This window comes from Rhodamnia argentea, chromosome 7 (genome assembly GCF_020921035.1).
Source record: "Rhodamnia argentea isolate NSW1041297 chromosome 7, ASM2092103v1, whole genome shotgun sequence".
NCBI lineage: Eukaryota > Viridiplantae > Streptophyta > Magnoliopsida > Myrtales > Myrtaceae > Rhodamnia > Rhodamnia argentea.
In genome coordinates, this window is record NC_063156.1 from 12,582,503 (window position 1) to 12,654,591 (window position 72,089).

At 39.1% G+C, this 72,089-nt stretch overlaps 2 protein-coding genes across 4 annotated transcripts; both read right to left on the bottom strand.

The window, feature by feature from the left end:
* Positions 1-4,571: 4,571 nt before the first annotated feature.
* On the bottom strand, positions 4,572-23,344 carry LOC115741955 (E3 ubiquitin-protein ligase PUB23-like). 3 transcript variants are annotated; one of them, XR_004015508.2, is made up of 2 exons: positions 21,926-23,344; positions 4,572-4,796 (listed from the first exon to the last, which is right to left on the bottom strand). XR_004015508.2 is itself a non-coding variant. In XM_030676008.2 (2 exons), the coding sequence occupies exon 1, from the start codon at positions 23,216-23,218 to the stop codon at positions 21,977-21,979; it is 1,242 nt and encodes a 413-aa protein (XP_030531868.1). In that variant the 5' UTR covers positions 23,219-23,344; the 3' UTR covers positions 4,572-4,800; positions 21,930-21,976. The 3 variants fall into 3 exon arrangements, 2 of the variants coding, with proteins under 2 accessions (XP_030531868.1, XP_048139002.1); XM_030676008.2 differs by having other exon boundaries at positions 4,572-4,800; positions 21,930-23,344; XM_048283045.1 differs by lacking the exon at positions 4,572-4,796 and adding an exon at positions 21,687-21,824 and having other exon boundaries at positions 21,929-23,344.
* Positions 4,819-6,113, bottom strand: LOC115741954 (E3 ubiquitin-protein ligase PUB23-like). The gene has a single exon (XM_030676007.2). It carries the CDS (start codon positions 6,103-6,105, stop codon positions 4,861-4,863), a length of 1,245 nt encoding a protein of 414 aa, XP_030531867.1. The 5' UTR covers positions 6,106-6,113; the 3' UTR covers positions 4,819-4,860.
* Positions 23,345-72,089: the final 48,745 nt, after the last annotated feature.

Consider the following 72,089-nt stretch of genomic DNA (forward strand, 5'->3'; position numbering starts at 1 on the left):
GCAAGAGCCTGCGTGGGAAGAACTTTATTGCCACCATATACTATGGCTGGGTGACTAGGTTGTAGACTTGGATCTTGAAATTCCATCTTGTCTAGACCGATTATTAATTTTTGAAACTTGAAATCTATCCTGCAGACCCTGGAGCTACTATGTCAATTGGACCGATCTGGTTCCATGTCCACCTGGGCACTATCGATCCGAATCAAAGGTCTTCTAGGGAATTGGTCAATCATTTTTGTTTCATGCCTTGAAAGGACAAACTTTAGTAAAACACCCCCTTATTTACATTCGAGACAAATAGCAAGTACACTAAAATAACATAGTAACAAAAAGACGAGAAATACTGTACAATTCAAATAGAAATATAAAGCAATTGGGAAGTGTCCAACTAATCCTTAGTCAAGTAAAATGAAAGCTAAAGCAATAAACGAAACTCCCATCTGCCAAAACCAACAATCCATAAAAGATGAACATGCAAAATAAAATAAACAATTAAAAGTTTCAAATACGTAACATAAAACATGCATTATATAACTTCATTCCTCTTCATAAAAAAAAAAATTGCTCCAAATTTTTGGTCCGGTTTGGTTTGCCAATTCGGCCTTGTTAAGCACACGAAATCGGGAATTGGACCGATAATAGCTAGTTCAGGGAACCGGACCATGATATATCGGGTAGGGTAGGGTCGGTCCGGTCCGATTTAAAGGTATACCTCGGGGCCGGTGCTCACCCGGACCTTGGACTATACCTTCATGCGTACAACCAAACTTCGAAAGATGAAGGCCACAACCGAGCTTTCAGTATAATGAGACTTCTCAATACAAACATTGCAAAATCAAGCATTCCACGTCAGAGTCTTGTTGGCTTCGACAGATAGACACGTCAACTTCAATTAACCGGATTTCTAGGACTATTAAAAGTTCACATACTTGAATGGAAATAAACGCATAACTTCATGGACCAGAAATGAAATCTTAACTAGATTAATCAAAATTATCGAAAAGCATGATGTAACAATCGATGAAGAGGTGGTAGCAGATCAGGAGATCATCCACATGTCCAATGAATTTTGCAAAATATAGCATAATTACTAATAGTCGTAAGCCAGAAGGCGAGACAGTCATTCCACTTGCGACTGTTTCAAGCAAATGTTATTCCCCTCTTTCCTTCTCATATGAAGGTTAGGTAGAATGATGTAATCATAAACCATGCGAAAGATATAGGAGGATGGATCATTCAAACTCATGAATCACGATGTATAAATAGATGGGTGGAAGGAATTTGGCCAATTAAAAAAGGAAAAGAAGCGGAAGAAATCAAATGAACGATCATGTCGTAAGTCGGATATCACGACAAAGACATTATAAATAACTATCTGATCCTAAAGTTCAAACAACTTTACGATGTGTCTTAGTGTAGAACAAACATTGATTTCAGCTAAGTAGGATGGTTAACATCGAACCCTTTTGTTGTCATTTGCTGATTATTGTTTTCATTCCCTATAAGTAAATCGGGTCTTAAATGAAGTTTTAATTGATCCAAGGACTTGTGTGCCCTCTTTGTGCTCATTCACCCAATCAATGCGCCGCAATCAACCTCGCAAACGAAAAGTAACTAAAGGAAAAGTCAACCTTCGGGGCCTCCTAATGCGCTTTGCTTAGTGGCAATTGTTTCGTAAGAACCAATGAGAGTTTTCGTAAAATTTGCATGATTTGCACGCGGTGAATTGAAATTGTCGTCAGGTCATCCAATATGCAAAAGAGAGCAGTTGAGTGCATAACTTAATTAGGGCTAAGTCCATTCATCTTCGACCCTAATCGAACGCCGGCGGTTCATGACCTCTTCCGTAATGCAAAAAGTTGCAAACGGTTCCGGTCCAACCTGGTAATTATCACTACATTTAATTTAATTGGTCCATATAAAAAGCAAGACAAGAAAATCATTTGGGACAAAAGTGGTAAATTTAGGAAAAGTACGATGGGCCCCACTGTCAATTTGTTTGTTCTAAGAAGCCTGGTCACCAATCGGATATGACATTAGCTGCTTTGACTTCGATTTGAAACATTTCGAAGTAGATAAAGGCGGCCCATCATGACATGTTTTTCATGTTCGTCAATATTTCGGATGGACTTGATCATCTGGGGTGCATTATTGATAAGAACAAAAGTAAGAATTCGCTCCTTCTTTTGGCAAGTGATTAGCGACCAATTAAATGTTGTATTAATCTAAGGGTATCTCCTCTATACCCATAGAAATTGGCGACAAGTTGGGGTGTGGCGACTCAACGGGTGTAGGTGGTGGCAGCGACACGGTGGGCGGAGATGGCGAAAAGATGCTCGTAGGTCAAGGGTTGGGCAGGGGTCGAGAGAGGAGTGGGCAGAGGGTGAGGGTACTTTTTTAGGGTTAGATTTATTTGTAAGTTGTTGGTAAATACTGAATGAATGCGATATGTCTTAGGCTCCGTTTGTTTCGTAAAAAATGAATAATTTGAAAAAAAAAATAATTCGCGAAACAATCGGATCCTTAGTCAAAGAGAATAAAACCTTATCCATCGTTTTTTGAGTCCACTTGTTAAAAATGAATAAATTGGAAAAAAAGAAAAAACAATCGGAGCCTTAATGTAAGAGCGTAAAACCTCATCCGTTGTATTGAAGAAAGTCTACTTGTTACAAGATGACGTCCTCTTCGATGTTGGCACATATGGGCAAGTAATTTCGCTTGATTTGATATTTGGTTCGGTCCATTTCTGCCTCCTTCACCATTGTAGCTATTTGTTGAGAGCCTCACCTCGTTTGAGCTCTCTTCAGACCACATATGGGGCTTACTTCGTTGACGAACTACATATCTACTTGAGGGGACCCTATTCTCATATCATCTATAATGATCCAATTCAGTCTATCTGGTCAAACTTCCAAAAAAATAAAATAAAAAATAGTTGAAATAACTGCACAAAAGTAACGGCGATTCGATGATGGGAATTGATTTATGAGTCACTCAATAGAACATCTTTCAACCAATGTAAGGCTTGTACGTCACAATTGCACTTCCAGACTTAGGAAAGAATTTCCTTGATGGTGAATTTCTATGAAAGTTGGTATGTTTCAATTAATATTGGTTTTGTCCAAAAAAATTGATATAGATGAAAACTAGTAGCCGGTAAATTTTTTGTTTATAACTTAGAAGTAACATTTACCAACTTTTATAGAAAATTACCGCGGTTTACGACTTTGTTTAAAAAATCACTAACTTTATCGATAAATCACCAACTTTAATTTGCGTACCTTACCAATTTTTGTATTTGTCAAATCATACGAAATCAGGAAGGTTTTTTTAAATACCAACTTATCTCTGATAAATTTAGCAACTAATTTTCGGTTATCAATTTTAATTTGGTCCACTTACCGGTTATTTGTTTGTTTGAAAATTATTATATTTGTCAATAAATTACATACTCACGTTCGCGGAACTTATGATAGTTACTACATTTTATTTTTGTTATTATCAAGATTTCTCTGACAATATTACCAACTAATTTGAGATTGTCTTTATTGCAATTGTTCAGATAAAAAACACTTATGATCTGTAAACATTCTCGGATCTTCAAGAGAGAGGGACGGAGAAGATAATAAAGGCTACATCTTTACTCAATTTAGTTTGCTTTTAACTTCTTAATTGAGAGATATATACCCAAACGATATATAGAGGAAATGAAATGAGCTATCCTAGAAAAATATCAAATAATAGCCCTAATATCTATTAACATCTCTAACCCTATTCTTTAATAAAAAAAATCTCTAATCTCCATAGATATACTTCATTACTACCCCTCAACCTAAAGCATATCAAGCGTTGTGTAAGTCAGACCTTACACTAAGCAACCGGATTTGACAATCGCTAAAGCAACAAATGCTCCGAAAGTTGACATATCTTTCTCATCCAACCTTGATAAAACCATATGGAAATCGAACTTGAATTGCGACAAACTAAACTACATCACCCCACGACGCTTATCTTTGATTGCTCGAAAAAAGTGTGCTCGACTCCGGCAGTCATAGCCGCCGATATTTAACAATGACTTCGCTCGTCGATGATGCTCACAATTAAAAGAAAGTACCATAACGAATAACCGTTCATGACAGCATTGTTGAGAATTGGCAAAATAGGGAAGTTACTGAAGATGAGATGACTAAAGACGATGTGAAGGAAGAAAAGTCTAGGGTTATATTGGATTCATTCTCTCTTGATGGCTCTGATATCATATAAATATTCTAAGATCTTCACGAGAGAGGGACGAAGAAAATAATAAAGACTACATCTTCAATCAATTCACTTCACTTTTCACTTACAAATCAAGAGCATACTCAAACAATATATTTAGGGAAGGAAATAAGCTATCCTAGAAAATTTCCAATACCAAATAATATCCATAGTGTCTAATAATGTCTCTAGTAAGAACTTTGCTACCAAAATTATCTTTGGATAATTGTGAAATAACACTATCTTGTGAGCCATAAATTCTTAAAAGAGTGAATTTCACAACAATTTATTGTTATTTATGCTTTTAGCTCAAAACAATCTCTTAACATAACGGTGACTCAAAGACTCTTACATAAACAGTTCACCTCCAACAATTTTTAACATTTCCAAAACCTTCAAATCAGAATGTGGGTGTTGTGGCCACATCGGATTGTTGTTTATGCTCGGCTTGCCGTTAGACTGCTTTGACTCGAGGCTTGTTGTTGTCCTCTACCTGGACTGTCCCTTCCGGCTTCCGCCATCAAGCTGAAGCAGCTCCATGGATCATGTCGCGGAGCTCTACCATTAAGATCTGGCCTTGAAAAAGATGGATTTGGTCCATTTTCAAGATGGGTATGAAGAGAGCAAATTGGAGGGTATACAAGGAGAGTGCTTCCAAACCCTGGCATGCAATTTCAGTATCTCAATCGCCTTTTCTTTGATCTTCCTCCCGCAGTCCACTTGCAGAACCAAACACAGCTTCTTTGCGACGCCCGACTGCAACATCTCTTGCACCACGCTTGCAGTTGCCGAGAACTTGGAGACATAGAGCAGAATTCGGACTGCCCTCTCGCTAGCCACCTGCGAAACCCTAAGGATCTTCTTGGATACGACTGCAATTCCCGCCCCGTGGCTTAGCAACTCCGATCTCCCCTCGGCACATTGACACAGCATCTCCAACAACATCAATATTAACTCGCAGGTCCTGCGGTCAGAACAATCGAGAAGCAGCTCGATCAATGCCGAGACTGCCCCGGACTCGACAGCTTTGATCCTGTTTCGGCCCCAAGGGCATAGGTTTATCAGTAGCTTCAGCGTGGCCTTGGTGGCCTGCTGAGAGATCTGGTCGTGCAGGACTTGGACTGCCTCAGCAAAGAACTCATGCCTCAGCGTGATGATCTGCATCGGCTCCGCGACCTCGAACATGGACTTGAGCAGCAGCACAGCATACGCCCTCGAGTCGTAGGGCCCACGCTTCATGATGCGGGTGAGCGATTCAGTGAACTCACCGTCCTTGGCCACAAGGCTCCTGAGGCCCTGCTCGGAAAGCTGCAGATTGTAGAGGATGCACAGAGCGTCGTCGCTCGGTGCTTTGATGTTGAGAAGTGACCCATCTTCTGACGCCAATGACTGATCGTGCGAGTTGGTGTTTACCACCGAGGCCAGGACCTTGACAGCGCCGGCAGCTTCCATGCAACGCTTGGCTGAAGTATTACGAGAAGCGATAGATCTCAGCCGCCTAAGGCACTTCTGCTGGAGCTGAGGCTTCTCGGCATCGCGCAGGATCTCGGTGATCTGGGCTTTGCTGATGGGAGCCCTGGGGGTCGGGATTCGCTCGATGCCTTTAGATGAGTTAAGGGTGCACCAAGATTGGATCAGGCGGCGGAGGGTGTGGTTGGGGGTCAGGTCCTCATCAGAGATCGGCTGCTTGGTGACGGGGCACAAGCTGTTTTTGGACGTGGACAGCCATGTCTCGATGCTCTCTCGGTCATAGGTTATCCCTGTCGACAAGGTGACCGGATCTCTCATGATCTCCAGCGAGATAGGGCAGAGGAAGAATCGAGGCACTTCCACTTCATTGTTGTCCATCAGCACAAGGTGACGGATCTATGAGCTGACGATGGATGCCGAGTCCAAGTGCGATCGAATTCTGAGTGCGATGATTGACGAGCTTTTGTGATGGGGAGAGGAGATAAAATTGATAGCTGAGAAGATTGTGAATTTGTTTGGAGCGGCTTGGTGTCATATATATGAAGATGGAAGGAAGGTCAGGCAATTCAAAACAAGGAAAGTCAAAACAAAACACGGGAAATAAACGTTGAGAGAGAGAGAGAGAGAGAGAGAGAGAGAGGACTTTTCAACGGCATGGTATTGAAAGGCTCAAGAATGGCCAACTCTTAAATTTGCCTGGTCGTCAATGAATAATAAGAGAGGTTGAGTGAAACAAAAGGGTACCGGGAGAAGAAGGGAGGGAGGAAAGCACGTGCATGCTACCTCCTCCCTTTGACTTTCTCTCTCTACAACTATTGCATGCTGAGCGCCACGTGTCCTTTATCCTTTGGACGTTACATAATTCTCTGAGATTGGCCGACAAAATCAAGTGGGGACACCGTCGGATGGGTGCAAAGTTCGTTCTTTGTTCTTTTAGATTCCCTTTGGCTACCGTTACTGCCGTCGGCGCCTGGGTCCTTCTTCAGATAATAAGAATAGTTGGCTTTAGCATGGTGTTGCTCCTTCAAACCTTCTGAGTTTTGACCCAACAAAAATCGAAAATGTCAACGCTGATCTGGGGAACATGGTTCGAATATTCTGGGTCAAAGGGATCGACTCCAACAACATTTGATGTGGAGTAACTGAGTCACGACCGGCCAGGGTTACCGCCATTATAGAAATACAGCCTCGCGATCGGTAAAAATTTCAACCCTAGCAAGATACGTTCCTTATAGTATTCATTGCTCGAGACATGCCAAGTTCAAACTTTTCCAAGACGTCTGCTGATTTTATTTCTCTTCTTCCGTCGTAGTATAAATCGCATTTCGATCGTCAATGTCAAGTTGCGTTTTGCAACTTCTTCCAAAGAAGTACGTGGGCGGATCTCTAACGGTGAATAGGACTGCAGTTTTTTCTGCAAGCCTCCGATGTTCCAAATTTATCGTCTCCACGACAAACATGTGATCTTCTTGCTCTCATTATAAAGTGATTTCTATGGCAACTTCCAGAATTATCAGCTAAATACCTAACCGAACACTTAATTGGAGACTTGAGGAGGCGAGAGGCCTGAACTGATTCGCCGTTCTTTGTGTGAACAGAAAAGTTGGGAGCAGCATTGATTAATTAGGGCAGACGCTCACTTAGATATTACATATAATGCGCACTTCTAGTGCATACTGGTGACTGACAATTTAAAAAGAAACAAAGAAACAAAGAAAGCTGGAGACAACTCCTTTATCCTATTAAATCTTAACCATACTCTATTTTCCACGTACAATGTACAAATGACCAATAAGTTATTGAAAGCTTGTAAAAAAAATCCAAACCCCATAGATCGCCCCCTACAAAGCAGTATTCCAAGTAACTACACAAGATGTAACCATTTGGGGGTTGTTGTTGGCTTATGAATCGTTCTCTTGACAGGATCTCTCCGCAATCAATGTAGGGCTTAAAATGTCAAGAACTTTCAAACTTAAAGAATTGATGTTCTTGTTAGTGTTTGTCCATAGCGCCCAACGATACTCCCCATATTAGATATAATATCCAGTCAACTCAGTCTTCTCTGCCATCTTTGATGCCTGCTAGGAGTTGCACTTTGTCCGAGCTCTCTCACCTCAATGGTCACCCCTACCCTCGTCGGATCAGGTATGGACCTAGTCTATCCAAGAACCGCGCATGCATCTACTAGAAAAGATCATGCTTTGATACCATATGTACAACCTAGTCCGTTCCACGTGGGCCAAGCCTCCAAGGATGACTCGGAGTAACACCCAAGGTGGTGACCAATTGGAATGAGTGTTAACTTATGACCCACTTAACATGGTCTTTTCCAATCACTATAGGACTTGGGGTGTCATAAATTGATTTCAAGTCATTCAAAAAACAATGTATGTTTTGTTGATATGAATATATCATGCTATAGAGAAAAGATTGGATGCCTTTATTTATGTTGGGATTTGAATAGAATATGTGGTTTCTACTTCCTACCAATATGCCTAACTATTAGCCAATTCGATTTTCCAATCTTTTCCTCTCACTCGCTACATCCCTCCCATATTCACGTCGGTCCATTTTATCCCATACTATGGATAACTTCCCCAATTGTTCATCCAACACATCATTTCCATGGTTGGCTATCATGGTCAACTCTTTATTTTTATGTGGCCATTATTTGGTCAACCCCGTAACATTCGTGATGCAAACTTGAAATTCTAGCAAGCACAATGAAGAACCGGCCTTTCTTTTCCTTGATTGGCTAAGTTATAAGGTCATGAAATTAATTAACAAGTATAATGAACCTATATTTTATGGATTGGCCACGTCGGTGTTGCCCTTGTACTTGTGAGGACAAAATAATCCGAGGTTCCAAAAATAGGGTACGTTCCAAAACAGGTTCCAAGGCAAATATGGTAGATTTCGGGTTCCAAAAACTGGGAATCGAGTATAACAAGGTAGGTTCTAGGTTATAGGTTTGGACCTTACACATCCTAGAACTAATCACCCCTAGCCTAGTTTGCCCAAGAACCACACATGCATCTATTGGAGGGAGAATTACCAAAAGTCCCAAACATTAATTAGTCCTAAACCTTTATTTTTTGCTAATTCAGTCATAAACTTATTGCATTTGTGCTAATTTAGTTCATCCGGCCAATTTTAAATTGGTGCTAGCGACGATGACGTGGACTTTCTAATAGCATTTTAATAGTGTTTCGAATTTTTTAATATTTTATTCTTTTATTTAGTTTTTCTTTTTTTTTTCCCTAGGCTTAGGACCGATAAGGGCATTGGGTCCTCACCTAATCTGAATGAGGGTCGTGATGGCCTCGCTTGATCTAGGCGAGACGTTGTATTGAGTATGGGCCTAGTCTGTCCAAGAACCACACATGCATCTACTCGAGGAGATCCTGTTTTGATACCATTTACAACCATGTATTCCGATCCCCCATCCCCCAAGGAGTACTCGGAGTAACACAGAAGCTGGTGATCATTTGGTGTGGGTGTTAATTTATAAATAACTTAATAGGGTCTTTTCCAATTGTTGTGGGACTTGGGATGTTATAAATTGATTTTAAATCAATCAACAAATAAAGTATGCTCTGTTAATACAATATATCATGCTATAGAGAAAAGCTCGAACCCTTTATTTATGTTGGGGTTTGAATAGAAATATGCGGTTCCTACTTCCTACCAAGCACCTAGCTATTAGCTAATTCAATTTTACAATCTTTCCTGTCACTCGCTGCATTCGACCCATATTCCATTGGAGATTTCACGTCTGTCCATTTATTAAGTTCATTACTACTAATAACTTGGTCAACTGTTCACCCAACACCTCATTTCCATGGTTGGCTATTCTAGGTCAACTCCTTTTTTTATGTGGCCATTATTTGGTCAACCCCGTAAGGTTCATGATGCAAACTTGAAATTCTAGCAAGCACAAGGAATAACGAGCCATTCTTTTCCTTGAATGGCGAAGCTATAAGGTCATGAAATTAATTAACAATTACAATATACCTAGCTTTTATGAATCATGACCAACTTGCACTTGGCAACGTCGGTGTTGCCCTTGTACTTGTGAGGACCAAACAATCCCACATATCGCCAGACAAGGAGAGAGGGTTGACCAAATTTAGGTTTCTTCGTTAATTACAGGTTACGTGCCGAAATAGGAAGCACTCGTCAAAGATCGCACTAAGAAATGTTATCTCCACATGATCCTGATCCGACATGAACGAGGATGACGATGCCATTCTCTCCAATTCCAATAGGCAATTTTGACCTGTAGGGAGCAACTTATTCGAAGCAAACTTAGGTCATAAATACCCCTACTCTGGTATGTAGTTTTCTTTTTTTTTTTTGTCTGATTCTATTCTATTCTATTTTACAAGCCACCGTGTGTGCTATGTGTGTTTGCAAGTTGCAAATCTCTGCTCCCTCCTCTCTCGTTCTTAGCCCAACTCTTCCAAAAAATTGAGATTTGAACCCCCCATCTACCCATTCCCAAGTGAGAAGAGTGACCACTAGGGCAAACCCCCAGTGGTCCTCTAGTATGTAGTTTATGTATATATGAATTCCCGAAAAAAAAGTTATTCAATATAAATTTGTTTGGAGATCTAAGAACAAATTGAAATCTATGTACCGATTTGGTCCTAGCTCTTAGAAATGGAATAAGTTTGGCAACAGATCACGATCTTCTCTATTTAATGAATGGAGAGACCATTTTGCAATTGTCTTCAGTATATATTTCAATAGGAATTACATAAGAGTAGATTGATACAATATACACCTTTGGTAAAATGCCAACCCAACCATATGAGAAAAACATTTTTTTTTTGGAACAATTTATTCACAAACATATAGAAAGAGTATACCATGTCTTCTCTTGAAAGTCATTTCACTTATTCTATTGTTTTCATCCCTACTTCAATGAAAAGAAAAAAATCCTGTAGCATGTCTAATTCTACTTATATAAAATGGAATTACTAGAAATGAATAAAAAAACATATTCTCTCTATAGCAAAATAACTTTATTGCTAGATATAGATTTCCTATAGCATTACTTATGAATATCCACTTCTGACAGTCGCATAATAAGTTTAGGACTTTTTGGACAATTATCCGGATTTTCCTATAACACTTACGTATATCCATTTTTATGGCTTGTACAAAGCTCTTAGAGACATGCTCTTTTTTAGGTAACCCGAAAATGAAGCTATTTTTGTCCCGAAAGTATAAGTATGTGACCGGACAGATTGTCATTGAACTAAACAACTTCATTGTTGAACCTAATTATTGAACATCGCACCATCATTGGCTAACAAGTTGAGCTCTCTTATATTGACATTCCACCACCATAAAAGGAGGGGAAAGAGGTGAAGAAGAAAAAGGATTCAAACTTACCCCACAACAGACAAACAATCCATTAATGGAAGGGCCACCACCGGCACCAATTGGTGGGGATGGTGATGACGGTGACGGTGACAGTGCCGGGGTTGGTGTTGGCCATGAATACTCTCACGTACTGAATCCATCTGTACGTGGGCATCCCCTTTTGACTAGGGTTTCCGAAGCTGCCGATCCCACTCCGCTTTTCTGGACGGAGTTATATTGCTAGATACAAAACGCTGTTGTGAGAATGATTTGTTTCGTGACAATTTGATATTTTCCGAGTCCCGGGGCGGTCCTCGAGATGCACATGATGGGTTATCAGAAGCGGGTGTCCACATAGAAGGTTCTAAAACTGGGCGAAATACCGGATCCAATCCTTGAACAGATGCCAAGCTGATAGGCGACGGGACCAAGGATGGAGCGTGCAAAGTTGATCGTGCACCTGTCGGGTGACCCATTGGTCCTAAGCAAAAAAACTTGCGCGATGCGACCCACCTCGAAAGAGCTCTCCTTTATGTAAGCGGGGCACTCATAAATAAAAACATATTTCACCGTCGATCAAGCAAAACTTTAAGGAAGAAATAACGAAGCATGAACATGAAACTGGAGAGAGATGTCAACGCCGCCATCCAGGTCAGGTTTGGCTGCTTCGTGTGATGTCTCTGTCCTTAAATAGTGTGCACTGTGTACTTCCCGAGCATCTATCTTCGTTTTCAATTAGAAATGCATTTGATTAAATCAAGTCTCGAGCTCACGAAGCCGCATTTCACCAGCGTAGAAACCTTGAACATATGTCGACGGCTCGATCACCACCGAATACAATTCAATGAAGGATCGATTCATCCAGATATCTCCTTTCTGTATACTATATTACAGATAGCAAACCTGCGGTCCTTGGAAGGTGGAAGCGCTGTCTCCTTCTTCGATTACCATGAAAATAATTAACGATCCTAATCTCGATCTTGATTATGTTTAGGGTCAGCCCTTGTACTGACCGCCGGTACCATTTCAGCGGTCAAACCGGAAGTCGAATTTTCCTTTGTTAAACCTTTTTTGTGGTCGGAAATGTCAGACTGTCAATATTATCGCCAATTGTTGAAGAAAGCATGGAGGTCTCAATTGGTATTTGAATAGGTTGTCAGATGCGAGGAGACTTTGAACTTTCTCGAGGAGGGGTTCCTCTCGCCATCGGATAAGAAATTTATGAGGGTTTTGCGTGAACTTGCAACTTGCACGCAAGGACCATTACGGCTCCTCCTATTGACATTGAATACAAGACGTGGGACCAGTCGTAAATGTCTTTTGGTTTTGGATTGTTTGTTATCTTTCATGACCTGAAATGAAAGTGCATAGAAAAGTTCAAAGGGATGAATCATAAGTCTGTAAATAAGGTAATCAACGGCCCGATGCGGGCTAGATCGGTTCTTACGTCCGGGCTTATTTATAGTCTTGCAGGGTAGGATGGGGCATTTTTATTAAAGGGTGAGTTTGAAAATGCTTTACCTTTAGAACTTTGCATTGGAGGAAGGGGATTTAAGTAAAAGAGATTTCACTAAAAGCACCACTGGCCACCGGATGAGTCGTGCGATCCATAGCGAGGATACGCTAGGTCGCACGACCCTCGACAACACTTTCCCCGGGTCTAGTGGCCCAAATGAGATAGATATTGCCTCTAAATCAATTTATTTGAAACCCCATTTTGGGTACTCGAAACACTAACCAGGCTTAACGATTTGCTTGAAGTCAACAAATTAGCTCAGAATTGATTACCTAAAACCCTATCTTACGGACTCTATTTAAAATCCTAGCCATCCAATTTGTGAATTCGATTTGGGGCTAAACTCTCTATCTCTAACGACGTCATTCTTGTTCAAGAATCAAGTATACACGGAATTGGTTTGGTTCATTTGACAAGTTTACTATACATGTCATTATCTTTAGCCACGTCCGATGCCATATTATTATTTTTTTAGCTGGAAAAGTTAACGGTGCAACATGGGATGGTTTGGGTTCTAAAGGTATGAATCACTGTTTGTATTTGCGGTTTCAATAGATTTTTTCGTTTCTCGAGTAAAAGTTGGTGCTTTTATGGATTATTTGAAAAGTACGGTTATTTTTGTCTTGACCGCATGAGTTCATGCTTTCCTTTTTGGCATTTGGCCTCCCTTAGTATGCCAAAATGCGTCGAGACTTGGCGCCGATTTCATGAAGTGTTCTACCTGAATGTTGTTGAACCATATCTACCCAATATTATATGATATGAGATATAAGAAAGTCGCTAACCCGACAATCTAATATTACGATCAATTATTTCTGATCACACGATCTCCCAATCAATGGGTATTTTATGTAAAACACGCAATAATGGTGTGTAAATCTGCGATTGAGATTATAACATCCCCGACAGATCTGTCGGGGAAGAAATTTCTGAGATACAATGACTGTTATAGTACACATTTACCTTTTTCGACATATCAACTTGTTTCGACCAAAAAAAGAAAAAAAACATATCAAGTTGTGTTTTGTAAAATAATTCCTTTTAGAAGCTTGCCACATAAATCACTCTTATATTTTTTACCTATACGTAGTAGTGTCAAAGGGGTGAGTCGGGTCCGGTCGAATATGGTCCAACCCATGCTAATCCTTTTAACCCGTTTTGACCCATTTTCATATAGTACAAATCCAACGACCCATAGCCGACCCGACCCGTATTACTTAAACACTTTCGTATTTTACTAAACCATGGAATATTTGTTTCTTATAATTTGTTAAGAAAAATGATATTGCTAAAATATTTTCATATAATACAAGTCTAGCAAATTTTTTTTAAAATTTTTTTACAAGTTTTTTGTTTTTAAAAAATTATTTTTTATTTCTTTCCCTTTTTTTTTTTTCCGACGGCCCGAGATGGTGATCGGTAGCGGATGACAGAGGGCGACGGCGTTGACCTGTGGCAGCCAACGACATTCTATATCTTCTTGAAAAGTGTTTATATTTTCTATTTTTATTTTTAATTTTTATTTCTTTCTTTTACTTCCAAAAAAATAAAATAAAAAAATATAAACCAATGAATTTTACAAGCTAAGTGAATTGTAAACAGGTTAGTTTGTCTAGCTAAATAGGTTGTAAATGGGTTCAAAGACAAACCAATTTACAACTCACATATAATTAGGCTTAAAATTCATATCCATTAACAATTCATTTATTAGAACTTACGAACTGTTGAGTGGAAGCAAATGATTAAACGATAAAATATACGGAACAAGAAATTAAATTGAATAACAAATTTATGTGGTTTAGTCATATAAGTCTACGTCCACGGGGAGAGTATCAATGAATTCCATTATAGATCAAGCGATACAATGGAGATTACCATCATATCGAGTCACTCAATCACTTTCAGTATTTTCCAACCCCGATTACATCCAATAACTCATAAGCATTTAGCCCCGCAATTTCTTACAAAATGATCTCTTAATCTCAAAAAGGAATTCACGAATCTTAGTCACAAGATTTATTTGGCTTCAAATACTAGGAATGTAATTCACTAGCAAAAGCTTCTCTTTGATACTCTTCACGGGGAACATCTACTTCTTATGGATAAGCAAGGGTTGAATCCAAAATAAGAAATCTTCTCCAACTAGGGTTAGGAAGCCTATTCAAAATAGGAAATATCATATCGATTCTACCAAGGATAGATTTCCGTAGATTCAAAATAAATCTTATTCAATGCAGAATCCAAATTCGGTCAACCCACTTCCAAAATAAACTTTCTTTGATTTTCTTAACCAACTCCAAAAGTCAAAAGAAGATTGTGCGCTCCTTTCACTTATCTTTAATTTCGCGATCAAGATATATTTATTTTCGAAATTCAGATTTTTGCTTCGGCTCAAACTCGAGATATATTTTCAGCACTAATCCATATTTGACCTACTTTATTCAATATGGTTTAAAATATGAGTTTTCAATCCATACTGGCACCTCTACCTATACGTTGAAAGCAAAAACTACTATAACTGCTTCGATAGCTTGTATCTTTTCAAGCTTCCTACTCACTCTACGGAAGCTACCTTTTGAATCACGAAATGTGTACTTTCCCTAGTTCAACACAAACCCTTCAACTACCACGTGATCTCATTGTCATAAGCCAAAAACATATCATATGTTGTGGAAGACAATGTCAGGTTCGTTATTTTAAGGATAAATGTGTGGGACATAACCTTCGCGTCGCACTAGATGTGCAGCAACAATCGCGCAATCCTCTGTCCCGATTCGTGTCTTCGATTGGTGTCGCAACCATCGAAACCATTGATCCATTTGTGAAATTGTAATTGTGCAATTTATAGCTATTGTATCAAATATCGTAGTTTGTTGAGGTGAATAAAGGAATCGAACGAAGTGGAGGGTTATCGTCCAAAACAATCATCATTTTTATTTTTAATAGAGGTGCAATGTGGATCCCAACGAATAAGGGGGCCAAGTTAGCATCCTTTTTAAAAATTATAAAAATTGAGGTCATATTCGGAAGAAAATCCAAAAAGACGGGACGTACCCGTAAAAGTTTATGAACTTAGGAGCTTAATTTGCATCGTTTTATACCTTACCGAGAATCAATTCAATTAATAATAATAGGACTTCAATTTTTAATTTTTTTAATCAAGTCTTCGAGCTTGCATAACTTTTCGAATCAAGCCCCTCCAATTCCAAATCCGCTTGATTGGAACTGCATGGTCATTCAAGCCAGCAATAGGTTGATGTGGGAAGAACTTTTTTGTCACCATGAATTAGAAGTGAACAGTTTCAGGGTGAAAAACTTTCAGATTTGAAACTTGAAATCTACCTTGTAAAACTTGGAACAGACCATGTCGATCCGGCCTGATCTAGTTCCATGTCTACGTAGGAACCGACAGTTTGGTTCGAAGGCCTTCGCTGGAGCTGGTCAATTTTCTTTCTTTGGTTTCATTTTTATTAAAGGATAAACTTTAGTAAAACGTTCCCTTATTTACAATCGAGACAAATAGCAAATACAATAAAATAGTATAGTAACAAAACGACGAGAAGCATGGTACAAAATAAATAGAAATATAAAGCAATTAGGAAGTAGCCAACTACTCCCTTAGTCAAGTAAAATGAACATTAAAGCAATAAAACGAAACTCCCATTTGCAAAAACCAACGATCCATAGAAGACGAGCTTATAAAATATAATAAACAATAAAAAAGTTCTAAACACGTAATATAAAACATGCATTATATAACTTCATTTCTTATTCATCCATAAAAAATTGCTCTAAATCTTGAGTCTGGTCCGATTTTGCCAACTCAGTCTTGTTAAGAGATAGATGAATGAGATATCTTCTTCTTTTTTTGGTTGGGGGGGGAGGAGGAGGCTGTTCGCCTTTTTATGGACCAAAAAGATATCTTACCTAGATTAATTAAAAAAATTTGAAAGTCATGATGTAAAAACGATGAGACGTGATAGCAGATCAGGAGATCATTCAAGAAAAAAAGAATATTCATTCCACTTGCGACTTTTCCAAGAAAATGTTTGTTCCCTTCTTTCCTTCTTATATGAAGGTTTGGTAGAATGAATCATTCAAACTCATGAATCATGATGTATAAAATATATGGGTGAAAGGAATTGAAGGAATCTGGCCAATTAGAAAAGGAAAAGAAGCGGAAGGAATCAAATGAACGATCACATTGTAAGTCAGATATCACAACAAAGACATTATGAATGATTACCTGATTTTAAAGTTCAAATGAATTTATGATTTAACTTAACTTAGAACAAACACCAATTTCATCTGAGTAGGATGGTTAACATCGAATCCCTGTTGTAATTTGCTGATCAAATATTTTGTTTTCATTCCCTATACATAAATTGGGTCTTATGTGAAGTTTTAATTGATCCGAGGACTTGTGTGCCCTCTTTTTGCTCATTCACCAAAACAAAGCGATGTAATCAACCTTCCAAACCAAAAGTGCTCAAAGAAAAAGTCAACCTTCGGGGCCTCCTAATGCGCTTTACTTAGTAACAATTGTTCAGTAAGAAACAATGAAAATTTTCGTAAAATTTGCATGATTTGCACGTGGCCAATTGAAATAGTCGTTAGATCATCCAATACCCAAAAGAGAGCGGTTGAGTGCATAACTTAATTAGGGCTAAGTCCATTCATCTTCCAACCTAATCGAACGCCGACGGGTCATGACCTCTCCGATAATGCCAAAGTTGCAAACGAGTCCGGTCCAGCCTGGTAATTATAACTACATTAAATTGGTCCATATAAAAAGCAAGATAAGAATCTTTCAGGAGAAAAGTGGTAAATTTAGGAAAAGTACGATGGTGCCCACTTTTAATTTGTTTGTTCTAAGAAGCGTGGTCACCAATCGGATGTGACATTAGCTGCTTTGGCTTTGATTTGAAACATTTTGAAGTGGATAAAGGCGGCCCTTCATGACATGTTTTTCATGCTCGTCAATATTTCGTATGGACTTGATCATCGGGGTTGCATTATTGATAAGAAAAAAAATGGGAATTCGCTTCTTTCTTTTGGCAAGTGATGACCAATTAAATGTTGTATTAATCTAAGGTCTCTCACTTATACCTTTAGGCTGCGTTTGGTCATCCACATATTTTTGCTGGATAGCAAAATATCGGATAAGATAATGACAGAATATGTTTTTAAATATCGTATCCAATGTTTGTTACCGTTCGAATGTAACATGTTGGAAATCCTCAAACTTAGAGATATATGTGGCGGCAGCAATAAGTTAGGGGTGGCGACTCAGCGGGTGTATGTGGTGGCAACAATACAATGGGTGGAGGCGGTGAGGAGAGCCGGTCGGAAGTCGTAAAACTTGTTACAAAAATGCAATTAAATCCTAAAATTTGTTAAAATGTGCAATTGAATTGTAAAACTTTCAAAAAGTGCAATCAAGTCTTAAAACTTGTCAACTTAGCGAAATTAAGTTCTTTCATTGATTGCATTTTTTGAAAGTTTTGGGACTTGGTTACACTTTAGTGACGAGTTTTAAAACTTGATTGCACCTTTTGAAAGTTTGTGGACTCCAAGTTTTAGGACTTTATTGCACCTTTTAAAAGTTTTAGGACTAGATTACACTTTTGTGACAAGGTTTAGGACTTGATTGCATTTCTTGAAAGTTTTAGGGCTTAATTACACTTTCGTGACAAGTTTTACAAATTCCAGTACAATTATCCCGAGATGCAATGTTACTCTCTACTATTTTCACTTAGATTTTAATGGCCTAGTAGAAATTCGGATAGCAATGATGAGCAGAAAAAATTACATAAGGAGCACGATTATGGGGGGAAAAACTTGCGATATGCTAGCATAAAGAGCGAGATGGTGCAATTCTAAACTAACTTCTGTAAAAAATTGTCATACATGTAGTGAAAACATTGCTACCAATCATTAGTGTTGTGAATAGAGAAACTCTAATTATTAAGGGTGTGCAATCGGACCGTGTAGAACGGCAAACTGCACCAAACCACTCAAAAAACTAGTCCGGTTCCCAATTTCAAAAATTTGGATTCGATATAAACAGTGTCGATTCTCGATTACAAGTGAAGACCCACACTAGAATCGATTTTTAGCTATAGTAAAAACAACATAATTTCTCTAAATTCAGTCAAACTCTGCCTCGCCTTATTTGTTTCTTCTCTATTCTTTGTCACCTCTCTCTCTATTCTTCGGAGCAATATTTTTATTGATGAATGGAGAATAGACTTTAAAAATTTATTTTGATGAATAGGGAACGGAGTTTTATAATTTATGTTTTATGTCACATGTTTGAACTTTTTATTGTTTAGCGGATAGGGATTTATGTTGATTATCTTTTACTTTGAGCCGTTTTGTTGCTAATATTATTTTGCTATAAAAATGAAATAAAAAAGTAAAAAAAAAGAAGTTCTCGGGTAGATCTTGAAATCGGACCTAAAAAAGTTCTCGGGTAGATCTTGAAATCGGACCTAAAAAACAAAGTAAGTTCTAGAACCGATTTTTAGAAAAATAGGATAGGTTCCATGTTTTAAAAATGGAGAACGGTTATAATAGGATAGGTTTCGGGTTTCGGGCCTGAAACCTACTCACCTTGAGACCGATTAGCCCTACTAATTACCCTATAGCTACTCATGTATAATTTTAAAGGCGTCGGTGTTTGTCGTACAATACAATGGTTATTCCATGGCCCGAGTCTGCCAAAGGAGTACTTTAAGTGACCACACTAGCTGATGACCATTTAGGGTAGGCGTTAACAACTTAACAATGCATATTTCAATTGACTTGATACTTGAAACATTACAAACTCCCCCAATTAAGGAATTGACATCCTCTTCAATGTCGGCACTTATGGCCAAGTGAACTCCTTTGATTTGATATTTGGTTCGGTCCACTTCCACCTCCTCCACTAGTCTAGATGTTCGGGAACCACACGTCATATGAGCTCTCTTGCCCATCCGATCTAGGCCTAGTTCGCCCATGAACTACGTATCTACTCGAGGGGACCATATTCTCATATCATCTACAACGATCCAGTCCAATCCATGTGGGCCAAGTTCCAGAAAATAAAAAATAAAAAAATAAATTGTTGAAGCAACCGCACAAAAGTGATGACCGTTTGGGTATGGGTGTTGATTTATGAGTAATTCAATAAAACATCTTCAACCAATGGAAGACTCGAATGTCACAGTGGCACCTCGAGACCAAGGAAAGAACTTTCCTTGACGATAAATTTCAATGAAAGTTGGTAAGTTTCGATTGATATGGTTAAAAGTAGTAGCCGGTAAATTGTTTGTTTGTAACTTAAGGTTTGTTTGTTTCGAGAAAAATGCAAGATTTTCGAAAAATATTTTCTGGAATGTTATTTTCCAAGAAAATGACAATATTTTCTAGTGTTTGGCTAAACTATGAAAAAGACTCGGAAAGTGTTTTCCGTCGTCGTTTGGTATGAAAAATCAGATTTGATTTTCCTTCATAGACTCCCTTTAATCATTTTTTATTTTCGTGTTTTTTAATTCATTTTTTTAATTATTTATATTTTCTTTTTTATCTTATTTTTATTTTTATGTTTTTCCTTCTGGTTTCGGCCGACCGTTGGCCATCGCGACAGCCGCGCGACTGCACACAGGTGAGGTCGAGGCTCGCCCGATCCTGGCGATCTCGGCCTCCCCGGATCGGCAAGCTCCAGCTTCGACACAAAGAGAATTCCTATCTATATTTTTTTGTTAACAATGAAAAAACATTTTGTTAGCCATTATTTTAAGAAGAATATTAACAACCGCATTCGAATAAATGAGTTCCATCAGATGATCGGTCGAAAAAATTTAGCTGGCTAGTTCGAAAAACTCATGTTTGGAACTAGATTTTAACGAGGAGTGAGCGGTCAATATTCTTCAAAATTTCCTAATCGCATAGAGAAGCTTTCCGTATCGATCACAGAAGGGCCAAGCTCTTCCATTATTCTGCTTTTAAGCTCGAACAGATGGCGCTCCATCGCATTCCAATCGCCTTTTCTCTCCAAAATGACACGGTCAACTGCCCTAAATGAGCTGATAAAAAACACAAAAAAACAAAACATTTCCGATGTGCTCAATGAGAATTTGTGAAATAACTGGCCAATCGCCGGGCAGCTGGCCATCGCCAAGGTCCATGGTCGGCGGAGGAAGGAGGAAGAACGAAGAAGGAGAAAAGAAAAGAAAAAGCAAAGAAAAAGAAAAATGATAAAAAATAAAAGTTTCGAATTATAAAAAAATACATTACAATGAAAAGAAAGTAAAAGATAATTATAAAGAAGGAAATGTGAAAGAGAGGACGAAGCAAAGATGAGGAAAATATTTTCTTCTATTCAAACATTTTCTCTATTTTTGAAGGATTTTTTCCATGGGTGAAAAATGTTTTCCTAAACTAGCATATTTTTCGCGAACCAAATGCTGAAAGATCAGGAAAAAGATTTTTTTTAAATTATTTTTTACAAAACAAGCGGAGCCTAAAAGTAAAAGTTAACACTATAAAATTGTTGCCACGACTTTGCCTGCTCGAAGAAGGTGTGCTCGACTCCGACGCTCACAGCCACGTGAATACTTGATGACATCACCCCGCAACTATTCGACTGCTTGATGAAAGTGTGCTCGACTCCGGCGATCACAACTACCTAAATAGTTGACGACGACTTCGCTCATTGATAATGCTCGCAATTAAAAGATAGTACCACAATGAACAACGTCCTTGATCGCGTTGTCGAGAATTGACAAAATCGGGAAGTTACTACAAATGAGATGACAAAAGACACCATAAAGGAAGAAAATGCTAGGGTTGGATTTGATTCATTCGATCTTGGTGGCTCTAATACCATATAAATTTTATATGATCTTCGAGAGTGGGGGACTGAGAAGATAATAAAGACTACATTTTTACTCAATTGACTTCGTTTTCACCTATTAATCACGAGTATTTATACCCAAAGAATATATCCTAGAAATAATATCCACAATATCTCCAACAATATGCTCGTCTTCTAATCACTGACTTTTGTAACAGTTCCAAAGTCTTCAAATCAGGACGTGGGTATTGTGGCCGCCTCGGATAGTTCTTTATGCTTGACTTGCCATTGCACTGCTGTGGCTCGAGGCTTGTTGTTGCCCACTACTTGGATTGTCCCTTCTGCCATCGAGCTGAAGCAGCCAGACGGATCAGAAACTTCCCAAGCATACTCGATCCTTTTGTTCAACTCCATCTTTTGTTCCTACAAGAAGGAGAACATGTTGCCGAGATCTACCATTGACATAGCCTCGAAGATCTTGCCCTGATCGAGATGGATTTGGTACAAGAAGTGGTCCATTTTCAAGATGGGTATGAAGAGAGCAAATTAGAGGGTCTACAAGGAGAGTGCTTCCAAACCCTGGCATGCAATTTCAGTATCTCAATGGCCTTTTCTTTGATCTTCCTCCCGCAGTCCACTTGCAGAACCAAACACAACTTCGTTGCGACGCCCAATTGCAACATCTCTTGCGCCACAGTCGCAGTTGCCGAGAACTTGGAGACGGAGAGCAGAATTCGGACTGCCCTCTCACTAGCGACGTGCGAAACCCTAAGTATCTTCTTTGATACGACTGCAATTCCCGCCCCATGGCTTAGCAACTCCGACCTCCCCTCGGCACATTGACAAAGCATCTCCAACAACATCAATGTTAACTCGCACGTCCTCTTGTCAGAACAGTTGAGAAGCAGCTCGATCAATACTGACACTGCCCCGGACTTGACGGCTTTGGTCCTGTTTCGGCCCCAAGGGCATAGGTTTATCAGTAGCTTAAGTGTGGCCTTGGTGGCCTGCTGAGAGATCTGGTCGTGCAGGACTTGGACCGCCTCGGCAAAGAACTCCTGCCTCAGCGTGATGATCTGCATCGGCTCAGCAACCTCGAACATCGACTTGAGCAGCAGCACAGCATAGGCCCTCGAGTCATAAGGCCCACGCTGCATGATGCGCGTGAGTGACTCGGTGAACTCGCTGTCCTTGGCCACGAGGCCCTTGAGGCCTGGCTCGGAGAGCTGGAGATTGTGGAGGATGCACAGTGCGTCATCGCTTGGTGTTTTGATGTTGAGGAGTAACCCGTCTTCCGACACAGATGGCTGATCTTGCGATGTGGATATCATCGAGGCCAGGAACTCGACAGCGCCAGCAGCTTCCATGCAACGCTTGGCCGAAGTATTACGAGAAGCGATAGATCTGAGCCGCCTAAGACACTTCTGCTGGAGGTGAGGCTTCTCCGCATCTCGCAGGATCTCGGTGATCTGGGCTTTGCTGATGGGAACCCTGGGGGTTGGGATTCGCTCGATGCCGTTCGACGAGTTGAGGGTGCACCAAGATTGAATCAGGCGGCGTAGGGTGTGGTTTGGGGTCAAGTCCACATCGGAGATCGGCTGCTTGGTGACGGGGCACAAGCTGTTTTTGGACGTGGACAGCCATGTCTCGATGCTCTCTCGGTCATAGGTTATCCCGGTGGAGACGGTGACCGGATCTCTCATGATCTCCAGCGAGATGGGGCAGAGGAAGAATCGAGGCACTTCCACTTCAGTGTTATCCATTCACTTGGGGCAGGAGGTGACCGGATCGATGAGGTGACGATGGAAACTCGATGCCGAATCCAAGTGCGATCGAATTCTGAGTGCGATGATTGGCGAGCTTTTGTGATGAGGAGAGGAGATTAGTGATAGCTGAGAAGATTGTGAATTTGTTAGGAGCGGCTTGGTTATATATATATGAAGATGGAAGGATATATATATACATGAAGACGGAAGGAAGGTGAGGCAATTCAAAACGAGGAAAGTCAAAATAAAACACGGGAAATTGAACGTTGAGAGAGAGAGAGATGACTTTTCAACGGTATTGAAAGGCTCAAGAATGGCCAACTGTTAGATTACCTGGTCGTCGATGAATAATAACAGAGGCAAAGTGCAAGAAAAGGGTGACTGCAGAGAAGGGAGGGAGGAAAGCACGAGCATGCTACCTCCACCCTTTGACTTTCTCTCTACAAATATTGGGTGGATGTTCGCCACGTGTCCTTTATCTTTTGGTTATTACATAATTCTGATTCTGAGATTTTGCCGGCAAAATCAACTGGACATACCGTCCGATGTGTGCAAAGTTGGTTCTTCGTTCTTTCGATTCCCTTTAACTACTGTTGCGGCCCGCGATCAGCGCCTCCATCCTTCTTCAGATAATGATAGTTTTGGCTTTAGAATGGCGTTGCTTCTTCAACCCTTCTCAGTTTGGACCCAACAGGAGGCAAAAATGTCAACACCGATACGGTGATCAGGGTTCGAACATTCTGGGTGAAAGGATCGACTCCAACACCATTAGATGCGGAGTAACTGAGTCACGACCGGCTAGGGTTACTTCCATTATAGAAATACAGCCTCGTGATTGATAAAAGTTTCAACCCTAGCAAAGATACATTCCTTATACAATTCCATGCTCATCTACTAATTTTCTTTCTCTTCGGTCATAAGACGAATGGTTTCAATTGTAGTTTTACAACTTCTTGCAAAAAGCAAGTGGGTGGATCTCTAACGATGAATCGGGCTGCAACTATTTCTATGAGCCTCTGATGTTCCAATTTGTATAATTGGAACGAAAACTTGTGATCTCCTTGCTCCCATCAGTAAGTTATTTCTATAGCAACTCCCAGAATCATTAGGTAGATACCTAACTAGAGATTAATTGTTGACTTGAGGTGGCGAGAGACCTGAATTTATTCGCCGTTCTTTGTGTGAAAAGAAAAGTTGGGAGCAGGATTAATCAATTAGGGAAGAGGCTCGACTAGTGACTATCAAAGGAAAAAAAGCTGGAGACCAGTCCTGTATCCTCTTAAATCTTATTTTCACGTAAAATGAACAAATGACCAATAAATTATGGAAAGCTTATAAAAGTCCGAACAGTTCCATATAGGTCAAAACCTAAAAAGAAGTAGGGAAAATGTCAAAAAAGGGCCTCAAGTGCACTTAGTTTCTCAAAAAAGGGCCCAATGTGAAACTTGTTTCAAAGGAGGGTCTCAAGTGCCCTTTTTGTTTCAAAGAAGGACATCAATAGGGATACTTTCGTCTTTTTACATTTTGTGATTTTTTCCTTTTTTCCTTCTCTTTTTTTCCTATTTTTTCTTTCCTCTTTCCCTTCCACCGGCGGTGGCCGTGGGTTGGGCGGCCTTGCCCGCCACACCCAAGGGTCCGCCTTGCGGCCGCCGGCGAGGGCAGCCCTCGCCGGATCGGGCAAGGGTGGCCCTCGCTTTGCCCAGGCAAGGGCCCGCCTCGCGGCCGCCGGCGAGGGGAGCCCTCACCGGATCGCACAAGGCAAGCCCTCCCTCCGCCCAGGCGAGGCCCCGCCTTGCGGCGGCCGATGAGGGGAACGGCCGCGAGGGCTCACTTCGCTCCGCCTGGGCGAGGACCGACCTCGCGGCCGCCGGTGAGGGCCGCCCTCGCTCTCGCCCCGCCCATGTCTCTCCTTCTTTGATTGTAGCTGCGTTGAGAGGAGCTTGGGACGCGTGACAACAGAAGCTCCCGACAAGGCCGCAGAGAAAGCAGAGACCGATTCTTTTTCGCGTGAAGTGACTGCGGTTCCGCCCCTCCTCTACCGATCTTCTTCATTTTTGCCCATGTCAAACCGCAAGAAATTGAAATTTCACGATGGAAGCTCCCGATAATGGAAGATCTTCTTCGTTTCTTTTTTTCCTTCAAACGAATAGACAAAGATATCCGCACAATCAAGTATCACCACCGATTTTTGATCGGACGGGGTAAGCGTTCCCCTCGCCGACCGCCGTGAGGTCGGCCTTCGCCCGGGCCGAGGGAGGCAAGCCCTCGCGGCCGCTCAGCCCACGACCACCGGCGACGAGGAAGAGAACAAAAGGAAACAGGGAAGAAAAAAGGAAAAAAAAGAAGAAGGCAAAAAGGAAAAAATCACAAAATATAAAAAGAGGCAAGTGTCCTGTTCGGGTCCTTCTTTGAAACAAAAAAGGCACTTGAGGCCCTTCTTTGAAACAAGTTCCACATTGAGCCCTTGTTTGAGAAACTAAGTGCACTTGAGGCCCCTTTTTGGCATTTTCCCAAAGAAGTACTCCGAGTAACCGCACCAGATAGCAACTCAATGAATCAATCACTTGACAAGGCCTCAGCCCAGCCGGAAATGTCATGAATTCTCAAACTCAAAACACCGACGTTCTCATCGGTATCTACGATATTCAACGTGTTGTCCAATCATTTCATACTCCTCTGTCATCCTAGAAGCCTCCTAGGAGGTATACCTTTTCTGAGCCCTCTTGTCGCAATGATCATGCCCGCCCTCGTTGGAACGGGTATGGGCCTAGCTTGTCCAAGAACTATGAGTGAGCATGATTTTAGGAGAAAATCGTACCTGTGTAAACATGGTAGGTTTCAGAGTATGTAAGGTAGGTTTTACGTTTAAAAAATTATGGAATCGGTTATGATGAGCGGGTTTCAGGTTTCTAGAACAAGTCTTTATATTTTTCTTATTCTGTGTCTCCGCATCATCCTCCAGTATTCTATAGCATCAAATAATAAGTGTCTAATTTGGAGTTTCGGTGTCCATTTCTAGGATATTCATAATTGCGACTTTTAATTATTTTATTTTTTGTTATTCGTGTGCCTAAATATGAGTTGTAGTCATTCGATTGTAGCACCTAGAGGTGGCCAAATGGACCCGTGGGCCCGGAACCGGCCCGGAACCGGCCCGTTGATCGGGCCCACGGTTCCCACCTGGAACCGGAACCGGCCCTCAAGGGCCGGTTCCGGTTTGTAAATTGTTGGAATCGGCTCGGAACCGCCGGTTCCAACCCGGTTTTTAAAAAAAAAAAAAAAAGGAAGTAAGTTGAGTGAAAAGAGCACTTGGGCTTTGGAACCGACGGTTCCGAACCGGAACCGGAATCGGCCCGGAACCGGCGGTTCCAAACCCGGAACCGGAACCGGCTCTTCAAGGGCCGGTTCCGGTTCCACCTTTTTTTGGAACCGGCGGTTCCGTCGAACCGGCCATCACTGGTAGCACCAAATGATAATCATTAAATATAATAATTCACTACTAGATCTAGGTAGGCCCTAGAACCTATGACACAATAGATTTCGGGTTCCATATTTCAAAAAATGGGGAACCGAATCGGACAAATAAGGAATCTGAAACCGCTCACCCTACCAAGAACCACACATGCATTTACCGAAGGATATCCCGCTTTGATACCATTTGTAACAACCTAGTTCGGTTCATATGGGACAATCCCCCAAGGGCTACTCGGAATAACACACAAGGTGGTGACAATTTGTTGCGTGCGTCAACTTATGAATTACTTTACATGGTCTTTTCCAATCGCTGTAGGACTTAGGATGTTGTAGATTGATTTTAAATCATTCAAAAATAGTGTATGTTTTGTTCATAAGAATATATCATTCGATGGACAAAAGATCAAACGCCTTTATTTATGTTGGGGTTTGAATAGAATATGTGGTTCCTACTTCCTACGAATACACCTAGCTATTAGCTAATTTGATTTGACAATCTTTTTCTCTCACTCGCTACGTTCAACCCCTATGCCATTGGAGATTTCAGGTCGTTCCATTTTAGTACCCCATGCTATGGATAACCCTGGCCAACAGTTCACCCAACACATCATTTCCATGGTTGGCTATCATGGTCAACTCTTTTTTCTTCTTTTTTTTTTTATGTGGCCATTATTTGGTCAACCCCGTAACGTTCATGGTGCAAACTTGAAATTCTAGCAAGCACAATGAATAACCAGCCATTCTTTTCCTTGATTGGCGTACTTACAAGGTCATGAAATTAATTAACAAGTACAACGTGCCTAGCTTTTGTGAATCACGACCACCTCGCCCATGGCCCAGTCGGTGTTGCCCTTGTACTTTTGAGGACCAGACTATCCCACATATGGCCAGATAAGGAGAGAGGGCTGACCAAATTTAGGTTGTCTTCATTAATTACAGGGTACCTGCCGAAATAGGAAGCACTCGTCAAAGATCGCACTAAGAAATGTCACCTCCACATGATCCTAATCCGACATGAACGGGGATGACGATACCATTCTCTCCAATTTCGATAGGCAATTTTGACTTGTGGGGAGTAACGTATTTGGAGCAAACTTAGGTCATTAAAATACCCCTACTCACGTATATGGTTCATGTATGTATGAATTCCCCCAAAAAAAAAAGAATTTTACTCAATATAAATTTGGTTAGAGATCTCGGATCAGATCAATATCCATATATTGATTCGATCTAGCTCTTAGAATTGGAATAAGTTTGGCAATGGATCATGATCTTCTCCATCTATTGAATGGTGAGCCCACTTTGAAATTGTCCGCCCTGCACCCAACCTCTCAGTATATGCTTTAATAGGAATTATACAAGAGTAGATTATAAAATATACAGCTATGGTAAAATGCCGGCACAACCTTACGAGAAAAATATGCTATTTTTTTCCAGAACAATTCATTCACAGACGTATAAAAAGAGTGTACCATATCATCTCTTGTCGAAAGTAATTCCACTAGTTTTACTATTTTCATCTCTACTTCTTCAATCATATATTCCAATAACATGTTTATTTTTGCTTATATAAGATGAAATCACGTGAAATAACTGACAACAACATCATATTTTCTCAATTCATTATAGATAATAAAATGTAGCACCACAACCCAATTGATAGATACGGATTTTCTAATAACTTCTTTTATGAATAACCATCCTTGTGGCTTGAATAAAGCTCTTAGAGACATGCCCTTTTTTGGGTCGCTTGAAAATGAAGATATTTTTGTCCCGAAAGTATAAGTATGTGACCGGACAAATTTTCATGGACGTATAGAATTTCGTGGTTGAATCTTGTAATTAGACATTGTACCGTCATTAGCACGAATTACACCACCACAAAAGGAAGGGGAGAGAGAGAGAGAGAGCAAAAGTATTCAAACTCACCCGGCGCAACAGACAAACAATCCATCAATGGAAGAGCCACCACCAATTGGTGGGGACGGTGATGACGGTGACGGTGACGCTGCCAGGGTTGGTGTCGACTGTCGGCCATGAATACTCTCACGTGCTGTAACCATCTGTACGTGGGCATCCACTTTTGACTAGGGTTTTTGAACAGCCGATCCCACTCAGCTTTTCTAGACTGAGATATATTGCTAGATATAAAATATTACGTGAACATTGGTTTTTTGCAGACAAATGAATGATTTATAAACATTATAAATTAAATAGGATATCTTGTAAGTTTAATTTTTAGATAAATGTGCAAGTACATAATATATGTAACAATATCATATGTAGTTGCGGTTTTATGCTTTTTGTTTCCAAAACAAGACATGTTAGGTGTAAGAATATCATTAGCACAGATGATTCGTTCTCTAACTTATCTTTCCTTAAATAAAACATGATAAATAATATATCATCAGTTTGTAGTTTAGTAGTAAGTTGTCTCTATACTTTATGGACTTCATATACTCTAGCCGATCTCAGCGAAATCGACACTCTTTAAGTTTCGGGGCGGTTCTCAAGATAGATAGAATATTATCTATTAGAAAGTTCAATCTAAAAGTTTAAGTTTGTTAAGTGAAAGGATGGTACATGACTATAAAGACCAATAAGCGATGTCTGGACATTACTTCAACACTCCTCTCCTCGGCACGTGGAATTTTGACCACAGTAGGTGGAATTTGACTAGCTGTTGTTGAGTGGTAGCAAATGAGAAAGACATATACTTTGATTTTATTCGAAGAACTACACAAATTATAATATATATATATATATATATATATATATATAAGTCAAGTTAGAAATATGAAAATATAAAACTATTTAAGGTCACTCTACTCTCTCTAGACAATGGATTTCATCATGAGGAGTAGACTTGTATATATGTGAAATCGATAGCACCGGTTCTGATATCATATTAGAAAATCAAACTAACAAATTTAAACTTAACGGATGAAGCGAGATCACATAAATATAGAAAGTATTTACGATTTATTGTCAAGCGATGTGAGGACAATACTTTAACAAATTCATCTAGAGCTGGTGTCCACACGGTAGGTTCTAACATAGTGCAAACATCGAATCCAACCCTAGAAGCAATCTAGCAAAACTTTTAGGAAGAAAGCACGATGCGAGAACATGAAACCGGAGAGATGTCAACGCCGCCATCCAGCTCGGCCTCATTGCGCCTAGGGGTGAGCGGTTCCGGGTTCCTTACGGGTTCCACCTGGAACCTAGAACCTACCCGTCGGAACGGGTTCCTCATTTTTTGAAACCCGGAACTTACCCGTCATACCTTGGAACCTAGAACCTACCCCGTCACGGGTTCTAGGAACGGTTCCAGGGTACCCGATAACCTCTCAATTTTTTTTATTTTCTTTTATTTTTTTCATTTTTAGTTAAGTAAAATGAGAGTGAATGCTACAACATCTAAGAGAAAGTAGATGTAAGTGATTTTAGGCTCTGTACATGTTACATTTAGAACCTAAAACCAATCTATTAGAACACGTTTATCATTTTTTGGAACCCGAAACCTAAAAAATTGTTTGGCTCCAAATTATACATTCATCATCGGATGCCATAGAACATTGTATCATCGTGCAAAAATATATACCGAGAAAAATATAAAAAATTATTTTAGAATCTAGGGTCCAGGTTTTGGGTTTCGGGTTCTAGGTAGTGGAACCCGAAACTTACCCATTGGAACAGGTTCCTCAATTTTTGGAACCTGGAACCTACCATGTATACCTTGGAACCCGGAACCAGAGCGGATCCTACGGGTTCCGGTTCCGTGTTCTCGGTTCTACCCTGGAACCATGCTCACCCCTAGCTGCGCCCAGTGATTTCCTCGTCTTTTTTTGGTCAGAGTCCTCGTCTTTAAATAGCGTGCACTGTGTACTTCTCGAGTATCTATCTTTGTTTTCAATTCCGGCTCATCGGGCCACGTTTCACCAGCGTAGAAACCTCGAACGCAGGTCGACGGTTCGATCTCCGCCGTATACAATTTAATGAACGATGGCTGGATCCAGATATCTACATTATATTAATTATAGCTAACCCGCCGTCCTTGGAAGGTGGAACCGTTGTCTACTTCTTCAATTGTTATAAAAATAATTAACAATTCTAATCTCGATTTTCATTAGGCTTTCGGGTCAGCCCTTGCAGTGACCGCCAGTACCATTTCAGCGGTCAAACCGGGAGTCAAATACTATCTTTGTTAAAACTTTTTGGTGGTCGGAAGCGTCATACTAGGAATATTTCCGCGAATTATTCAAGCGTGGGGTCTCGATGGACATTTGAATAGGTTGTCAGACGAGAGACGACTTTGAAGTTTCTCGATGAGTGGGGGTTCCCCTTTGCCATTGGATAAGAAATTGACGAGGGTTTTGCGTGGTTGCAGCTTGCATGCATGGACCATATGCAATCTCTTTTCGAGAATTACATTACCTTTCTGACATTGAATACAAGACCTAAATGCCGATGGTGTGTAACCTGGGGACCAGTCATAAAGCTCTTTTGGTTTTGGATTGTTAATTGTACTTCACAACCTGAGATGAAGCTGCATAAACAAGTGCAGAGACAATTACAAAGGGATGACTTATAAGTCCGTAAGTAAGGTAAACAATGGTAGGGCTCGAGCTAGACCATTCCTTAAATTTGTTAGGATTCGGTACACAATCACAACGAAATAAAGCGTAAAACGAAAAAAAAAAATCGATACAAAATTTTATTCTGATTTATCCTTAAATTAAAGCTACATCTAATATAAAATTTCACTATAATTAGCGCATCGTATCTCTCCTATAACAGTAGTTATTCATAGGTACAAGCTCAAACTATCAATGAAAAAATATATGCTCAACTATAAAAGCCTTTTGAGCTCAAAATATGGACCCACATGCTTTTCCGTTGATGAGAAGTATCAACTACACCCAAACATTCTCTCGCTTGGTGAATACTTCACATGCTTCTTTAGAGCCAACACAATTATACACAATTCAAACTTTTCTGCATTGACTACCTTGGTAAAAAAAAAAAAAGCACTATTCGTTTGGTGAATACTTCACATGATTCTTTAGAGCCAACACAGTTGTACACCATTCAAACTTTTCTAAACTTATTGCCTGGGTAAAAAAATATTCACTATTCACCAGTATGTCAACTTTCTCCAGCACTACAAATTTCTCTTCTACTTTCTCTCGAATAAAGTGATATTGTATGTCGATACCCAATCCAAGATTTTTAATCGAGAATATAGCACTTTGGCTATCATATCTAATCTTCACATCGCTTTGTGTAAAACTAACCTCTTTACACAATCTGCACATCCATATCAATTCCTTAGCAACATGAGTAAGAGCCATGTACTTTGCCTTAGTAGTAGATAAAGCAATCATGCTCTACATCTTGCTCATCCAACTCATAGCTCCATCGAATAAGGAAAAAACATACCCACAGGTTGACCTTCTACTATCAATGTTACCTCCCTAATAAGCATCAAGAAAACTCTTCAATCCTAGCGCTTGTTACCCCTTTAAGCTTTTCGTGCGTTCATTACATAGCTCAAAATCAGATATACAGTGAAGATAACGAAGCATCCTTTTTGCTGCTATCCAATGCTTTTTCCCCGGATTGGACATATATCTACTCAATACTCCTACTATTTGAGCAATATATGAACGAGTACACACCATAGCATATATCAAGCTCCCTACTACGCTTGCATATGAAACTATTGCCATCTCTTCAGCTCCTCTTCAATCTTTAAACACTGGAGCGCCGATAACTTGGAACTTGTGGACATGGGGGTCTTCACTGGTTTATAGTCAGCCATATTGAACTTTTTCAATACACTTTCAATATATTTCTTCTAACTTAGCAACAATTTTCCATTCTCACGCTCCGTCTCTATTTGCATGCCCAAGATGAAGTTTAATGGGCCTAGATCTTCATCTCAAGCTATTTTACCAACAATCCTTTCACAATGCTAATCATTCTCATAATATTCCAAACGAGCAGCACATTATCAATCTATAAGGTTAAGATAACAAAATCATCATCTAACATTTTCACATAGAAATAATGATCAACATCACAGTGAACAAAGCTAAAGCTTCAAGGCATATGAGTTAAACTTTTGGTACCACATCTTTGGAGATTATTTCAGGCCATACAAAGATTTGTTCGGTTTGCAAACAAAATCTTTTTTTCCTTTGATCTCAAATCCTTCCGATTACTTCATGTAAATATCTTCGTCCAAGTCACCATGGAGGAATGTTGTTTTCACATCGAGTTGCTCTATCTCCAAATTGTATGCAGCTACTATAGATAAGATAAGTTTTATGGGATTTAAATTAGCAACATCAAAAAGAATTTCATTGTAATCAACTTCCTCTATCTGCAAGTATCTCTTCGCAACCAAACGAGTTTTATATCATTCTATATCTCCTCTACATATATCTTCTTCTTGAATACCCACTTGCAACTAATTGCCTTGCGATCTGCGGATAGTTTTACCGGACTCCACGTTTTGTTTTTATCCAATGAGTCCATCTCATTTTTCATGGCTTTTTCCCACTGTTTGACATCTTCGGCACTTCGAACTTCCTTAACAGTACTTAGATCATCATCTATAAAAGTCAGAGCACAATTTTCATTACTAGCAAATAGGGTACACCTCTCGGGTGGTCTTGTTAGCCGTGTGGACCTCCTTAAGATTGGTCAGTGTGGTACTTCCGCATCGAACTCAATATCAGAATTTACTATGTCATCCATCCCGACAAGCACATCAGCTTCAAAATTTGAATTTTCTATTCCAGCTAGTATAACTTCTATCTCTTCCTTAAAATCAATATCTAACTTAAACGTCCATGGTTCTTTAGGAACCTATGGAACAATATGATTTATCGTAAATTCTCTGAACACCACATCCCTACCGTAGATGATACGTTTCTTATTAGGATTTCACAGCTTATATATCCTTTAATACCATTCTTGTACCCAATGAAGATGCACTCTTTTAACTTACTCTCAAGCTTATACCTCTTTTCCTTTGGCACATGCACACACACTTTATAGCTAAACACTATAACATGGGATATGTCAAGCTTCTTCTCGATCAATGCCCCAAATGGTGTATGATCCTTCAAAGCTGATGTGAAAGATCTATTCTTCAAAAAGCACGCAGTAACCATTGCTTCCGCCAAAATTTAACTCCTAAGCTTGCACCACTCAACATACTCCTTACCTTCTCTATGAGAGGCTGATTAAGCCTCTATGCCACCCCATTCTACCGAGATGAATATGGCATTCTTTTCTTTCTTACAATATAACTATTTGCACAAACTTGATCAAATTTCACTAAATAGAATTCTCTTCCGTTGTTAGTCCACGAAACTTTGTTCTTTCTATCAAATCGATTTCCCCCAAATCTTTGAACTCGCAAAATTTTTCAAACACGTCATCTTTTCTCTACAAGAAATATATCCACACATATTTGGAATAATCGTTAGTAAAAGAAACATAGTACCTTGAGTTTTCAAAAGATGTTGCATGTGTAGGACTAAAGATGTCATTGTGTTTTAGATCCATAATTTCTTTTGCTCTCTTTCCTACGGATTCAAAAGATACCCGATTTTGTTTCTTATATAGATGATGTTCACAAAATCCAAAACCCATAAAGCATCTTGGGATTCCATCCACTGTCTTCTTTGAAGTAAGGGTCTCCAGCCCTTTCTCATCAATATGATCCAATCTCCAATGCCACAGCATCGCTGAATCTTCTTCCACTTGTTTTGTGATATAGCTCTCAGCATTGATCATTGTGCTTCCATGTAATTTTCATAGTTTCCTATCTCGTTCGCCTCTAGCGACCACCATAGATCCATGGGTTAGCTTGCATGAATACTTATTGTTGGTGAAAGTAATACCAGCATCCGCCATAGTTCCCACGTAAATAAGATTCCTGGTAGGACTAGGAATATGCTTCATATCGGGAAGAATTTTTTATTGTTCCATCTTTCATCTTTAGCTTCACCTTTCCACAATCAATAATATCAAGCGTCGTATCGTCTCCATCCATACTATACCACCCCGATGTGGCTCATAACAGCAGAACCAATCTCTATGAGGCATTATGTGGAAAGACACTCCAATATCAATTATATATGCATTGCGGCTAACCCGAGATGAGTTGTAAAGGAGATACCTGTCCCCCGCACTACTGTTATCATCCTTCTTTGTACTAAATGATGGTGCCTCATCTTGCTTCTTTGAACCCGCACTTTTGCTTCTACAATCTTTCTTTAAGTGTCCAGCTTTTCCATACTTCCAACACTTTATTTCGAATCGATCTCAGCTTTTAAATCTTCCTCTAGACTTATTCATAACACCAAATCTAGATTTATATTGTTCATTGTTCCTTTCTCTTATGAAAAGAGCCTTATTTGTTGCATTATCAGAACATGCTCTCCTCATCTCTTCGGACAATAATGCAGATACAACATTCTCAAAGGACTAACACCAGTACCAATCGAAATAATTAATGTTTTCATGAATTCAGCAGTGAACACAGCAAAGTACATGCTTTATCTTCCTCATCCAGATTAACATCAATAGATGCAAGGTGCTCATAGATAGTATTAAATTCATTTAAGTTTGCAAAAAAGGAATGACCTTCATTTATCCGAAAGTTGTATAGTCGTTTCTGCAGAAAAAGCATGTTCACAAGTGACTTGCTCTGATAAAGGCTTCCCAGCTTTATCCAGAGTTCCTTTGCCATCTTCTCAGAAGTCACGTTCACTAGGACGTTATCAGCAAGACATAGCCGGATCGGGCTTTGCACCTTACAATCGCTACTATCCATGCCTTCAATTGATTTAATGCGAACACAATCTCCTCCTCCTTTGCCTTTTCCTTGGTATTGACCTCAAGGTCATCTTCTTCGATCATGTGCCATAGATCTCTGTCTATGGGAAAAGCCTCCATTTTCAGCTTCCATAACTCGAAATCCTTTCCTCCGAACTTCTCTACTTCGAGACGCATTAAACCAGCCGACATCTCTGCAAGATTCAATTTTTTCGGATCTCTCTTCACCAATGGAGACCCACGTTCCTTCTTATAGATGGGAATATGAACCACATCCTAATAAAATCAGGGCTTATTTGTTGTCTGGGCTGTCCATAACGAAAAAGTTTTAGTCATAAAATTGCAGGATCGAACAAGGTGTGATAACTAATGGTGAATTTGGGAACACATTGCCTTTAGAACTTTACATCGGAGCGAGGGACCTTGAATAAACTAGCCTCCATTGAATGCAAATAGTAATCGGTGATGTAAAACACTCATTATAAAAGTTACAAAACGTGATAAATAAATCAACAAGAATGAAAGTACCGACGAATGTTAGAGCACTTTCCGATCACCACGAGCCACCGGGTGTATCGTGCAATTCCTAGCAAGGATACACTAGGTTGCACGACCCTTGACGACGTTTTCACTGTTTTTTTAAAGGTTTTAATAAATATTTTCGTTTCTCAAGTTAAAAAAAAAAAATTTGATGCTTTCGCATGAGTTCATACTTTTCTTTTAGGAATTTGGCCTCCCTTAATGTGTCAAAATGCGTCGAGACATGTTGCCGATTTCATAAAGTGTTCTACCTTCTTGTTGTTGAATCATATCTACCCCATAAAAAAAAAAATATGGAATTGGCAGTTTTGAGTATAATGAGACTTCTCAATACAAGATAAGGACATTATAATTGTTCATAATTTTCATATGACACTTACTTGAATGCCATAACTTTGTTCTATCATTTGAGTGCTATGACTTCTAAAAATGTTCACTTGAGTGCTATAACTTTCAATTGATCTCTTGATTGTCATAATTTTTTAAAAAGGTTCACCCAAGTACTAAAAATCCAAAGTGGCACAGCACTTGTGGTGAATATTTTTAAAAACTTATGATGCTCAAGTGATTGGTTGAAAAATTATATGACACTCAAGTAAGCATTGTATGGAAATTATGTCACTCACATGATACAAAAAAGAAAAAGAAAAAGATATGACGTTTATGGTATTCTTTTTCCCTTTCAATACAAACATGGCAAACCAAGCATTTTACATTAGAGTCTTGTTGGCTTCGACAGACTGACATGTCAAACTGGATTTCTAGGACTTGTTAGGCATATTAAAAGTTCAAATACTTGTATGGCAATAAATGCATAAGCTCATGGACCAAAAAAGAAACCTTACCTAGATCGACTAAAAACAATTAAAAGAATTATGTAGAAATCGATGAAGACGTGACAGCAGATCAGGAGATCAGCCAAGAATAAAAGAATATCCAATGAATTTCGCAAACAAATATCATAATCACTAATAGCCGTAATCAAACAGGCGAGACGGCCTTCCACTTGTGACTGTTTCAAGCAAAATGTTTAGTCCCTTCTTTCCTACTCTTATGAAGGTTCAATAAAATGATGTAATCAGAGACCATGCGAAAGATGCAGGAAGATGAATGATTCAAACTCATGAATCATGGCGTACATAAATGGGTGAAAAAAAATTGAAGGAACCAATTAAAAAAAAGGAAAAGAAGGGGAAGAAATCAAATGAACAATCTAGTTGTAGGTCATATACAACGGCAATGACATTATAAATGACTACCTGATCCTAAAGTTCGAACTACTTAAAATGATACAGTGTATCTTAACATAGAACAAACACCGATAGTAGGATTGTTAACATTGAATCCTTGTTGCCATTTGCTGATTAAATGTTTTGTCTTCAATCCCTGTACATAAATTGGGTCTTATGTGAAGTTTTAATTCATCCAAGGACTTGTGCCGTCTTGGTGCTCATTCCCCAAATTAATTGCGACGTAATCAACATCCCAAACCAGAAGTAAGTAAAGAAAAAGTCAACCTTTGGGTGCTCCTAATGCGCTTTCCCTAGTAATAATTGTTGGTGCCGCATCCTTATCACTTGTTTAGAGAGAACCAATGAAAATTTTGGTAAATTTTGCATGATTTGCACGTGGTATATGGAAATTGTCGTTAGCTCGCACCGTACCCAAAAGAGAGCAGTTGAGCGCATAACTTGAGTAGGGCTAAGTCCATTCATCCTGACCTCTTCCATAATTCAAAAGTTACAAATGGGTCCGGTCCAACCTGATAATTATCACTACATTTAATTGGTCCGTGTATAAAGCAGGATAAGAAAATGACTGGGACAAAAGTGACAAATTTAGGAAAAGTACGATGGTTGCCCACTTCTAATTTGCTTGTTCTAAGAAGCGTGGTCAACAATCCGATAAGACATTAGCTGATTTGACTTCGATCTGAGACATTTTTGAAGTGGATAAAGGCGGCCCATCATGACATGTTCTTCGTGTTCGTCAACATTTAAGAACAAAAATGGGGATTGGCTCCTTCTTTTGGCAAGTGATTAGTGACCAATTAAATGTCGGATTAATCTAAGGGTCTCTCCCATATGCCTTTAGAAATTGGCAGCAAGTTGGTGGCGGCGACTCAGCAGGTGCAGGTGGCGGCGGCAGCACGGTGGGTGGAGGTGGCGAGGAGACCCTTGCAGGTAATGGTTCGGCGGCAGAGGGTTGAGAGAGGGGTGGCGATAGGGTGAGGGTACTTTTTATGGGTTAGATTTATGGGTAAGTTGTACGTGAACCTCATCCATTGTTATTGGACATTGAAGGAAGCCCATTTATTAAGAAAATGACATGGAATGTAGCAAGACTTAATACATCACTTTTGCAAATAATTTTAGCTCGCACTATTTCCACCCTTTTATTGGCTCATGACGCCCTCCATCACATTGAATTGCCCACGTTCTCCCTTGTGGATCCATTCTTGATTTAGGATTATTTTTCGCCTTTTTTTTCCCTTCTTTTCGATTTACTAATAGACAAAATTACCTACATCACTTTCAAACAGCTGTTTTTTTAACCCTAGCCTCTTCTTCCACTCCCGTTAAATCTCAATATTTCCTTCATGTTTGTTTTCTTATGAACTTATTCTCCATTGTTGTTAACTAAGCAAGCACCAATCCTATATCGAGGTAAAGAAAGTTAGTTTTATCTATAAACTGTTTACTTTGTTTTTGTCGATTATCCTCATGATCGTGAATTTTTCGACTTTGATTTTCGATACAAATTTTCGAGAATTTACTCAAAGATTGGATGTCATGGTTGATGTATGCATTATACACAATTTGTTCATTTTTCATTGCATTGTTTTTCGTAGTGCATCACTATGGAAAACGATATTGAATGATACCCAAATTGCTTAAAATCTATCTATTGATGATGAAACTGTGAATGGAGAACACCAATCAATCACGTCAACAAGTTCATTTGAAAATTTACCAGGTAATTTCTAACATGAGAGGATCTAGAGCTTATGGTGTTTAACTACTCTATATACCTCCAAATTGGGCATCTTCGCAGTGCAATTCTGCTGGAGATCGAATTTCGACGTCTTTGCAGGAGCCGATTTGGGCATCCTAATTGCAGCACAAGTTCTATTGCGAATATTCTTAGTTAAAGAAGAGTGAGAGTGAAAGAACTTGAGACAGCCTCTCGGAGCTTCGATGGACGCGGTGTAAGAAGAAGAACAAGAGGAGGAGGCATTGTTGCTTCAGCTGTGGCAGACAACGCCGTTGTGGTGCCGTAGAGGGCTTCGATTGGCCTGGTTCTTCCTCCTCCCCGGAACCATCGGCTGGCTGTTGGATGACGACGAGTCCTACAACTGTTTCATGGTTAGAGATTGTAGAGAGAGAAGCTTGGATCTTGATGGGCTTCTAGAGATTCCCTTTTTGGCCTATTCAAAACAAACTAATTCCAAACTAGTTCTCACTACCCTCTTTTGTGCATGCACGAGTATGATCACTTTCCTCCTTCACTAGTATTAGGATTCGGCGCACAATTATAACGAAATAGAGCATAAAAGTGAGATAGATAAATCGAGACATAAAATTTATCTGGTTCATTATTAATCTAGGGCTACATTTAGCAGATGATTCTACTATAATTAGCATCTCATATATTTCTATCACGTCATTCACTTACAAGCGAAAATTAGTAAATTTTGCAATAACTATTCATGAATCCAAACTCAAATTACCAACAAAATATGAGCTCAAATTATAAAAGCCCGCTAGCATCTTGGGGGCGCTATTGATGAGGAGTATGAAGCATATCCCAACAACTATGAACCATATCAATCGCACTGACTTTCGATTGAGCCCATCTGTCATGGGCCAATTTACATGATAAACTGACGGATAGTGTGAATGGCTACAAGTCTTGTTTCTATTGACGAATTTCCGTGTCTTTGTTCTTTCTCTTCTTCCTCCTTTCCTACGTCTAAGTTGTTGTACCCTTTGCGAAGTTCCCTGGATAGTTCTTTCCCTCCAAAATTTGATTGCCATGGGCTTTTGTCTCGGTTTTCAACTGATCCACGTTCTGGGCCTCGATCTCTCATCTGATCCAACTCTCTCAGGGCCCTAAAACTTTGCTTTTGCAAACAGCTCCTAGGGAAAAAGTATTTGCTCTCATTTTCAAAACATACATGGAAGCTGCATATAACTATGGGAAAATTTCAAATAATGGCCTTAAATGCCATTATTTTTTTCAAATAAAAGTTTGAAATGGATCTTATTTCAAATAAAAGGGCTGAAGTGATCTCTTTGTTTGAAAGAAGTGTCTGACCAACGTCATTTTCATCATTTGCTTTTTTTCATTTTTTTTCTTTTCCCGTTCTCTTTTTTTCCCATTTCTATATTTTTCTTTGTTGTGGTGAGGGTTGCCTTGCTGCCACAATCCATCGCTTGCTACGGCGAACGACCTTCGCCGCATTTAGCGAGGTTGTCCCTCACTGCGGTTGAGGGTGTCCTCCCTCGATGGCCACAGGCGTCACTTGAGCCCTTGTCAACTACAAAAAGGTGTCTCCTGAATTGAAAAGGTTTCAAAAGCATAGTCAATCATGGCCTCAAAGAAGAAGAAGGTGACGTGATGATTTGGCGAGGGCTCGCCGGCCGCTGGGGAGGTTGTCCCTCGCAGCTGTCGAGGGTGGCCTCACTCAGCCCTCGTCGGTGGCGGCCATCGCTCGAGATTAGCCACTGCCCAAAAAAAAGGAGAAAAAAAATAAAAAATAAGGAAAAAAATACAATGACGAAAATGCCCTTGGTCAAACACTTTTTTGAAACAATGAGGATACTTCAGGCCCTCATGGTCTACTTCATACCTTTATTTGAGAAAATAAAGGCACTTCATGTTTTATTTAGAATTTTCCCACTAACTGTTATTGAACCAACGTAATAAGTTTTCGAAAAGAATAATTGGGAAAAGTAAATGTTATAACGCAAGATATCAATTATAAAATTTAATGGAATACTCTTATGCTGCATCGGGCATGAAATGCAATAATGGAATGGCATGGAATTAGATGGGATGGGATGGAATCGAAAAGACACGGAGTTGAATCAGGAGTATAATCTCATTTGTTTGGTTGTAAAAAAGGCGTGGAAATACAAATGGAATGAGCATTTTTTCTTTGGTTGTTCGTGATTCGGTTAAAATAATAATTCTAATAAACATCCTTACGTTCATCTCTACTATCAATCTATAAAATAATAATTACGACCGATGAACCTTTTTCTTAATATTTTATGGATCTCTCTCTCTCTCTAAATTGTTGAAGAAGCAGTCATGCTCTCCTATATGCACATATTATCATGTGAGAATATCAAATTCAGTTTAATTTCATCTCCTTTTCACTTTCCCTTTCCATTAGTAGCTTTATGCCATCAAAAAATTGAAGGGAATTTAATAACACGGCGTACAATATTTTTTTACTAAGGACAACGATCCTCGGTTATTTCGCGTGTTCATTTATCTTCGTACATGACATGACAATAAAGACAGTTTGACAAAATCCATCTGCTAATATTTAAAATTCTTTTCATTAAATTTGAGCGATGTCATCGTTATTGTCAAAGGCTATGATAACAAAGTGGAAATTGGTAAGAAAAACGCGTGGAAGCATGAGCAAGAGAACAAGTTCTTAAAATAAATTAGATAAGAAGGTGAATATCAGTCGTGCATGAATTTGCACTGAAAAAGTTAATGTGTATACCAAACCATGCTTACTTAATTGATGTTTAGACTTTAGGGGGCCATTTCGCCAAATAACTGAAATGACTGTATTTAAGCCAATATAGGTGTGAAAATAGCTCCACCCTTTTATATGTTTTCTCTTAAATAAGATTGGACGCTTATGTTATATCTTTTTCAGTTAGTACTCTTCATTTTTAGTAAATTTACATTGACATTGAATGAATGACATTGTAGTTTTTTCTTATGTTTCTCGATCATTAATTTTCGTTATATTGTTTCAACAAATTAAATCTTAGTGGTTGAATATGTGAAAATTCGTCCTCGTTTTTGGTTATTACAAAATATACAAAATGTTGAAAATTTATTAATAGTTCCAGACGACAGGTAAAAGTGACTAGGACGAGGAGGAGGATAAGTGAGCATCTTTTAGGCATAATTCAGCAATGAGAGTCTAATTTAGGAAATAGCTTTGTGAGAGATCTATTTTGGGAATTATTTTTCGATATAGATCTATTTGGGAAATATTTGAAAAATCTTATTTAAAAAAAAAAAAAACAAGAATGTAAGAGAATCCACTCTCAATGGTTAGGACACGAAGTATCGGTAATGGGTTTGTTATGTTTTTGTTCTCATTGCCTCTCTTGTACGGGAATATAACGTAGTTGTGGATTGTTGACTGATGGATGGAGACAAACCATTGAACAGTACACAAATTGGGCTGATATTTACAGGATCTTCAGACAAATATGTTATTCTGTCGAGGAGGAAAGAGACGCTCCATTTTTTATTCCAGTTTTTCGTTTAGTCCCTAGTGATTAGTTTTTATAATAACAGGATTTTCTCTACCTTCTTATCCTTTCCGTAGTGAGAGAAGACTTTATCATCAAATTATATGAATATTTATCTACCCACCATGATCTACCAATTTTGTATATATGTCAGTGTGGAAGATTGATCGACCTACATGGAGCCCATACAAAAACACGGGACTATTATTTAATTTGCATCATAAATCACTAGTCATTTTTCATGCCATTCAAGAATAAAAAAGGGTTAGTATCTTGAAAAACCCCAAACTGGTACACATGTAATAAATTTATTCCCAACTAATTTTTTTATCACAAAAAATCTCCCAAACTAGTACACTTGTGACAAACTTACCTCAAATTATCTTCTTGACCATGGAAAGCCCCAAACGGGTATACCTGCGACAAAATTACCCCAACTAATTTTTTGACCACAATAAACTCCAAACTAATACATCTGTGATAAATTTACCTCCCGTTAGTTTCGTTAAATTTTACCATCAAATTAATAAGCTAGATAACACGTGACAGTTGACGGGTGTGCCATTTTAGAGTTTTTACCCTCCGTTTGTCATAAATGTACCGATTTGGGATTATTTGTGGTATTAACCCAATTCAATGGATACTAACAGATGATAAATTTGTCGCAATTGTACCAATTTAGGATTTTTTATGGTTAAAAAATTAGTTTGGAGTAAATTTATCACATGTGCACCAGTTTAGGATTTTTCGTAGTCAAAAAATTAGTTTAAGTTAAATTTATCATAGGTGCACCAGTTTAGAATTTTTCGTGGCAACAAAATTAGTTTAGGGTAAATTTATCACATGTGTATCAATTTAAAATTTTTTGTGGTAAAAAAAATTAGTTAGGAGTAAATTTGTTATAAGTGTACCAACATGGGATTTTTTGTGGTATTGACCCAATGAAAAAACATGAGTGACCTTCATGATAATTTTTCACTAATCAGGCGTGGCAGGGGTGGGCAAATTTCAGTTCACTCAATAGTTGATCGTTTCTGACCAAAAAAAAAAAAAGCAGATTGTTGAAACCCTAGGATTGACAAAGTTAGTTGACACGTTGGGGAATTGGTAGCTCAGGATTTGAAGGTCATTGTTTGAAATCCACCAATTGGGTGCAAACTACTCTAAATTAATGACACCTGCAAAAGTCAAGGCCCACACTAATAAGTCCGCGGGACTTTTAGGGTGTTCCATGGACCTTCAAATAATCAGATCTTCACACCCTTAATAGAAGGACCAAATGATTTGCTGAAAATAATTGGTCAATGAAAAATTATTTACAGTCAAAGAAAATATTCTTATTTAAAACAAGGAAATGAATCGTCTAATTTGAAAAAGGTCAAACATTTTTTTGAGAATGTAAAGCATTTTACTTTGCAATGAAATTTATTCAGAAACAAACATATCCTAAGTCGCAAATTAGGCGAACGAACACACTCCTGCGATAGCATTACTCTTCTTAATGTCTTTTAGTTTTACTCAAGTTAGGGTAATAAATAATTAGGTTTCATGCTAGACCGGCTTGATACTGGTGGCCCATTCATCAGGCCTACATAGATAGGCCGAGTTGATAATCCATTTACAGTGGAAAGGTCCTATACTAAAAAGCTTTGTAGCACTGACACGCTCCCGAGGCCGTCGTTTGTTGTTAGACAGGTGGTCAACGCATGGCCGTGCTTCCAACACACAATCAACGAAAGGGACATGCAAGGGACTAGCGAGTCGGGGGCTAATTTGGGAAAATGCCAATTTTTTAGTGGCAAAATTTACCGTGTTGTCGAGCTTCTTGGTGATCTTCTTGGCCTCCTCGCATTGAATCGAGGTGAGGAGCACGAACTTGAGGGAGGATTGGATCTATGGGGTGAGGCGGGGGTAGATGTAGGAGTCGTCGCAGGTGAGGAGCTTGTAGAGGAGGATGGTGAACATGGCGCGGAGCTCAACGTGGGGGCAATTGTGGATGAGGTGGGCAAGCTTGAGGGAGAGGGAGTTGGGACCGGTCTGCTTGGTGAGGTTGAAGACGGACTCGGCCTGGGATGGGAGCTCATTGGAGGAAGACATGAGGTGGGAGATTAGGGTTTCGAATTGGGAGGGGAGGGGCTGGGGCTGAGGACCATAGAGAGAGAGAGAGAGAGAGAGAGAGAGAGAGAGAGAGAGGGTTTTGATTTTTTAGTGATATTTTTCTGAATTTATTTTATTTTAATTGGGCTTTGATCTCTGTATTAGTGGTTTTTTTTTTCTAATTTTTATTTTATTCTTAAAAAAATAAATAAAAGTAGGCGAGTGGGGGCCAATTTGGGCAGATCAGGGATAAATGGATGCTTAGCTGTGAAATGTGAGTAATGATCGGTGTGTTTGGCTTCTTTTTGAGTATTCATTAGCTTCTTATTTATTTATTAATATCTATTTTGAAAGGGAAATGGAATTTGTCATTGCGATAGAAGTGGTGGACATTATAGGCTTATTTATTTATTTATTTCTTTATGGAATAATAATAATTTCTCATCTATAAATAAAAATACACATTTAATATAAATATATGCCTCAACGTGTTGGAATTTTTTATTTTTTTAAAATATCACGTGTTAGAATGTCATGTCGTGTCTTGCGTGTCCACCATGCAATTTAAGAAATCGTCAAAGTAGTGGAGTCAATTTAACTGTCCATATAATCGTTCGTTAACCATTCATAAACTGTGGTTATAACATTCCTTTGTAACCTCTGCTTGTAGCCTTTCTTTATAACTTAGGTTGATGACTGTCAATTGTAATCTTTATGTAGCCACATCGTACTTTCCGAGACCCCCCATGCACAAACAAACAAAAATGTTATCTTTCAATTTGTAGAGATATTTTTTAAACTCGTCCCTTTGATTGAATTCTAGCGTGTATCTTAACCGTAGTTTCTAGATCTATAATACTGATTAAATTGTTGCGTGTATATTTGCTGTAGTTCCTGGATGTTTGTCATTGATTAAATATTGACGTTGTATCTTTATGTTTTCAAGCTTTGTCATTGAAAGAATCTAGCACGGTTTGTGTACGTTTGATTTCGTTTAAAGTGGTTTATGTTTTCAGAGTTTGTTGTCGACTAAATTCTGGCACAATTTGTGTATGTTCAGTTTGGCTTGTAGTGAAGTTATCAATTCAAGAGAATTACCAAAAAATTCCTAAATCTATTACAATTATGCTAATTCCGTCCTAATTTTTTTTCCAGCTGAGTCCTAAACCTTTTCCAATTGTGACAATTCAGTTCACTTTGCCAACAGGTGGTGACATGGACAATTTATAATAATTTTTTTTTTCTGTTTCCTTTCTTTTGCTACCTCCTGCTATTGTGGCCAATGAGGGCTTTGCGGTCTTTGACTAGCCTTGCCCAAACTGGACAAAGGCTGCCTTGCCCATGACTAGCGAGGCCATGGCCACCTTCCCCTGCGGCCACGCTTGGCAAGGGCTTCGTGAGGTGCCGCCACGGGCGAAGGTAGCCATGGCCTCGCCAGCTACAAGCAAGGATAGTCGAGGACCTTGAATCCCTCGCTAGAGCTCGCTTGCCACAACAGTAGTAGGTAGGGAAAAAGAAAGAAAAAAAAGTAAAAAGTAAGAATTATTAAAAAAAAAATTATCCACGTTAGCACTAGCCACCAAAGTGGACTGAATTGACATAATTATAAAATGTTAGGACTCAATTGGTAAAAAAAAAGTTAAGGACTGAATTGGCAAAACTATAATAGATTTAGGACTTTCTTGGTAATTTTCCCCTTGTCTACTTGTGATATTTTCTATCCGGAATTACCACAGAACATGTCTCCTCTAATAAAAAAAAAATGGAACAACGACTTTTGATTAAACGTTTTTCGTTGTAGAGTCAAATTCCAGCGGAACAATTACATGAAATTACACGAAGTAAAATTGAAAGACATAGCGGCATACTACAAGTGCAAACTTTATTCATTGGATTTGTACCCGGTTAAAGCATTTAGAATCTACACTTGCCAAGTTAGGTTTCTTGGGACGTGGCCAATACGATGCCCAGCTTGAATCCACTTACCCCGACTCGAACTTCCGAATTTAAAAGTGCACATAAGGATCGAAAAACTGGATAAGTTTGGGCTGAATTCAGGAAGCTGACAAAGTTGTAGTAGCCAAAGACGTCGAGTTCCATCGCCAATTCCACAGTGGGAGGAAGAATTATAAGAGACAGGCACGCCCCAAGTTGCCTTGAAAGTGGCTTACAATTTGGGCAAAAACCAAAGTGGAACAGATCGGAAAATTACCATTTTGATGTCAGTTTTTGATCCCAATCCGGTTTTGTTCAAAAGGGGACACTCAAATGTCTAGGCCAAGGGTCTTGTTGCGGCGTCGTTTCAGATCTTATGTCCGAAAAGTAAGATGGGGTTTGCCCGAAAATACGAGGAAAGGCGGAACAGGAATTATCGGGATCGCGGGAGAATATTTTCATTGACTCAGTTCCTACTCACCAGTGAGTTCTGACTTGGCTTGATCCCTCGTCCAGCTGGATGACAGTGTCAGAAGAGGAGAACAACAAGTATCAAAGGAATCACATTGGTTTTTAAAACAAATTCTGAAAGCAGGATGGATTCTAGCGATTTCTAGATTGGAGTCATGTGCTTCACTTGCACCTTTTTCTATTTCTCTAGCAGATAACAGCAAATAATGGGACAAGTGCGTTGAAAGTCTAACCAAATACCAATTAGACTAATGACAATACCGGCGATGTTTTTATTATCATTTGATCTTTTCTATGTAACGCTGATGTGGCTAAAACACGTATTTTATATAAAATATTCCTTTTCTGCGTTTTCCCATGTCACCCCATTGTCACCATGACTCGATCATCAAGTGATGATAATAACGATACGATCCATCTTAAAAATCAGTAACCGGCACTCCTGGTCCTGGGTGCATGCCATCCTGGCGATATTATTTGATCCTGGTACTTACCTAGTACATAGTTTCAAGATTAAACATTTATTTAGAGATCAACCCGCGCACATGGATTCAGCAGGTTAAAAACAAATATTAACAGCGTTTAATGCAATCACGTCATCTTGAACTTGTGGAAGACAAAAACTGACCAAACGTCGCGTGGTATTTCTCAAGGTAACGGTTGCACGTGTGGGTGAGCAAAAAAGACCGCCCGGACCGGACCGGGACCGATGGTCCGATTCCCGGTTTTAGGGGGATCCGGTCCGGTTTCCGGTTCCTAAAATTGGAACCGGTGACCGGGCGGTCTAGTTCCCGGTTCCAGGGCCCGGAACCGAATCGGACCGGTCCTTTTTAAATTTTTTTTTTAAAACAAACCTAACATTTACTTTTTGTTTAGGTTTATGTCATTTAGGGTTCAATCTAGAGCTACCGATTGAAGAGGCCTTGACTCCGCCGAACTTGTGGTACATCGACCCTTGTTTCCTTGACCTCGAGCTCGATCGAGTCTTCTATCAAAGTGTGTATCCACTTTTTGGAACTGCGGACCGGAAACCCTTAGCACCGCCCGGGAACCGGACTGGATTGACGGTCCGGTCCGCGATTCGGAAAAGTGGGAACTGGGACCACGGGTCTGGTTCCTAGTTTTTGATGGGAACAGGGACCACCGGTCTGGTTCCCGATTTTTTATGGGAATCGGACAGGATTGGGAACCGCTCACCCCTAGTTGCACAGGCGATCATGGTATCGTAGTCGCAACAATATATAAAAGACCCCGACCCGAGTTCCGTGCACCGGAGCTTATTGGTTTTCCTACGCATAAGTGCAATGAAGAACGGCAAACGGAGTCCACCTCTTTCCGGGCATCGCTATAAGGGTTTCACACCCATCACGGCATGTGCAATTTAAGTGAGGATGGACTTCAGCTACTTGGCACCACCGAAGTAGGCGAACCTGTCACCAGGACGCCACTAGGGCACTAGAGATCCACTAGCCATGAAAGTCACAAGACTTTGTGACTCAAAATAGGTTCGACCATGTGATTTGGAGATAGGATTCCCATTGGCGCGAGACCAACTTGGCCACAACAACCGGTGGTCATTGGTGAAGTCTATTTGTATATTATCCTTTTTACTCTTGGGTACAACTTATAGCTTCCAAATAATTATGAAGAAATTACTCAGGATCCTTATCTTTAAAACTGTTATTCGAACGCAATTCTGACGTAACCAACTCAGATCTAGAGGTGATCGATGAGAGGGCCGGACCAGGCCCTTGAATTGGGCGCAATTAACAAAAAGAATATTGCATTTTCATAGGCCAAGCTCGAGCCTAGGAAGGTCGGACCGGCCCTTAAAACTGAAGGAAAGGCCGTCGCACGCGCTCATCACATAGGACCTCAAGTCCTTGTGGCTACAGTAAGCTTGGGCGAACCCATGGATCGTCAGACTCATGATTAGGGCTACAATCAACATCCCCATCTACTATCTTGTTCACTATATTTTAACAATTATCTATATTACTTTGGTTCTTGGCACAAATAGTCATACCCCGCCCAAACGGTGAAAGCCAACTCCCCTTGTAACCCCAAATGCCGGCCCCCAAAAATAAGCAGCCAAAAGTTTGTATTGAGAGAAAATCGTTTGGATGGATCCAACAATCTGCTGAGGGCACTGTGAGCCTCTAAGGATTACGGTGCGCCACTGGTAGAGCACGGTGATCCGTGTTGATCATCCTCCACCGTAGTGCAAACGTCACGTTGCGTCATTTACTAATTTGAGTGGAGCCCGCCAAATTTTTTACGGACATATTTTTCAAGGGGAAATTTTACTAAAAAAAGTCCCACACTTATTTCACTTTTATCGATTCAATCCTAAACTTTTTAAGAGAACCAAATTGAGTCCTAAACCTTTTCACTTTTTGTTAATTGAGTCAATCCAGCTAATTTTGGCCAAAAAAATTGCTCACATGGACGCTAACTATCTTACATGGCATGGTTGGATGGATTCAATTAGCAAAACGTGAAAAGATTTAACACTCATTTGGTTCATGTTTTAGGACTGAATTGATAAAAATGGAATATATTTAGAACATTTTTTTTTTTTGTAATTTTCCCTATTTTCTGTCCAAAAAATTAGATTCTTGCGATTTTATCCGGAATGGAAAGCTTGTATTGTCTAGTGTTTCAAAATATGCCAACCGAACTCCCATTAGTCGTAGACAGCCTTAAACGTGAAGTGTACTTAGTTTACGGCCCTATTTGGTTCAGCATTGAAAATGAGCATTGAGGCTCTAAAGTCCCTTTGTCTAAATGCAAATGATGTTTGATTCATTTTTTGGCTCACTTTGGGGAGATGCAATTATATCTCAAATGCTCTCCAAAGTCCTTTAGCCCAAAGTATCTCTAAAGGTATTTTGGGCTAAAGAACCTTTGCGAAATGCAATTAATTTTTTTTTCTTTTAAACTTGTCACCTCAACTTGCCGTTACCCGTCGCCACCTCCATCGCCCATAGCCACCCGCCACCGCCCACCTGCCATCGCCCGCCGTCCGTCGCGGCCACCCATTGCCGCCGACCGCCGCTAACCGTTGCTCGTCGATCGCCGCCCATCGCCGCTGCCCACCGACCTACGTTGACCGCCGCAACCTGCAGCCACCACCGCCCGCCGCCGCCACCACCGACCGCCGCCGCAGCCCTCCGCCCGCCACCGATTGCCGCTGCACACCGACCGTCCCCGCACACCGACCGCTGATCGCCGCTGCCTGCTGACCTACGTCGGTGATTGCCGTTACCTGTCGCCGCCTCTATTGCCCACGACCACCCGCCACCGCCCACCTGCCATCACCCGCCGTCCACCGCGGCCACCCATTGCCGCCGATCGCCGCTAACCGCTACTCGCCGATCGCCGCTCACCACTGCTGCCCGCCAACCTACGTTGACCGCCGCCGCCACCACCGACCGCCACCGCCGCCGTAGCCCTCTGCCCACCACCGCCGCCGTAGCCCTCCGCCCACCACCGATTGCCACTGTACACACACCCCCCCCGCACACCGACCGCCGCTTGCCACCATCATCGCTACCACCATCGACCACCACTTTTTTTTCAAAAAGTAAAAATACTTTACAAAGTTCATTTTTCACCATATAGCATTTACGTCAAAGTTGTTTTCTAATATGTTTTTAAAATACACTTTACCAAACACTACTCGCATTTTGGAAAAGGCCTTTAGCTCAAAGATATTTACATTTTCTCAAAATCCCTTGGCCAAATGCTGAACCAAACAAGCCCTATATCTAGTGAGGCTGACTCATTCTAATTAATTCGGTTCATTTGCATTTTGATCACTAAACTTATGATTCAGTTTGGAAGTTTGTCTAGGCAGAACTCAAGATTTGCATCTTACTCTTGTTTTGTCGTGATCAACCAAATTCAATCTTGTGATGTCTTTCACGTTTGAGCTTGATGGGAGTGATTATTGATGATTGTGGAAGCTTGTAACTTCTGCGATTGATGCCATCTGATTGGAAAATTATGAAACTCTCGATGTCATCGAGTGGTCAAGATTTAAAGAGAGGATACCAAAAGACCCAATGGTTGAATTTCGGCAAATTTGGTATCATCGGAAGGCTCTCGACAGAAACTACCCAACTATATTACTTGACGGATATCATTGTCAGTCGGACATCAAATCAACTTTGATTGAATCTTAAAAACTTTAGAAAAGGATGCTACAAGTATCATAAAGTTTATACGACGCTCATTCGAGTGTCATAACTTTATTTATTTTTATCACTTAAGTGCCATATAATTATTCGATCGATCACTTGAGTGTTATGACTTTTTTAAATCACTTGCCACAAGTGCCATACCATGTTGGATTTCCAGTGCTTAAGTGAATATTTTTAAAAAGTTACGATACTTAAGTAAATATTTTCCAGAAGTTATGATACTCAACCGGTTGAAAAACATTATAATAGTCGAGTGAGCACCATATAAAGTTATGGCTCTTGTGGTCATAGAGAAAGGGCCTATAAAAAGAGAAAATAAACTCAAGTTTGAGCTTCTCTCCAAGCTAGTCCAATCGCTTCACAATTCGAATTTGTCCTCGCACAAGTCAAACTTGAGCTTTCCAGGAAGAACTTAAGGTCGCAACAGCAAACAGATTTAACCCGGGACTTACTCCTGGTTTTATTCCACACGTCATTTGGCATGATGGCTCATTCTGCATTTTAATTTTCTTCTTGCCCAATAAACTTGTTTGATGTTTGTAGCCCACAAATTGTGCCACTTTGGCAAGTTGGCCTCAATGCCATTCTCTCGTCAGATTCTTCCTAAGAAGGCGGAAATTCCATACAGGGGAAGAAACCCCAGAGCCTCATCGTTCCACTAGCTGAGCTCAACAGAAGAAGAAAGACTTGGAGATATAAACTGGCCAATTGTATAAGAAAAGAGCGAACTTTTTGACGGTTTCTTCAATAGCTTCCTTCTTCTGAAAAGACCAAATTTTAGGGTTAATTCAAGCGTCCCGAGAGCTCCACCACTAAGGCAACCTTCTCGCTCTTGAACTGTGGGATACAGGGCAACATTCCATCATTGTTTGAGTGATGGATTTTGCTACGTATAGCCATCGATGCGCAATAAAGGAAGAGTTCAGAAAAAGAGGGTCTCGACGCCATGATGGCAAAGTCAAGAAGGCTTACTCTGAAGGAGACAATACTCTCCTCACCAATCCAAATTATCCCTAAAATCATGGGATGTCCTGTTAAATCTATACTTAAAATGCGTTTACTTCATAAAAAATGAATGATTTGAAATTTTTTTCCAAAAAGTTATGGCTTATATTATTTATAAAAAATGAATGAACAAAAAATGCTTTCATCATCCATGAAATTATTGAGACATAAATTATTGTTGACATGGAAAAAATTTCTCATTTACTAATTAATTCAAGCGATATAAGTGATCATTCTTAGAAAAATACTATCTAGATCATTCACTTTCTACGAAACGAACGAAACCTTTATATCAAGGAATACGGTGTAAATACATTATTGACCCCTTTTTTTATGGTACAAGTCTCATAAAAAAAACAGTAGCACGATGTGAGAATTTGAGTCCTGGAATTTCGATCCAGGTAGGGTAGCACAGCATCTTTTCCAGCACTGTTAAGCTTATTATTCATGTTGATTTTCCCTATTTTCCTGTTGCCCCTTAATCCCGTTAAGGTGATTCCATACACATCCTATCTTGCGTGCGTAAAGAGTGGCTTACACACAAAGAAAAATATTACAAATTACCCTGTGAACACATTGTGAGCCATTTTCCTAACAGCTTAAATTTTTGGGCGAAACATTTTTTCTAGCACTTAAGCTTCATTTACTTCGCGAAACATTAACAATTTGAATAATATTTTCATAAAATTAATTACTTGTATCACTTGATATAATTAGTCAATCAGAATGTTTTATTATTGATAACAATTTAGTTTTAAACATTTTTGTGAACGATGAATCTTTTATTCATTTATTCAATTTTGTAAGTAATACAAACCATCATTTTCAGGAAAATATTTTTCAAATTATTTATTTTTGGCAAACTAAATGGATCATTGATATAGGAATCTGGGTGTTTTTCAGGTTAAGATCGTTGAAAAACAGCCGTTCACGTGATATAACAACATAAGTCGGGGATCCACAATCAACCATTGCGTGTGTTTTGCTTATAGTCTCTAAATGATCATTTGGTAAGAATGTATTCATATTATGACATTTCATGCTTAAGGCTCAGTTTATGTGAAGACAATTAAGGTGGATAGTAATTGTATATCCATCTCTAAATAGCTTAAAACTTTTAAATTGTTAGGATTGCAAATATTTGAAGAGAAAAAATAGAAAAAAAAGGCAAGCGAATTTTTACGTGGAAAAATCCTTCTAAATCGAAAGGAAAAAAATCATTGTGCCACACTAGGTAATCCCTTCACTGTGAGTATGAGTATGAGTGTTACAGGCTTTACCCTTACAAATATAAAAGACATTGCCCCGATATATAACAGGAGCCTAGGGTATATATACTTATGATGAAAATTACAAGCATGCCATGAAAAAGCTCTCCACTTAATATTTTACAAGTATGTCATGCAAAAGCTTTGCACTTAATATTACTTTTCTTTTTTCCATCAGACTCCACAAATTCATCAATCTGCCATTTAAAGGCTAATCTTCAAAACAACAATAATACTAGGTGCTCTTCCTAACCATGGAGGCCAACCGAGACAATACACAGCCTCGGGTTCTCAATAGTAACAACCTTCCTTAACATGTTTGCTGGATTTTCTACACCAAGAATCTTCTTCAATGACAATATCCCATCATATATTAGTTGATGAATATGATGATACTTCAACTCAATGTGCTTTTTGCTTGAATGAAATGATGAATTCTTCGCAAGACAAATAGTACTCTGATTGTTATTGAAAAGGACATTGCTATGCTCCTTGCCTATCTCCTTCAGAAAATTTTTAACGAAATCATCTCCTTATCAACTTCAGATATAGCCATACTGTTGGTGGCTAGCAATTTCACCTAAAGGGGGGTGAATAGGTGATGGAGTATGATTTTAAGAATTTATTGCGGAATTTAGATCACATAGCGTAAAACGGAGATCTCGGATGATGGTGACAGAGTGTGTTGCAAGGAGCAAATAATTCAATTGATGCAGGATATGCAATGTGATTAATACGCATTGTTCGTGTGCAGTTTAGCTATCACAAGATATCTAGAGTGATCAAGGCAAGAGATAAGAAAAACTGCACATAGGGTTTATAGTGGTTCGGCTTTGGTTAAACCTACGTCCACTTCTTCGGCTGATAGCCAATCGGCTGGATTCCACTAGTAAGCCGCTCGTAGGTTACGGATCGTTGATCTCCTTGACACGCAGGAATTCACACCTAGCACTCAACACTTATGCGTACACCTCCTTACAATTACAATGGACGGATCAAGAAGTGTATTGGAAATGGAGTACACTCTATCTAAAATTATGAACACTTTTTTCTCTTAACGCCTATCTCTGTTCCCTTCGTCTTTGAGATGTCTTTTGTACTCTTCCGCCTCCAATCTAGCCGTTGTAGGGCATCCAGAAGAGATCTCTCCGAATCTACCTTTTTGGACGAGATGATTACCAAAAGAAGATCTCTTAGCCGTTAGGGATCGCCAAAGGAAAGTCTTCCCCGCTTGAATCAAATCGCCCATACAATTATGATCTCGGGTTTCCATAAATGGTTTCTTCTATTTGGAAAGTCTTTATATGTCTCCTTGGTTCCGCATACTTGATTGATTTCTGTTATTGAGAATCTTCAAGAATGATCCAGCTCGATGGCGTCCGTTGATATGCATCAATTAAGCTCAATATGTATTCATCTTGAAATTCTGATTACTGCTTGTGAAGTACTTCTCTCAGAGCTTGATCATCATTCCAACGTCCGAGCTATCCCCGCTCATCGTCCGAGCTCGAACCAGCGTATAAGACTCTCAAAAACAACATCCGAGCCAAATCCGTTTGCCAGATTCAATCTCGTGCATCCCCGCACCAAAGGATAATATGCAAAACAAGTAAATCACTATATTATCTCAAAACACAAGAGTACTTGGATTGTTTTGTCAACTTCAAAATCATCTAGAGATTTTTCTCAACAATCTCCCCCTTTTTGATGATGACAAAACGATCCACAATAATAACGAGTAATTGAGTTAAGAAGGTAAGCAACTTTAACAAAGTTACTCTGGTGAGGATCTTGCTAAAGAATAATTTTAGCAATTCGTTCCTTGTACTTTTAGCAAGAATAAGTTCTGAAAAAGAATATGTATTTATAAACGATGATGAGTAGTCTTAGAATTTGTACTATCTCAATTTATGAGTTTGTATTCTACGTGCATATACTTATTGAAATGTGTAATAGTTTCAAATATGATGCGAGTATGAAAATTGTAACTCCTCGGAGCATCACGTTCTGTGGGATGCTCAAAGCTAGTCCTATTTAGCAAAAAGCTTTCAAGATTATCTTGTCAAGTGAAATATGTGATTTTGAGTGTAGGGAACTTGTTCATCCGCTTAGCTTAGGAGAAGGTATTCCTTCTCGGATGATGTTTCCACGGATCATGCTTCCCGGATCATGTTTTTTGTATTCCATAGAATAAGCTTATCCTAAGATCCTGTACTTGAGGGATTTTTGCCAGAATACGCACGCATATCACGGATTGATTTCACATGATTCATTCACATATTTTTTCGAGTCATATATCGCACATATCACATCACAAGTTAGTCATATATCGCATAAATATCACACAATATACCATTCTCCCCCTTTTTGTCATCAGCAAAAGGGAGTGACCTGCATAGTTAGATATAAATTGTAGAGATAAAACGTTACTCCCCTTGAATTCGATACCTATTCGGATCATCTATGCAGTATACTCAAATCAAACATGATAACATTTAGCTATGGATTTTAGCAGAGAATAACGAATCATTCAATCAAATGAATCGAAAAAAAAAAATTGGATTGAGTGTGACAGATGAGGATCTTATTCAAGGGAACGAGGTCAAGATGAAGTCTAGGCTAAAGGATTTTTGGTGTTGGAGAGTTCTTTAGTAGATCTAAAATACGACAGCTCGTGTCATTTGAGACAGCTTTTCATTGACTTCATTTGCTAGCTTGTGCAGAATCTTTTCAGCCTGTTCGAGCTCGAGGCCCGTGAGATGGTATTTATTGTTCATATTTTCTTTGAGGGTCTGTTCCTTCAAACTCAGCTGTTCTTTGATCGCAGTCATTTCAATGTTAAATTCTGTGCTGAACTTCCGCAAGTTATCTTTGCATTTACCCTACTTAAACAGAATATCCCATAGTTTGTTTGTGTCAGAAATTTCTGGTTTCTTTGTTTCCTAACAATGACACCATTCTCCCTAAGTGTAATCAGGTTTGTCTTGTTGAATCTTCTAGATGATATCCTTGTTCATCTCAGTAGATAGCTTTTCAAGAGCCTATATTCCGATCAAGATGTAGCTTGGATCCAATTTGCGTTCTTCCACCACTACTCTTGCATATTCCGCTCGAGCAAAGTCTTGCTCATTTTCCTTGCAGAAATGAAGGAGATCATGAATGTGAAAATCATTCAGATTCAACTCATTATCGGTTTGAACTCCTTGCGGTGAGGCCTTCCTCAATTCTTCTCGGTTGGCTTGGTTGCATATTCGATCACTTCTTGTTATGAGACGAACCCGTTGTCCTTTATCAAAGCTTTCACAGTTTTCTCATCGTCTCCTTTCTGTTGAGCTGCAAGAATTGTCTTCCTAACAACTTTGGCCAGCCTTATTTTCCTTTCAAGATAAAAAGCAGCCCTTTTTGCGGTGAGAGATCTTACCGGTTCAGAATACCGGTCAGATTCCCGCCCTATTGGTTGTGAGGAGCTCTGTGGTGCTGTGGACAGTATAAAGTCTTGTGGGAATTTCATCAGCACTAGTTTTGAGAATTCTTCCAGCTTTTGGTTGATAGAGTCCCGAAGTGTATCCATCGTCTTGGTTAATCTGTCATTTTTGAAGAGGGTTTGTCTTGCTTTCTCTAAAAGGTCCTTTGTCAGTGTACTAAACTCTTCCATCATCCTTTCTCTCATTTCTCTTGTCTCCCGAAAGAGCAAATTATACATTCTAGTGATTTGGTGCTTCATCTCGGTCCGGTAGTATAGAACCACCTCCAACAAGTCAGAGTTATTATTCTGACTCATTTCTTCTTCCTCAATGCCTTGTTTTATTTCCATGTCCTCCCCCTAAGATTTTTCTCCTAGGCTTTCAGTCATTTGCGTTGGATCATCAATTTCTTCTCTGCGATTTTCAACAAGAGCGTCTTGGTATTCTACCAACATCTCTTTATAAATGGTGTCTTCTTCTTCCAGTATTCCATATTTTGCTTTTGTGATTGCCGTTCTTTCTTTTCTGACTTTTTCAATGAACTCATCGAGAGAAAGGTGATCATCATTCACTAGATCACTTTGAGAAAGATCGGGGTATTTTGTTGAGAATGGGGTGCTTTTGGGGTCCATGAGGATAGAAAAGTGTTGGTCGATTTTGATCGTGGAGCTTTGGGAGATTTAGGGTTTTGCATTTCGTAAGACCGAGAGTGCGATTTGTGAGAGTGAGCGAGTAGAGAAGGTTTAGGGTGTAGGATGCAGTTCTTATTTTGATAAAATAGGAAATCTTTTTGAAAATATTTTAAGAATATTTCAACTCAATCAATTTAATTTCAATCAAGACAACGAAATATCCAATTAGAACAATCAGCACAATCATATAATATTTGCCAAATATTTAAGAAGATTCTGTTGATGCGTACCTTATTTGTTGCCAAAAAGAAAGACGACTTACGCGCCAAGATTTCAAACGATCAAATCTTTTGTCGTATCTACTCAAAAGATGTTGTCTCAGATGATCCTCTAAGTTTCGAGATCCTTGAGTTCCTTCGGATGATACTTTTAAGTTCTGAAGTCGCTGGAAGTCTTCAGATGATATTTTCAAGTTCCGAGGCAATTTCTCCTGTTTAGATCTCAGCTCAAATGGGAATCATGGTAATACCTAATTCTTGTCTAATGTACTCAAATGTATTTTTGTCAAGTGCCTTAGTGAATATATCGGTTAATTGATGTTTAGAATCAACAAATTGAATGTTAACATCACAGTTATACACATGATCACGAATAAAATGATGCTTGATTTCAATATGCTTAGCTCGCGAGTGCGTAACTGGATTCTTTGTGAGGTTGATAGCACTTGTGTTGTCACATTTGATTTCCACGTTGTGAGCTTCAACACCAAAGTCCTTCGCTTGTTGCTTCATCCATAGCATTTGAGCGCAACAACTCCCTAATGCTACATACTCAGCTTCTGCAGTTGATAGAGCTACGATGTTCTGTTTCTTGGAGAACTAAGACACTAGCATAGATCCCAGAAGTTGACATGTTCCTGAAGTACTTTTTCTATCCAACTTACAACCTGCAAAATCAGCATCCGAATAGTCATGTAATACAATATCTGATGTTTTGGGATACCATAATCCTAAGTTTGGGTTAGTTCCTATGTACTTGATGATTCTTTTGACAATAGACATATGAGATTCTTTAGGATCATATTGAAATCTAGCATACATGCACACACTGAATATAATATTAAGTCGAGAAACAGTAAGATATAACAAAGAACCAATCATGCTCATGTATAGCTTTTGATCAATCTGTTTGCCTTGTTCATCCTTATCCAATTTGGATGAGGTAGACATTGGTGATTCTATTTTCTTGCAGTTGTTTTGACCAAACTTCTTCACTAGTTCCAAGGCATATTTTTCTTGATTTATGAATGTGCCCCGATTAGTCTGATTAACTTGTAATCCTAGGAAGAATTTGAGTTCTCCCATCATGCTCATCTCAAACTCATTCTGGATGCTCGCGGAGAAGTTCTTACAAAGATGTTGATTAGACGAGCCAAATAAAATATCATCAACATATATTTGGATAAGCAGAATGTCTTTACCTTCCATTTTGATAAATAGAGTTGTATCAACTTTACCTTTTTCGAAGCCTTTTTCAAGAAGAAAATTACTTAACCTTTCATACCAGGCTCGGGGTGCTTGCTTCAGTCCGTAGAGAGCCTTCTTCAACTTGTACACATTATCTACGTTCTTTGAATCTTCAAAGCCTGGAGGTTGTTTGACATAAACTTCCTCCTTGATATATCCATTGAGAAATGCGCTTTTAACATCCATCCGGTACAACTTGAAGTCATGGTGGCGAGCGTAAGCAAGTAGCAATCCGATAGATTCTAGTCTTGTTCTTGGTGCATAGGTTTCATCGTAATCAATCCCTTCTTCCCGTGAGTAGCCTTTTGCAACGAGTCTTGCTTTGTTCCTGATTACTTTTCCTTTGTCATCCAGCTTATTCCGGAAGCCCCATTTGGTTCCAATAACAGGATGATTCTTTGGTTCGGGTACAAGTTCCCAAACTTCATTCGATCTGAATTGTTGTAACTCTTGTTACATAGTTTCGATCCAGTTTTCATCTTCAAGAGCTTCTTCGATTCTTTTGGGTTCGACTTCAGAAACTAGAGTAAAGGCATTTATCGTATCCTTGAGTTTGGATCTAGTTCTAACTCCTTCATCTATATTTCCAATGACCTGATTTGCGGGATGACTGGATCTGTATTTCCAGCTCCTATTTGATTTGTCACGTTCAGTCTTAGTGAAGTCTTCATCATTTGAATCTTTAGATGATGTGCTTTATGGAGTGTTCTCCAAGTTTTGAGAGGTTTCATCTGGTTCTACGTCTTCAGATGATGGTTTTTCCTTCTCGATTAATGATTCCCGATTCTCGGATCTTATTATTTCTTCAGCATCTATCGGCTGAGTAGTCCGTTCATCTTCAAATTTCACATTCATTGATTCCTCGACTATCCGAGAGTTCTTGTTGAAGACTCGGTAAGCTTTACTAGTTGTGGAATATCCCAAGAATACACCTTTATCTGATCTCTCATCAAACTTACTAGTCTGATCACTTGCATTCTTAAGAATATAATATTTACATCCAAACACATGAAAGTATGAAATATTTGGCTTCCTTCCCTTGTAGAGTTCATAGGGAGTTTTCTCAATCAATAGTCCGAGAAAAACACGATTGATAATATAATGTGCGGTTGAAACAACTTCAGCCTGTAAATGGGGTGAAGCTTTGCTTTCAATTAAAAAAGTTCGTGCCATTTCTTGCAAGGATCTATTTTTCCTTTTAACAACTCCATTTTGTTGAGGAGTATATGGAGAGGAAAAATTATGTTGAAAACCATTTTGATCATAGAATTCAGCAAAGTAGTGATTTTCAAATTCTCCTCCGTGATCAGTTTTGATGCTTGTAATTGAATAACCTTTTTCATTTTGAACTTTCTTAGAAAAGGTTTTAAAGAATGAAAATACATCACTTTTGTGAGTAAGAAAGAATACTCATGTAAATCTAGTATAGCCATATACAATAACAAGACAATACTTTTTATCTCTAATACTTTGTGTTCGAGTAGGTCCGAAAATATCCATGTGCAACAGCTGCAGAGCATGGGTAGAGATAACTTCATTTATAGATTTGTAGGAATTTCTTACTTGCTTTCCAAGTGTACATGTTTCACGGAGTTTTGTCTTTTCGAATCCGACATTTGGAAGTCCTCTCACAAGCTTCTTTTTGGAAAGTTTGTTGATTTGCTTGAAGCTTATATATCCTAGCTTCCTGTGCCATAGTTCTGGATCATCTTTGACGGATAGAAGACATTTTTCATCTTCAGACGATGTGTCCGTAAGGCACATGTTACCATATCTTCGTCCGGTGAATGATGACTTGTTGTCTTGGCTTGTACCTGAGCACTTATTTTCTGCAAAAGAAACTTTGTATCCAATATCGCATAGTTGACTGATACTAACAAGATTGAAGTTCAAACCCTTGACTAATGAAACATCTTTGATGAGTAGATTGCCAATCTTCACAGTTCCTTTATCGATAATCGTTCCTTTGTTCTTGCCTCCAAAGGAAACGTTTCCACCATTAAGATTTTCAAAATCAATGAACATGGATGAGTCACCAGTCATGTGTTTAGAGCAACCGCTATCAAGGTACCATTTGTTTCTTCTTTTGTTTGGTACCTATAATGATCGAAAATTCTCACTTTTTCTTTGGTACCCAAACTTGTTTGGGTCCTTTGAGGTTAGTCGTATAAGTGTATCTAAGAATGTTACGTGTTAGTCGATTGATCTTTGAGCGGTGGCTCCTGTAATGTTTCGGATCACCACAATTTGAACATCCCGAGAGATGTTGTCCTTCAAATCTAACAAATTATTTCCTAAAGTGTCTCAAGTAGGCGTGTTTAGGAGGTCGCTGCCTAAGTCTTTCTTTTACAGTTGGAAAATAATTTTTCTCATCACTTTCCTTTTGAAAACCAAGTCCCGACTTGTTGTAATAGGGAACTTGTATAGAAAGTATATGTTGTAGAGTTTTTGAACCGGATGAGAAACTTTTGCGTATCTCCAAAACTTCCTTTCTCAAAATGGAGTTCTCTTTTTCGAAAAGGTCTTTTTCCTTTTTCGGAGAAACTTTTTCTTCTTCAAAAGGATTTCTTTCTTTTTTTAAGAAATCGTTTTCCTTTTCGAGAGTTTTCACCCTTGATTTCAATTGCGCATTTTTGCAAGATATAGAATCGGATTTCTCATTTAGTTGACAAAATTCTTTTTTGAGAAAGCTGATTTTATGTTTTTGCGAAATATCCTTTTGTTTAAAAACAGCTACTTCCTTTTTCAATTCAGAAAGCCTCTTGAGAGTAGCATTGTATTCTAAACATAGCTCATCTATATACGCAGATACATCGGGTGAGATGTTTGAATGAGTTACCTCAAGATCATCATCTGAGTCTGCCATTAGACAGACATTTGCGTATTCTTTATCACTTTCACATTCGGTGTCGCTCCAAGTCTCTACTTTCAATGCTTTTTTGGATTTCTCATCCTTGCCTTTCTTCTTTAATAGTGGGCAATTGGGTTTGATGTGGCCTCGTTTCTTACATTCATAACGGATGACATCTTGACCTTTATTTTTGGTCTTAGATGATCTTCTTTGATTGTATCGTCTGATATCCTTCGTGTCTTTGAAGTTCCTACCTTGTTTAGCCATTCTTTTGAATCTCTTGATCATGAGTGCTAGCTCTTCATCATCTTCGACTTCAGAATCCGAAATGTCAGAATCAACATTAGATTTTAAGGCAATTGACTTCTTACCTCTAGTTATGTTTTCATCATTGATTTTTTCTTCTTCATAAGATTGAAGAGTTCCAATGAGCTCATCCATTGACAAGGGAGATATTCTTTGAGTCTCTTGAATAGAAGTTTTAACGTTGTCCCATTCCTTTGTAAGAGCTTGGAGTAGCTTGTTGATTCTCATCGGTCCAGAAACTGGTTGATCGTGAAATGTGAGACCATTCACTATTTCAGTGAACCTGTCAAACATTTCTTTCACTTTCTCTTCATGCTTCATTTTGAATGCTTCATATTGTCTGAGTAAAAAATTGACTTTTGTATCATTTACTCTGTCTGTTCCTTCATAGGTGACGTAAAGCTTATCCCATATTTCTTTCAATGATGAGCAATCTACAATACGTCTATATTCAGTAGGAGATAATGGACTATAAAAGGAATAAATAGCCTTTGCATCAAGAGCATCTCTCTTGGTTATCTCGATTGCGGTTAAAACAGCCGCCGGCGTTGTGTTGTCCCCCGCATTTCTGGTCTCTGTCGTTGGTGTTACTCCTCTTTGTACGACATCCCAAATTTGGGGATCTTGGCATTTGAGGAATGCTTTAAATTTGTTCTGCCAGTCGCTATAATCTTTTCCTTCAAAGTATGGTGGTCTGTTGTTGCTTCCATCTTCGATCCAAGAAGGAGAGAAATTGCTAGCCATAAAGATCGTTAACTCAAAAGTAAAAAAACTTCAGAAAAGATGAGCACCGGGCTCTGATACCAATTGTTGGTGGCTAGTAATTTCACCTAGAGGGGGATGAATAGGTGATGAAGTGTGATTTTAAGAATTTATTGTGAAATTTTGGTCACACTGCGTACAACTGAGTTATCGGATGATGGTGACAGAGTGTGTCACAAGGAGCAAATAATTCAATTGATGCAGGATATGCAATGTGATTAATACGCACTGTTCGTATGCAGTTTAGCTATCACAAGATATCTAGAATGATCAAGGTAAGAGATAAGAAAAACTGTACAGAGGGTTTATAGTGGTTCGGTTTTGGTTAAACCTACGTTCACTTCTTCGGCTGACAGCCAATCGGCTGGATTCCACTAGTAAGCTGCTCAAAGGTTACGGATCGGTGATCTCCTTGACACGCAGGAATTCACACCCAAGACTCAACACTTGTGCGTATACCTCCTCACAATTACAATGGATGGATTAAGAAGTGTATTGGAAATGGAGTACACTCTATCTAAGAATTATGAACATTTTTCTCTCTTAACGCCGATCTCTCTTCCCTTTATCTTCGAGATGTCTTTTGTACTCTTCCGCCTCCAATCTAGCCGTTGCAGGGCATCCGGAAGAGCTCTCTCCAAATCTACCTTTTTGGACGAGATGATTACCAAAAGAAGATCTCTTAGTCGTTGGGGATCGCCAAAGAAAAGTCTTCCCCGCTTGGATCAAATCGCCCATACAATTATGATCCCAGGTTTCCATAGATGATTTCTTCCATTTGGAAAGTCTTTATATGTCTCCTTGGTTCTGCATCCTTGATTGATTTCTGTTATTGAGAATCTTCAAGAATGATCCGGCTCAATGGTGTCTGTTGATATGCATCAATTAAGCTCAATATGTATTCCTCTTGAAATTCTGATTCTTGCTTGTGAAGTACTTCTCTCAGAGCTTAATCGTCATTCCAACGTCCGAGCTATTCCCGCTCATTGTCCGAGCTCGAACCAGCGTCCGAGACTCTCAGAAACAACATCCGAGCCAAATCTTTTTGCCAGATTCAATCCCGTGCATCCCCGTACCAAAGGATAATATGCAAAACAAGTAAATCACGGCATTATCTCAAAACACAAGAGTATTTGGATTGTTTTGTCAACTTCAAAATCATCTAGAGATTTTTCTCAACAAATACACCCTACTTCGGTGGTTGAGAGAGAGACACAGGTTTGAAGTCTAGACATCCAACTAATTAAAGTTCCATCTAAAGTAAAAGCATAACCCTAGGTGTTTTTCCTGTTATCCAAGTCACTAGCAAGATCTATATCAACAAAGCCTTGTAAAATTTCACCGTTTTTCATAAACATAATAACATACCCGAAGTGCCTCTCATATATCTTAATAACCACTTTACAGTTTCTCAATGTTTTATTAGTGGATTAGCCATGTATCTACTCACAACTCCCACTGCTTGAGTTATGTCCGATCCGAAACACACCATAGCATACATTAAACTACCAATAGCCGACACATGAGGCACCTTAGCCATATATTCCCGCTCTTCATTTGTCTTTGGTGATTGCATCTTCAAGGGCATGAAGTGACTCTCTAAAGAAGTACTTCTAGACTTTGTATTCCAAAATTCAAATCTATTAAAGCACCTTCTTGATGTACTTTTCTTAAGATAACATTAGAATTCCTTCGGATCTATCCCGCATGATCCTCATCCCAAGAATCTAATTCGTTGTGCCCAAGTCCTTCATGTCAAACTCTTTTGACAATTGCTACTTCAATGTGTTGATCTCTCTTATGCTAGATCATGTAATAAGCATACCATCTACATACAACAACAAAATAATGTAGCAGTTATCAAATTTCTTGAAGTAACAATAGTGATCCATCTCGCTTATAGTGAACCCGTTATCACATATAAAAGTGTCAAATTTCTTGTACCATGTCTAGGAGCCAGTTTCAAGCCATACGGACTTTTCTTTAGCTTATAGACATAATTTTCTTTTCCAAAAACCTGAAAACCTTCTGGTTGTACCATATAGATATCCTCCTCTAAGTTACCATGGAGGAATGCAGCATTTACAACTAACTGCTTCGGATGTAAATTCTCAATAGCAACAATACTCAACATTAGCCCGATAGTAGTCAAGTTCACAACCAGTGCAGTTAAATGTAAATACTGCATTCCTCCACGGTAACTTAGAAGGGGATATTTATATTGTTGAGATACACATGTGAGTTGTGTTAGAGAAGTCCCACATCAAAGAATTGATGTAGTCTAAAGCAGTTAATTTATTCGAATTGGCTTATAACTCAATGGCTTAAACTTTTGAGTAATGGTGGGTCTAATTGGATATATTGATAGGTTTAGGCTTGGGCTCCCTCTTGGCAATCTCCTCGAGTGAAGGTATCGAGCTTCTACTATTATGCGCTCCCATCAAATGGTATTAGAGTCGATAGTTGATTGGTGCTCCATACTCAATCTGATCCGATGTTTGTTGAATATCTTAAGAAAAAAAAAACTCATGATCGACGCTTGTTTCGGATGGAAAATTGCCTTCACGGTTGGTTTGACGAGAAGAGACTATGGACAGTTGGTCGACTAATGTGAGTCTAGCAAGAAGAGATGATGAACATTTGGTCTGTTGACGCAAGATAGAGACCATGGGTGATGCAATCCCAAGTTAATAATTAATGTTGGTTGGTTGTTGTGCATAGCTATAGGTGAAAATTCTCATCACGATTGGTCTGGCGAGAAGAGACCATAAATAGTTAGCCTAGTGACGCAAGATAGATACCATGGGTGATCCAATCCCAAGTTAGTAGTTAGACGTTGATTGGTTACAATACATAGTTGCAGGTGCATTGGAATGACTTGGAGATTCAGTTTGAGATATCTTAGTGCAGAATGATACCTAAATTAGGAGGGAGTCAAATCTAGCACTGAGCTCACATGTGAGGGGGGATTGTTGAGATACACGTGTAAGTTGTATTAGAAAAATCTCACATATAAGAATTGACGTAGTTTGGAGTAGTTAATATATCTAAGTTTGTCCATAACTCATTGGCCTAAGTTTTTAAGTGAATATGAGTCTAATTTGATATATTGAAGAGCTTAGACTTGGGCTCGCTCTTGGCAATTTCTTTAAGTAGAGGTATTTAATTTCTATTGTTCATTCCCAACAAAAATAACTTAGCATTGGGTCAGTCCTAGGTTAATAAATGTAAAATGGGGAGACAAGTGCGAAACTTCCAAATTCATACTTAACAATTCTTATTTAATAGAGTATAATTCGTCTGAAAAATCAAACAAGTTGATGAAGGTGGCTAAACTATTTGAGTATTTATGAGGTTAGGCTACTTCTTGAAGATTATGTGATGTATCCGTCATACAAAATATTTTTCCGTGGGGTACTACTATCATAACTTGTGATCATGTACATTCTCCAACTCCTCTCCCCTCACCAATCGAGTTTAGCCAACATATTTACTCTTCCATCCGTAGGAAAAGTATACTAGAAGTGCCATAAATTTTGTACAGTGTTCACTTGAGTGCCATAACTTTCAAAAATCGTTCACTCGAGTGCCATGTTGACGTGGATACCAGAAAAGCCGACGTGGCACACCGTAAAGCTAACGTAGCTTGCCGGAAAGATGATGTGGTACGCCGGAAAGCTGACGTGACACGCCGAAAAATTTGCTGTAGTACTTAAGTGAACGATTTTACTCTGACGTGGCACTCAAGTGACCGATTTTTGAAAGTTATATCACCTAAGTGAACGTTTCGAAAGTTGTGGCATTTAAGTGAATACCATACACAAGGTATGACACTCATGGTGTACTTATCAATCCATCTATCGAACTATGTCGTTTATTAAATTAATGTCTTGAGTTTGAGCCGTGTGTATATCCCGACCCATTGGAAGATTTTGATTTGCTTTAAATTTGGTGTGCATCTTCTAATCCTACGCAAATATGGATATTATGGGCGAAGGATGGTGATTTCCTTTTTTCTATTGGACAATGTAATTTTTGACTAGCTTGACTTCTTTTGGATAGATATATTAAAGGATCCCACATATATTATCTAAAAGAAGTCATGGATATTTATGCTAAAAGGCGGATAAGAAAAGGAAATTAAATATTTTTTGTGGGTCCCAATCTAAGGTTAGTCAATGTGTTGACTAATATAAAAAGAAAAAAATAAGAGCACACAGTTTTGGGGCGTGAATCCCTTCAACCGAGAAGCCACAAGGAAAACAAGAAAAAGAACGTCAAGAGCGTTCGTGGTTCGGCCTTTTTCTAGAGCAAATGAGACGAGTATTAATTTTCTCTGTGTGTTTTCTAAGTAAGTTCTCTGTGAGAGATTGTGAGTTATTATATGTGGGTTTGCTTTGGGCTTAATTTAGGTATGGAAAACACTCGAGCGTATAAGTCATTGTAACTCTGATTCTCCGATTATAGTGGATTACTCCGGCTGGCTCTCCTCGTAGATGTAGGCACCGACATTCAGACCGAACCATATAAATATCTGGTGTCATTTATCATTCTCGTTATTTGTCTAGTGATTTCGTATTGACTTATTTGCAAGATCCGTTAGCGTTTTTGCGTTATTATCATTACAATTGATATTAGAGCTACGATTAGAGTTTCTAGAGTTGATTTGTGACTTTTGCATGTGTGATTATTGTCTAAAAATTTTGGTGTTGTAATTATGTTTGGAACGGAGTTTGAGATTGAGAAATTTAACGGGAGGAACAACTTTGGGCTATAGAGTCTCAAGATGGAGGCGTTATTAATAAATCAAGGTATGGCCGATGCATTGGAGGGTAAGGATAAGTTGCCCAAAACATTGAAAGATATCGAAAAAGACGTGTTAATAAGGAAGGCAAGAAGTATAATCATATTGAACCTATCGAATGAGGTGTTGATAGAGATGGTTGAGGAGAAGGATGTTATAATATTGTGGGCTAAACTTCAGGTACTCTATGAAATTAAGGGTTTGAACAATTGCTTGTATATGCTAAAGATGATATTTCGGTTCCGAATGATTGAAGGCACATCTATTAGAGCCCACTTAAATTACTTTAGTAAACTCATGATGGACTTGACGAACGTTAATAAGGCCTTATCCGATGAGAAATAAGGTATGATGTTGTTAGCATATCTACAAATTCTTTTGAGCACTTTATAGATTCATTGCTACGGGGCGCACTACGATTACCTTGAAAGAGGTAAAATCCACTTTATTCTCTAAGCAGTGGCAAAAAAAGTTACAGGAAAATAACTTAATGCAAAATAGTGCGCAAGTTTTAGTTATCCGAGGTAAAGACGAACGAAGAGAGTTTGGAGGTAACATGCGGAAGAGCTATTCTAAATCGTGGTCTAATGTTTAAAATCGTTGATGTTACCATTATAATGAGGTAGGGCACTATAGGAGAGATTGTTTGAAGTATAAGGGTAAATGAGTTAAGATGGAGTCTGCAGGCGATGGTAATATTATTACCAAAGCAGATAATAGTTCTAGTGATGCGGATGTTTTGTTAATAGTCGTCAAGAGTTCATTAGGTAATGAATGGATGCTTGATTCTGAATGTTCTTATCATGTGACTTCTCATAGATATTGGTTTACCACCTATCGGTGCACGGAAGGTGGTAAGGTGCTTATGGCAAATGGTGCTACTTGTGAAATAGTGGGGATCGTAACAATTCAGATTAAGATACACAATGAAGTGGTGTATACGTTGACAAATGTGAGGTATATACCAAAATCGAGAAAGAACCTTATCTCGTTGAATGCTCTTGACAGGTTCGGATATCGGATTTCGGCTAAAGGTAGAGTTTTAAAGGTCTCTTGAGGTGTGCTTATTGTGATGCGATGAATGATAGACGACGGGTTATATTTCCTCCAAGGAAAAATAGTGATTGATTCATCTGCTAGATTCTTTGATACTTAAGGTGAGGATACAACACGGTTATGGCATATGAGACTTGGACACATGAGTGAGAGAGAGATGATTGTTTTGAGTTAGAGGGATCTACTGGAAGGTCATCAAATTGAGAAGCTATACTTTTATGATCACTGCGGCATGAATAGTTAGCAGAGAGGGAAGTTCGATACGGGAGTTCACAAGACCTCGGAGATTCTAGGTTACGTATGCTCGGACTTATCCGTCTCCGGTTTCGTTCAAGGGTGGTGTCAAGTATGTATTGTCTTTTGTAGATGATGTTTCGAGAAAAGTCTGGATTTGTTTTCTTAAGCACAAGAACGAGGTGCTTAGTCGGTTCAAGTCATGAAAGACAATAATCGAAAAGTAGATAGGTAGAAAGATTATGTGCCTAAGAAACGATAAAAGGTTGGAATTCTATTTTGATGAGCTTGGTTGATTTTACACAAAGGAAGGCATGGTGAGACGCCGCACTATTGTATATACACCACGGTTGAACAGAGTTGCAGAGCTGATGAGCAAAATTATATTGGAGAGAGCTTGCTCTTTACTTTCCAATGCAAGATTAGATGAAGCTTTCTGGGCTAAAGCTGTTAATACCACTTGTTGTTTAGTGAACAAATTACCATTACAAGAAATTGATTGGAAAACTATTGAGAAAACGTAGTTAGGTAAGTGTGTTGATTATACTGAATTGAGAGTGTTTGGTTGCCCCGCTTATGCTCATATGAGTGATGGCATGCTAGAGCCTAAGGAAAGAAAGTGTATTGTTGACGCCTAAATTTTGACTAATCTATTTTTTGCATAAAAATTATAAAAAAAATCATCTCATATATTTATTTTTAGCGTACATTGCATTGGCATATAATTGGGCAAGCGTAACACTTAATTTAGCATGCGTCTAGACTAGGCACGGGATGGAAAAATATACCGAGAAGATTTGAAACTTCAGGGACTGTATTGCAAATACTTAAAACTTCGGGGACCGTATTGCAAATACTTGAAACTTCGGGGACTGCATTGCAAATACCAAGAGAAGATGAAGAAGGGAAGATGATGAAGGGAAGATGATGAAGGGAAGATGATGAAGAGAAGATAAAGAAGAGAAGATAATGAAAGGAAGATGGTGAAGGGAAGATGAAGAAGAGAAGATGAATATGATGAAGGGAAGGTGATGAAGAGAAGATGATGAAGAGAAGATGAAGAAGGGAAGATGATGGAGAAATTTGGCTATAAAAGGGGGGAGAGTTCTTGAGAATTGAAGGGGGAGTGAAAGAGAATTGAGATAGTTTTAGAGTGGAAGAGAATTGAGAGAATTTGTGAGAGAAATTCTTTAGAGAGGAAAAAAGAGAGTTCTTGAGAAAAATCGTAAGAGAAAATTTGAGAGTGAAGAAAAGAGTTTTAGTCGAGCATCATCTTCGACGAGTCCCGGCACGTACTTCGCCTCTCACCATCCAACAACGCCACCGCTTGCCTTTTTTCGACGATAGCCACGTTCTTCCAACTCCGAGATCTTGAAGGAAGCCATAACGTGTACGTGAGTAAGATTTTGTGGAATAGAAGGTAACCCTTTCCATCTCGATCTACAAAAATGTAATCGTTTGGTGTGAACATTTGTTTGTTTATTTTAGACATGTCACGTGTCCCAAAATTTAGCATTATTACATGTTAATTTATTTTTGTAAATACTCGTGATTGGCTGCGTTTTCTTTCTTTCTAAATCATCCATGGTGTATATCGTACAAAGTTCAATGTTTTACATCCCCATAAAAAAGAAGAAAAAACCAAAAAAATTGCATCTTTGAATTTCAAGTAAAATCCATCAAAATTGCCAAATCAAATATTTTTCATGAAAATGGTACCGAAAGGGCGTTAGAGTAATCTAGCGTAACCAAATCCCCGAATTCAAAATCTCTGGTTCGCGGAAATAAGATAGTTTTCTCCCGCTATTTTATTTAGGTTTCTAATCAACCTACCGAAAATGATTAGTGGCGACTCCAAATTCAAAACACGTTGCATGTTAATTATTTGAACCTTAAGTTGCGATTTGGTATGGACTTGGGAGAATCCGAGTTAGGTTAGTTAATTAATTAACCTAATAATCCATTAGCCCGAAAATTAACTCGTTTATTTTTTAGGTCGTGATGACTTGGCGACTCCACTGGGGACTAAAGAGGACTTAGGCCAGAATAATTTCATGAAAAATAAAATCACTTGATCCGGCAATCTTTTTTGAATTTTAATCCTTAGGTGTTAAATGGTTTTGCGGGAAAGGGAGTTATAAGGGGAGGAGTCTCGTGGCTAATCTTTGTTTTGCAGTGCTTGGTGATGAGAATTTTAATTTTTGAACTATCGGAGTGCTGATTGCTTTTAAAATGTCGTGCATGCCTCTATATAATTGCACTACACCACCTTGACTTGTGACCGAACCCGGGTCACCCGATAGTTTCGAGGATGGTATTTATGTGGTTCTTTAACCTTGGCGGTAAGGCTTCGCTAAAGGTTATCCCGCTTGGATCCCGAATTCTTCAAAAAAATGGCTCGAGAGTTATTCTCATGCACGTAAGGCTATGATGCATGAGAGTTGCTCTTGTCGACCGAACCAAGCCGAGATGATTGGACCCGACTAGTCGTGACTATGTATGCGAGGCAGCAACTAGTCATGATGAACGTACGCGAGGCTGCGACATGTCGTTCTGTCTTTCATTTCATTTTGCTAAAAGAACTAAAATCTGAATCCACACTTCATGTGCATGTCTTTGTGATTGACATTTTCTTCCTACGAGCGGTAATTTCTTGTCTCTTGTGCCTTGTTATCTCATTTTTATTCTGGGCTGGTCCATGGTTTAGGTTGATTTAATTGGCACGTGATCTATATACGAATGGGTCGCAACGATATCCGTTTCGTGCCTACTCCGAAGCTAGAGCTCAAGAAGCTATGGGGTAAGTTGAAGTCGGATGGCCAGCAGTACGTGCTCAAGCGTATCGGGTTCATGTTGCCAATTCTTGAGAT

Excerpts from the sequence above, each read along its gene's own strand:
- LOC115741954 (XM_030676007.2), bottom strand. The coding sequence starts at position 6,105 with ATGGACAACAATGAAGTGGAAGTGCCTCGATTCTTCCTCTGCCCTATC.
- LOC115741955 (XM_030676008.2), bottom strand. The coding sequence starts at position 23,218 with ATGGATAACACTGAAGTGGAAGTGCCTCGATTCTTCCTCTGCCCCATC.